Source organism: Lissotriton helveticus, chromosome 3_1, assembly GCF_964261635.1.
Source record: "Lissotriton helveticus chromosome 3_1, aLisHel1.1, whole genome shotgun sequence".
NCBI classification, from domain to species: domain Eukaryota; kingdom Metazoa; phylum Chordata; class Amphibia; order Caudata; family Salamandridae; genus Lissotriton; species Lissotriton helveticus.
This window is the reverse complement of record NC_136061.1, coordinates 1,194,567,115-1,194,639,203: the sequence shown is the minus strand read 5'-3', so window position 1 is coordinate 1,194,639,203 and position 72,089 is coordinate 1,194,567,115.

Genomic DNA, 72,089 nt, shown 5'->3' with positions numbered 1-72,089 from the left:
CCATTGGTGAAAACCTTTATGCATTTGCCCAAACCTGACCTGTTAATTGTGCACTGTGGAGGTAATGATTTGGGCACTTTGACTGGGGTAGGTCTGGAAATGCTTTTAAAGGACACCTTTGAGCAATTGATGGCACTTTTTCCTCAGACTGCCTTGGTATATTCAAATATATGCCAAAGACAGAAATGGAGGTGGTCAAACCAATTTTGTCCACAAATTGAGAAGTCGAGGAAGCATGTAAACAAATCTGTTTCAGCTTACATGAGAGACCATGGAATGGGCTCCCTGTACAACAATAACTTGCGTTACTACATGCAAGATATCTACAGAGGAGATGGAGTTCACTTCTCAGATGAGGGCAACAGAGTTTTCACTCTGAATTTAAGACTGTGCATTGGTACCTACTTATAAGTACCTAAATGTACCATAAACACAAAAGCTCTTCTCAGAGCTACCCTACATCTGATCACTCACAATTATTATTTTACTCTAACTTTTTTCACTAATTTTCAACAAAGTACGCTCCCCGGGGCGCTACCCGGTACGCGAACCGGGAGCTAACCTCGCGAAATTTTTTAAAAAAATGGTTTTTTTCCGCACATATAAGCCTCCTCAGCCACCCTCACAAAACCTAGGGTGTCAAGATAAGTCTACCGTGCCCCCTTCTACCCATTCTGAACATTATTTGCCCTCCATTTTGTATCTTAATTCGACCGAAACACAAAATGGTGGACTCCCGTAACGCTTAAGGTTCGCGAACCGGGGCGCTCAACGGTTCGCGTACCGGGTCGCTCCCTGGGAAGCGCACCATCAAAAAAGGTGGGAAAGTAGTTTACAGAAAAGCCACTGGAGACAATTTCACCAAATATAGATTAGCTCATACTACATACCAATCCCTACCATTTTCACAAATTTGATTGGAATTCCATTTAGCCATTTAGCCTGTAGACCTCTCTAAATACCCTGAGGTAAATTACTTCTCAAAACACATCTGAAGTGTTGGAATTGACAACCAATTAAAATGTTACTTTCATTTTCTACTTTTTTTACCTGACATTTGATTGGTTATGTACCTGAATATATATAAAAGAAGAGAGAGAAACACAGCCATTTTGACTACTACTTCCTGGTGTACATTTCAATTGGATTTTCACTAATCACTTCAACTTCTTTCTAAAGGTAAGTTGTTATTTTAAAAACTGAACTATATTGTGCACTATCAGTTAATATGGTAAACTTTTTCTGATAGTTATATACTATCCCTCTGTAGTAGTTATAGATTTAGATAGACTTCTCTGTTATAGTTATGGATGGAGTTAGGCTTCTCTTTTATAATTATAAATTTACTTACGTTAAATCACATACACTTTTTTATATTCCTACTTCCACTCTGATACTATACACTGCCCAAAGATAAATTCTCTGTTAAAAAATGCCTATCTAAAATTAATCCCAACAGTGCCCTATCTCTACTAATATATATTTTTTTTATCCAAATTTCAGGCAACATGGAAGGCGAACAGAAAGTTTCATTTCAAATTGTCCTGCAACAGAGCAGCCAAGAATTAATTGATCCAAATTATATAGAATTTATGGATGAAACTTGGGACCAAGAACTACTGCAATGTGTGCAAGCAGTGGATGACCTCCTTCAAAATGAGGACATTTTACACCCTCATAGATTACAAGCTATGTTCAATGAAAATGACGACATTTCAGACAGTGAAATGTTAGAAATGTTATTAAATTTTGAAACACAATCACAATAATAAATAATTGCTTGAAAAATAAAAAAAATAAAAAATAATCAACAAAACCAACAATCAATTAACATACAGTATTTGAAAAGTCTATCATTCATTTTTCATTGCAGTACGCTGCCCAGAACGCTTCCCGGTTCGCGGACCGGGCGCTACCCACGCAAAAAAACAAACAAAAATTTTTTTTTTTTTGCCCCGCGGGGCCCTTTTAAAACCTCCACATTAAACCTAGGGGGTCAGGGAGGATCTAGTATGCCCCCTTATGGTTATTTCCCCCTTTGTTTTGGCCTCCTCTTGTCTCTCAATCCTACCGAGAGACAAGATGGTGGCCGCTCCGGACTGTTTAGAATGTTGACTGACACCGGAGAACCAATCAGCTTCGCTACGCAAAGTTCCGGTACGCTTAAGGTCCGCGAACCGGGGCGCTGCCCGGAGCGCGCTTACAGATATATATCTTTTTTTAAACGTTAATTTCTCAAAATCCACTGGAGCACATATATTGAGACCTACAAAAGGCACATCGGGCTACCAGTCCCTACAATTTTGCCAAGTTTCGTGCAAATCCATTCAGCCGTTCAGGCTAAAAGTGAGGCCAACCGCCCTATGGAAAACTCAATGTTAAAAACACGTTTTGGGACCCCCTTTTTTCTCGACCCCCCCTGGACGAACCCCCCCAAATTTCCAGGGGCTGCTCAGAAACAGAATGTTCCATTTTCCAGAAAATTTCAGCCAATTCCGTCCACAAACGCCAAAGTTATTAGACATAGAATTTTCAAAAATCCCATAGGGAAAAAATCCTAACTATATATACCTACTGGCGACCGCCAGTAGGTAATATATATATATATATATATATATATATATATATATATATATATATATATATTCACTGAAAAAACCATAGGTTTCAGGTCATATATAGTTAGGTATTAGCATTTAAAAAACCGTGCAAATTCACTGAAAAAACCATAGGTTTCAGGTCATATATAGTTAGGAATTAGCATTTAAAAAACCATTGAAATTGCTCCTATATAGTTCGTTGTACTAACTATATTTCACGTACCCGCAATCCACTGCTGATGATGTCACATATTACATCATTCATGACATGGTCAGTGACATCACTGATGACATCTCAATTTACATCACTGATGACATCTCAATTGACATCACTGATCACATCACTGATGATATCATTCATGTGATAATACGATGCACTTCTTCACACTCTAATATACCCTTTGATACACCCAGTGTAACTATATATGACCTGAAACCTATGGTTTTTTCCGTGAATTTGCACGTTTTTTTAAATGTTAATACCTAACTATATATGACCTGAAACCTAAGGTTTTTTCAGTGAATTTGCAAGGTTTTTTAAATGCTAATTCCTAACTATATATGACCTTAAACCTATGTTTTTTTCAGTGAATTTGCAAGGTTTTTTAATTGCTAATACCTAACTATGTAAAGCTTGAAACCTATGGTTTTTTCAGTGAATATATATATTTAATATAATATATATATAATTTTTATTTTCAAGTTTTTGTTTTATATGATTACAGGGTCCGCGCTCCGTGAGCGCTCCGTAAGCACACCAAAAATGCTCCGAGCTCTTACCCCGACAAATTTTTTTAATTTCTAAAACATAATATCTACGTTTTTAACGTACATTTTCAAGGTAGACAATATCTGCTTTAATGTAGAAAATGTTTTTTTACACTTTTAACAACAGTATATTATTTTTTGAAGTAGTAATAAATCTCGCGTGGGTACGTCACACGTGCACGCAACGTAAGAGCTCCGTCCGCGCAACGTAAACGCTTCCAGCTCTTACCCCCGAAAGTTTTATAAACTTTAAATCGTTATATCTACGTATTCAATGCACAATGTAAAGGTACACATTATTTGGGATAATAAAGAACATATTAATTTAAACTTTTACAGACCATATATAACTTTATTAAAGCAATTATAAATCTCGTGAGGGTGCATACTACGTAAGCGCATCGTAAGAAGACGTAAGCGCTCCGTAAACGGAACGTAAGCTTACGTAAACGCAACATAAGCTTACGTAAGCGCTCCGTAAACGCTCCATAAACGCTTCGTAAGCTTACGTCCAACCATGTGACCTCAGAACAAAAGATTCTATTGGTTTATAATACTTCCTACTCCAATTCTGGAAAGACCACTCCCATCTTCATCATTCTTCTTTGTCTTTCGAGGAAGAAACACCTTTTTTCATCAGCACTTTGCTCCTGAAAAATCTATTGAAATGTCTGAACAGCAGCAACCTGAGCATTCAGAACATGAGAAACCTGAGCATTCTGAACACCAGGAACTTGAGAATTCTTCCAGTTCATCTTCAGATGAGTTTGTTCCTGAAACCCCTAGATCACCGAAAGAGTCCATAGTTTGGAAATGTTTTCAATTCCCAGATGGACAGAAAAAGGTAAATGCGCCTTTTGTCACATGTAAAATCTGTGACACGGTACTTTCCAGAGGGGATCCACAGAAGAAGTACAGCTTTGGAACTTATAGAATGGAACGCCATGTCAAGAATAAATACCCAAACAATTGGTGTAAAGCTGTAATGAAAAGATCATCAGAGGAGCAGGGCTCTGCTCCCAGCACTTCTTCTCAATCAACAGCACCACCAATGCAAGCATCAACGATTGCAATTATCCAACCAGAACTTAAGAATTTGATGATGCAATGCATTCGTTGCCAGACACTAATAGCCTTTGGACAAGAGTCCATTCAAGTTATCCTGCAAAAAAACAGGAGGCACAGATGCATCCCATAATTTTTTTCTTTATTTTTCATAGTTTGTTCTGGTTGAATGATTATTTACATCGTTTTTCAAGCAAAACAAAAACAAACAAAAAAAAAACAGTTCTTTTTAGAACTACCTCTACCGGTTAAAGAAAGAACTAAATTTCTATGTTTGTATGTAAAAGTTTGTCATAGTGAATGTCAAAGTGCAAAACTAGTGGAGAAGTGTGGCTAACTGGTTAGAGGAGGCAGACCTGGAAGCAGAGGTCAGCCCGGGACCAGGGTTCAATTCCCGGCTCGGCGGGGTCTTGAGTCCTAAAATGTCCATGGACTCGACAATTCTCGCTCCGGTGCCTACTCGATTCACGGGTTCACACTCTGCGACTCTGGGCAATAGCTTGCTTAATCTCCACAACGGCCCCTCGCAGCGGGATGCCTGGCTTTCACCTTGCGGATACCCTGCCGGGGTTATCTCACAGGGGAATACCAGGACGGGTTCCCTAAGCAAGCGCTTAGAAACCGCTTGGTGATTTGCGCTATATAAATTCCTGTACATTTACATTTACATTTATAAGGATGTGGTACAGCATAACCTATAAGGTGTTTACCTATAGTATGCTGTACTACTTACAAAGCACTGAAATGTAACATATGTATATAAATATGTCACAACTCAATGGGCCAGATGTACGTAATCTCAATTTACCTACTCATAAATACCGAGGGCCCGATGTAGGTAATCCCAGATTACCACTTCTTAAATACCGAATCATACCGATTCGGTATTTAAGAACTGGCAATGGGAATGTAGGTATTTTTACCGAATTAATTACCGTTTCAGTAAAATTCGTTAATTACCGATTCGATAATTACCGAATCTGTATTTGCCACTGATTCCTATGGGCCTTGAAGCCCACAGGAATCAATGGCAAATACCGATTCGGTAATTACCGAATCAGTAAATACCGAATCCTGCCAGGGGGAACAGGGTGTCACTTTGACACCAGGTAGCACCCCTGTTTTTGGCTTGGGTGCAATGTGACACACATACATGTCCTTAGGGAATGTATGTGTGCCACATGGCACAGGTGTACATGCACAGATATGCATGTACACAGGAATTCCTTATTTACCACCCAATTGTATTGAGTGGTAAATAACGAATTCTTAGATGCCTCTAGCACTATCAACAGTGCTACCTACATTAGAATTGATGGATTTGGTATTTTTACCGAGTCTGTATTTACCGATTCGGGAATTTTACCGATTCGGTAAATACAGAATCGGTAAAAATACCAAATGTGTAAATAAATGCCTCCTACATAGGAAAAGGCATTTACCGGTCGGTAACAGCCAAATTCAGCCGTTACCGACCGGTAAATGCCTACCTACATTGCGTCCCAAATCATACCACTTCAATATTTAACAGTAGGTAAATGGGATGTATGTAATTTGTCTTTTGAAATTACCGAATCTGTATAATTCAGTCATTTTACCGAATCAGTATTTACCGATTCGGTAATTGCCATTGATTCCTATGAGCCTTGAGGCCGTATAGTATTCGGTGGTAACTAATGAATATTTAAGGGCCTGTGGCACTGTTTTCAAAACAAAGAAGTGTAAACAAAAGTGAACACAAAAGGGAAGAGGTGTGAGAAACAGAGAGAAGGAAGTGCACTTGAGGAAGTGCAGTGCCAATAAATGAAGGTTTACTAACAGGTAAAAAATGTATAACAGAGTGAAGGAAGGAGAAAAGGGTCAAACCTAACAAAATAAAGAAAGAGGGGAAACTGACTGAGGTAAAGAGGAGGAGTGGTAGAAAGAGAGAACAAAGAAGATTAACTGTAAGGGAGACACATGTAGAGAGAGAGGGAGCAAGGGACTGAGAAAGAGTGAGGCAGTTATTCTGTCACAATAAGAGAGTGATAACAAACTTATTTTTGATTCTCATACTTACCTTATAAATAATGAAAACTTAGACGGTGATGCGAAAAAAGTTTTTTATTTCTTATACTTACCTTCTAAGATATAAAAAAACTTAAAGAAATTATTTAAAAAAAAATAATATCTGTAAAACACAAGAAGCAAATAAATTATAATGCATACAATGTATATTTCACAATACAAGAGAGAAGGAAGGAGATTAAGAGTTAAGAAAGATAGATGGCACATGCAGAGGGACACATGCCACAGGTAGAGAGTAAGATGGTGCAGGCAGAGAGTGAGATAGAACAAGTAGAGGGTGAGATGGTGCAAGCAAAGGGTAAGATGACACACGCACATGCATATATTGTGCAGACAGGGTAAGATGGCACACACTCACAGAAACATGGAACAAGCAAAGGAAGACATAGCACAGTCAAAAGAGAGATGGTGAATGAGCGTGAGACAAGGGGAGTGAGGACACAGAGGGAGTGAAGGAAAGAGTGAGAGAAGGGGACTGAGTGAGGGAGCAAAGAAAGACAAGTGATGGAGTGTGGGTGAGTTAAAGAGAGTGAGTGTAAGGGAAGGGCAGTGACACAGTGAAGGGAAGAGAAAGTAAGGCTAACAGAGAGACAGTGAAGAAAGAGAAGTGAGGATGTCAGAGTTCAAAGGGAGTGACAGAAGGAGTAAGTGAAGAGGAGTAAGGTGAGTGAGGGAAGGTTAATGAGTAAGGGAGCAAAAGAAGGAAAGAGAGGTGAAGGGGAGTAAATCAGATGAACTGAGAAAAGGTAAGTGAGGGAAACAAGAAAGGAGAAGGGGAGTGAAGGATAGGAATAAAGGGTACTGACGGAAGCAGCCTAACAAAACAAGGGTGAGGTGAGTGAGAGAAGGACAGTGAAGTTGAAGAAAGACAAATGATAGAGGGTGGATAAAGTCGAGTGAGCGTGAGACAATGGGAGTGAGTGATTGACTACACACAGGGAGTGAAGGAAGGAGTGATAGAAGGAGACTCAGTGAGGGATCAAAGAACGGAAAATGAGGTAGTGTAGGTGAGGGAAAAGGAGTGACAGAATGAGGTGATGAAGAGAGTCACGCTAAGAGACAGGGAGCGATGGAAGGATAGACAAAAAGAGAAATAAAAAAGTTTTTTGGGTCAGTCGTACTTACCTTATAAATGAAATATCTGTGGAAACAAAAAAACAAATCAGTTATAATACACTATTCACAATACAAGAGACAAAACAGGAGAAAAAGGAAAGAGGAGTTAGGGAAGGAAAATGAGGGAGAGGGAAGGGGGAATTAGTGCAGGTGCGTTAACAACAGTGAGTCTAAGAGAGAGGGAGTGATAGAAGAGTACAGAGAAAGTAAGAGGACACAGGGAGTTTTATGAAGGTGTGTTTGAAGTGCAGTTAGGTATGTGACAGAAGGGGAATTAGTGAGTGAGCAAAGGAAGGAAAGAGAGGTGAAGGGGAGTGAAACAGAGGGACTGACTTAACATGAGTGGGTGAGAAGACTAAGAAGAAGGGGAGTGAAGTATAGGGAATGCGGATAAGTAAGGGAAGCAAAATAAAGGGACAGGGGTGACGAAGGGTAAAAGAATGACAGTAAGTTTGATGAAACAGAGGTGATAGAGGATGAAAAAGGTGAGTGAGCATGAGACAAGAAGAGTAAAAGAGTGAGGAAATAGAGGGAGTGAAGGAAAGAGTGAGAGAAGGGGACTGAGTGAAGGAGCAAAAAAAGTCAGGGACAAAATGTGGATGACTTAAAGGGAGTGAACATAAGAGAAAGGGAGTGGGAAACTGAAGGGATGAAAGCAGTGAGGTTAAGAGAGAGGCAGCAAGGGAAGGATAGAGAGAAACAGAAATAAAAAAGTAATGAAAATATATTTTTTATTAGTCGTACTTACCTTATAAATGTAATATCTGTAGAAGAGAGTAAAGAAATCAGTTATAATATATATTTCACAATACAAAATGCAAATTAACTTGTACAACATATTAAATGGTTTATTTTTGCTGTTCTCAGAATATATTGATTTTCACTAAAAACAGTGAGTTCAATACTATTGATCATATCACAGCGGGCAAAAAAAAACACAATCAAAATGATTGTGTTTAAAAAACCCATAAAACTTAGAAAAAACATTTCTTAAATGTTTTCTTCCAACCAGCAATTTCTAAGATACAGTATCTCATTATTATACTATCAAACTAAAGTGATAAAGAAACATATATTAACCACATTTACCCGAAATACGTATTCTTCATTTACATACCTTTCCACATGGCCAAATTGTATACAGAAAGTCCTCTTTTTGGAAATTACTTAATAGTCGTTTTAAACTTCCATTTACCCGACTTTCGGAATGAAAAGTCCAACATCTATTTCATCATCTAACAATAATTATATTTACACCTCTAACTTACTCTTGATAAACATTTCCTATAATACTGATATCACTCACTATGTGATACACTTACACTACCTCTGTGACAACTACCAGTTTACTAATTATCTTGATCACTTTCAATCACAAACTAATTTTGAACAAAACACTTACTTTTATTAACTGCTCCAATCTTCATTGTCCAATTACTTTCACTAAAATTTGGGTTCTAAAAACACTAGGTAAGAATTTGTTAAGTCAAAAGGCAAACGTTGTTTGAAAATCAATTGAGTATCATTACAAACTTATGTAAAAACATATATTATCAACATTTACCCGAGAAACTCATTTTTCATTGATGTACTTTCCCACATGGTCAAATAGTACGTAAAAATTCCTTGTTTTGGAAAATACTTAATAATACTCTTGACCTTCCATTTCCCGAACTTCTGCATGAAAAGCTCCAGCGTCTTTCGTAACACCTAACAATATTTATATCTCCACCCAAGGATGTGTATCATGTCCATAAAACCTTAAACAACCAGTAAACTATCAGAATCTGAACACCATATAGTATCCTGATGACTAACTTTTATTAAGTGCTCCAATCTTTCTAGGCCAATTACTTTTCCTAAAATTTAGGTTGTAAAAACATTAGGTAAGAATTTTTTAAGTCAAAAGGCAAACGTTTTTTGAAATTCAAAACAGTATCATTACAATAAGTCCAACCGTTTTGACATTTTAAATAAGCTGTATAATGTCCAGATGTTGTTGAAGGACAATCATGGAAAATAATTGCTACTGTTACAAAGGTTGTTCCTGAAATTGATAATTGAGAAGCCACACATTTTTTTATTAAAGTTGTTAATTTAGTTCCATCAGGTCTACATCGTTGGAACATTATAATTACATACTGTCCATAACTTTGTATAAATAATGTTGAGCATTGCACAGTTACATTGGGTACAAACCATGTTTTGATCAGCTGCTCTAACTAGATTATTAAAAGACACTGATTTGCAGTCTGGTAAAGTCAAATATATAAATCTTTCGGTATCTACTGTTGTACTACTTGAAAAGGAACAATTATCGCAGACATGTTGCCATTTATAAGAAAGGCCAAAAAGATTTTCAACATCTATACCTTCCTCTTGCAATATAACAAGCATGTACATTAGAAATTCCTCATAATCTTGCTGAATATCCTGAGAAAATTGAGTTATACCAGAACATATGTCTAAATCATTTCGAATATCAGAAACACTTTCTATATTTGTTCTATCACTGCTACATTTCTCAAACACAGTATTCAACAAACAACAAAAACTTTGATCCCGATTTTCAACAATCGGTTCTTGCAAACTTTGGTGAAAAAAAACAACATTAACCACTACATTAGCATAGCAGTTGACACCAGAACTGTTCTCAAACTGAAATCCAACAATATCTTCAACAGAATCCTCTTTGTTTCTGCTTACAATTACTGGTTCATCTAGTTTTCTTTTTTTTGCTACAGCCTTGCTACAATTTTTCTCATTTCTTCTTTTTCGGCCAACTACACGCTTTTCAAATAGAGGATATTGAGAAAAATTTTGAGCATACTCTCTTCTTAACCTATTATATTCCTTTACACAATTTAGATCTGCACTAATCTTTCTCTCATCAAAATCAATCAAGTACAATCCAGATAAAGTTGTGACTCGGGATAAAGCAACATATGCCATACCCTCCTTGAAGACAGAACTTCCAATATTCATCAAAGCACTATCTACACTTAAACTTTGATATATATGAATAGTTACTGCATATGACAAACAAACAGGAAACTGTTTTCGGCAGACATATAAATCTTTCACAAGCAAAAATCGAACAGAACAACGACTAAACTGTTGTACTTCTTCAATTCCATCAAATTTAATTTTCAAAAATTCAATTCCATCTCTATTTCGGTAATTCACAAAATCAACAACATGACCCATTGCTCCATTAACTAAACCTCTTTCCACATTTAAATTCCGTCGTAAAATTATACGACAATTTAAACATACATATAGAGTCTTTTCAAAACCAGCAGTTTTAGAAATTGTCTTCTCTAAAGAATCCAACTTTGATTTCAACTTTTCTGACAAAACAACAGTAACTCCTTCATGCTCTATTTTATCACATTCTCTTGATGTTCTAAGTCTAACATTTTTTTGTTGAAGACTGAACATTCTCGAAGAGTTGGCATCAAGCATATTACAGTTTTGTTTTCAGCAACTTTCTGATAAATAATCTCTGGGAGAATATTTTCCTTTGGAAACAAATTTGAAATTAATCGTGACTGTAAAGCTTCTTTGCCATGTTCAGTTACTTTTCCAATTCTTACATCTTGTAGAATATTTTTATAATCTTAATCCTTTGCCTGTCGCATGTTTTGAAACAGTTCTGCATATTTAAAATATAACCAGATATTCCCATTTCCAATGCTTCCTAAGCACTTCCTGGTATCTTCATGCGTAAGCATCTTAAACACTGGTTGTCCTTTCACTGGAGTTAGCTGCAGTAGATCTCCAAAAACAATGATGTGTTTGCCTCCAAATAACACATCATACTCTGTTTTAAGAATTTGTTGCATTCTTAAATGCACAAAAGCAAGCATCACATTTGAAACCATGCTTACCTCATCAATGATAAGAAGTTTCATTTTCTTCAGGACTCTACCAACTTCACAACAAGCTTCTCCAGATAGCTTGTGGTATTGTAATTTATTATCATGCTCTACTGGCAGCATCAATAAACGATGTAAAGTAATCCCTTTAATGTTGTGTGCTGCCAACCCAGTTAGAGCAGTAACAGCACAAGACAGTGATGACTCTGTTCTTTTCTGCAAATTAGTTGCAATTGATTTAATCAGAAAACTTTTCCCAGTTCCGGCTTCTCCACTCACATACAGTCAGACAGGTTCAAATGACGTACATGAGCACTCTTTTTTATCATGACGTAAACCATGCTCAATCTGTTCTGTGACTTCATCATATATTTTTTTCTGCTCCACGTTTAGTTGATTTTCCAAATCTTCTAAATTAACTACATCCTCCTGAGCTTGTTCCATGGCTCTTTCCACCTCTTCCATGGCAGTGGCAGCTTCATTTTGGATAATTGGTCCTCCTAGTGGATCCTGACTCAACGAAGCAGAACTCTGACTGTCTTGAGAACTGTCTCTAGCAATCTCTGCTGCAATGATAGCTTCTTGCTGTATTTCATCGTTCAACATTTGTAGATAATTTGAAAAAACAGGACATTCTATGGTATCCTTAGTTGCATTGAAAGAATCTTCAAAACTGAGAAAATCTCCAAGTAGTTCCTCTTCTGAACGCCATGGCTTAAAGAGTTGCAAAAGAGCTAAATAGTAAAATTCCCTTTTATCAAGAGATTCGTAACTCAATTTACGATGATTAATCAAATGTCCTTTTCTTTGTTTCACCAGACATCCTTCACATCCAATTAAAGCATATACTCCTTTATTGATATTTTCTGTCATATTCCTCTTAAAAGTATAGCTTTGCAGTACTTCATAGAGACAAACGTTCTCAAGATGACTACTTCTATTTGGATAATATGTATCCAACATGTTTGTCTTCAAAATATCTGTACTGTTTGGTTGAAACTCCGCCAAATACTCAATTTCTTGTGCAGACTTCAAAACTCGGTTTTGTGTTGCAGCAAGACCTAGACTTACCCAAATGATGGATCTCGATTTGGCATACAGACTTGCTGATGATAACCGATCTGAACATTCATATGCTCCAATTTCTCGATGCGACAACATCTTCAGACTGTAACTGTACAATTTCTTACTTAGGCTCTTTTCATGCGAAATATCCTCCCACATTTCCTTCAGTTCGTCTTTTCTGATTTTGTGATGTAAGACGTTACATATCGAGCCACAGCACTAGAGTTGTCAGCAACATATTGAGTATCCATGTTAGTAATCCACATGGACAAAATTACTGGGTTGTAGTCATTTATGTATTTGGACTCTTCATTTCTTTTCAAGTTGTACGTATTTTTCGGTGATTTTCTTGTCACAGTATGTCGCAGTGAAGACATAAAATTGTTCACTCTTCCTTTACATATTACTGGTCGTGGAAATCCAAAACGACATTTTGTGTAGAACTTCTCCTTGGATTTGAACTTTTGACGACAGTACTTTCCACAGCGATGGGTTTGAAAGCGTAAGACTTGATGTCATAAATTGTCTTCTTCTGTACTTTTCGAAACAACACATGTGGAATATTGTTCAATGAAACTCATCACTGTGTCATCCGAATCTGTTCCAAATTTGGGAGCATCTTTGATCCATAGCAGCATATGTATGTGAGGAGCACCTCTTGCTTGATACTCCTTTCTCCAAAAGAAATCCAAAACCTCTCCAAGTGGAAGATTTTTTTTGTTTGTGATGAAAGACATCATAGCTTCAAATCGATGATTGAAATACCTACAAACATTAACTGGATCCAAAGAGCACAGTTCTCCAGGTGTCTTGAATTCTATATTTCCATTTGCGCAAGGGGCTTGTAAATATGCCAATGAAACCATTACACTATCTCTATACCAGCATTAATGTCAAACATTGCGCAAGGGGCTTGTAAATATGCCAATGAAACCATTACACGATCTCTATACCAGCATTAATGTCAAACATTGCGCAAGGGGCTTGTAAATATGCCAATGAAACCATTACACTATCTCTATACCAGCATTAATGTCAAACATTGCGCAAGGGGCTTGTAAATATGCCAATGAAACCATTACACTATCTCTATACCAGCATTAATGTCAAACATTGCGCAAGGGGCTTGTAAATATGCCAATGAAACCATTACACTATCTCTATACCAGCATTAATGTCAAACATTGTGCAAGGGGCTTGTAAATATGCCTATCTTTTTTTGTATATTCTATCTCAATTTATGCCATTATAAAAACCCTTTAAGCATCTCTCACGGCATTTCATATTCTTGTCTGTGTGCCAATTTTATTACTCTGCATGCATTTTCTGCTTGCACCCATGTCAAACATTGCACAAGGGGCTTGTAAATATGCCCCTCTTTATCTTATATTCCATCTCAATTCATGCCATTAGTGAAATCCTTTATGCATCTCCCACACCATTTCATATGGTTTTCTATCTGCTATTCTTATCCCTCTCCATGCATTCACTGCTTCCACCCATGTTAAAGGTTGCACAAGGCACTTCTAAAAAAGGAGCATATTTACAAGTCCAATGAAACCATTACACTATCTCTATACCAGCATTGAATCCAAGCATAAAAAACAATTTAAAGAGAAGTCTACCTTATAAACTAAAAAATACAAACTGTAAGCACACACAGCTAACATTATGGAAAAAAAGTAAAAATATAATTCCTTAATTCACACAGACACTCACTGTGATCCTTGTCAAAAATCTTTAAGCATCACATAAGTTATCAAAAAACATTTAGCATGGTAAATCATTTTACACACAGAGCACAACCCAATTAAATGAACACTATACTACAATGCAGAAACCTGACTCATTTTCAAAATACAACAGGAATGAAGCCCAATATGCTTGTTATGCTTCCCAATACTGCAAACAGCACTCTCTCTATATTACTCACCTTTAAAATCACTTTTGAAAATATAGAACAGTGTCAAACACACAGCAGATTTTCTTAAGCAGAATCTGTGAAATGCACCTCAGACACTGAAACCAGAAATGGCACACTTTCCCACTCATTCTTCACACATATTTCAGGTCTTAACCAATGAAATCTCTTCCCACACTATTTCAAAACTAAAACAACATTTCAATTGGTTCTACATTCCCACACTTTCAATCTCACATAATATTCACCCATCCCCCTAGTGCTCATTCAACCTGTCACCATGGTAACTCCCACCTAAGGTAGAACAGAGTTTAAACGTTCATGTTGTGTTGTTATTTTTGTTGTTGTTTTTTTATGTTGCAAATGAATCCACCAAGGTTATTAGAGCTTTCATAATAACAGCTAATCATGTGCAATGTTCCTTCCAATGACCTTTTCTGAACCAATAGAATTGCTTCTTTTAAAAAACAAAACTATGCACCCTAATATGCTCTTTTCCATTTTCAGAAAGCACCAATCATTTCTTAAGCTTCAAGTGCAGTGAATGTCCTCCTCTTTTTTTTTCTAAACTGCAAGCTTTCCAACTGCCATTTGGAATTGGTCCAATCAATTTTGTCCACAGATTGAGAAAGCAAGGAAACATGTAAATAAATCTGTTTCTGCATAAATGAGAGACTATGGGATGGGTTGTATATACCACAACAACCTTGTATGTTGTAATGCAAGTTATCGTGGTATATTGAATCCATACTGTAGTCTTTCAGGAAAGCAGAAACAGATTTGTTCACATGATTCCTTCCTTTCTCAATGTGTGGTCATCACTCAATGTTGCACTCAACCAACATCTAAACACTGAAACTTGTTATTTTAATGTATTTCTTTTTTGTCGTTTTGAGCCGCGGTCCGCGCACGGACCCCGCGATTTTAAAAAATTTATTTTTGATTTTTTTCAACCTTCGGGGTCCTTTACAGACACCATGACAAAACCTAGGGGGCTCAGGAATCTCTACCCTGCCTCCTTGTCAACTATTACACTTCTGTTTACAACCACTATCATCTGCCACAAAAACAAGATGGCGGACAACACTTCCTCATTTCGACTGAATGGAATGTTGACAGACGTCCAACAGCCAACCAGAATTCCGCGCACGTGCAAGGACAGTGCAAGTACGGTGCAAGCCCGTGAGCACACCGTGTCCCGCCTATAGATATATAATTTGAAAAAAGTCGATTTTCTCGACAATTACTGAAGGGATTTTCACCAAATATACAAAAGGCACTTCTGCATACCAGGCTCTACCATTTTGCCAAGTTTGCAGTAATTCCATTCAGCCGTTCGGGCTGAAGCTGTGTCTAAAGGTCCTATGGAAAATTGCATTGGACTCAATTTCACATTCAATTTCTCATAAACTACTGGAGGGATTTACACCAAACATACAAAAGGCACTGCTGCATACCAGTCCCTACCATTTTGCAAAATCTGGTGTAATTCCGTTCAGACGTTCGAGCTGTAGCCTTGTCAGAATGTTCATATGGAAATTAACATGGGGAAAACACGTTTTGGGAACCCCTTTTTTCTCGGCCCCCGCTTGACGAATCCCCCCGAAACTTTCAGGGAAGGAGCGGAGCGCAGCGAGGCAAATTTAAGGAAAACTACAGGCAGATCCCCCAATCGGCGCCAAAGTTATTCCCAATAGAATGTTCGCAATTTCCTATTGTAACTAGGTCCTAACTATATATACCTACTGGCGACTGCCAGTAGGTAATATGTATATATATATATATATCAGCCAATTCCGTCCACAAACGCCAAAGTTATTAGACATAGAATTTTCAAAAAACCCATAGAGAAAAAATCCTAACTATATATACCTACTGGCGACCGCCATATATGTATATATATATATATATTGCTCAAATCCAAGTATTGCACTTGACGTGCACAAAGGAAACCGCACTCCGGGCAGCTTGAAATGCAAGTTCGTTTTATTTTACAGCAACAGACGCGTTTCGGCGGAAGTGCCTTTTTCGATGTTACCGGCACTAGTGTGAGACACCATGTTATATTTGCATTTCCATAGTCAAAATTAAGGAAGGACTTGCGTTCCACTTCGAACGTGGGCGCCATTTTGTAACATGTTAATATATGTACATTATTTTACAATATATCATCTAAAAGGGTGTTTCATGATTCATTATTTCATTAAATAATGTTTATGAATCAGTGATAAGCAGCAATGGTTATCTACACCATTTTGTGCCATTTGTTGCTATATTTCACCATAGATGAAAACCTTGTTAATAGAGCCGTGGATCGGCTAGTATCCTTCCATATTCATCCAATCACACCATGGGTTAGGATAAATTACAACTAATCATGAACATTGGGAATGCGTATATATATATATATATATTCACAGAAAAAACCATAGGTTATAGACCATATATAGTTAGGAATTAGCATTTACAAAACCTTGAAAATTCACTGAAAAAACCATAGGTTATAGACCATATATAGTTAGGAATTAGCATTTAAAAAACCTTTTTTTTACTCACACAAAACCATTGAAATTCCATATATAGTTAGTTGTACTAACTATATATCGCGCACCAGCAATCCACTGCTGATCATGTCACATATTACATCATTCATGACATGGTCAGTGACATCACTGATGACATCACTGATGACATCTCAAATGACATCACTGATGACATCACTGATGACATCTCAAATGACATCACTGATGACAACATCCAGTGACTGTATGTTTCTGTAAAGTTAAAATATGTCTTACATATTGAAGAATGAGTGGATTTATAAGTGTCTGGATGAAGGATTTATTAGGTGCATGACTGACTGTATGAGTGACTGATTAAATGTGTCTCACTGAGTGCATGGGTTAGTGACTAAACTGTTTTAATTTGTGCATCATTATGTCTGTTGTTCTGTAAACTGCTGCATGTGTTGATCAGTAGCTATATGAGTAACTATATGGGTTATTGGTTGATTGCCTAAGTATTTGTATGGGAGACTGAGTGTGTGTGTGGGTGGCTGGGAGGTGTATAACTCTGTGCATAGATGTGTGAGCAGTTGATTCACTAGATGTATGGGTTCAAAAGTGCATGTGGAAACAGCTGTATGGGCGGTTGACTGTGTGCATGAGTGTATTGGTGAGTGAATGGATATCTAAGTGCTACATGTCAAAGTAAGTACATATGTAAAACACAGTACATGTGAGAGTTGACATATATAAATAACTATGCATAAGAGCCAGTGAATGTGTGAGTGGCTGTATGGATCATTGTGAACTTGTATCAGGGATTGTATAAGAGAGTAAATATGTGTTAGTATATGTTTGAATAAGTAAGGTGTGTATAACTGTATAGTTGAGGAAATGGATGTGAGATTGATTCTTTGCATGACGGACTAGGTGTGTGAGTAACTCCATGGATGAGTGACAGTCTGTGAGTGTCTGTTTACACTGAGTGTATCTAAGTTTTTATTAGAGTCTGAAGAGATTCATCGTATTATCACATGACTAATGTCATCAGTGATGTCATCAGTGATGTCTTTTGAGATGTGATCAGTGATGTCATCAGTGATGTCATCGGTGATGTCATTTGAGATGTCATCAATGATGTCATCAGTGATGTCATCAGTGATATCATCAATGATGTCATTTGAGATGTCATCAGTGATGTCATCAGTGATGTCATTTGAGATGTCATCAGTGATGTCATCAGTGATGTCATTTGAGATGTCATCAGTGATGTCATCAGTGATGTCACTGACCATGTCATGAATGATGTAATATGTGACATGATCAGCAGTGGATTGCGGGTGCGCGATATATAGTTAGTACAACTAACTATATATGGAATTTCAATGGTTTTGTGTGAGTAAAAAAAAGGTTTTTTAAATGCTAATTCCTAACTATATATGGTCTATAACCTATGGTTTTTTCAGTGAATTTTCAAGGTTTTGTAAATGCTAATTCCTAACTATATATGGTCTATAACCTATGGTTTTTTCTGTGAATTTCAATGGTTTTTTAATAGCAAATATCAAAAGCTTTAAAATGTATTCTTCTTTAAATCAAAAAATATATTTTATATGTTTATTAATAAAAAAAAAATTATTATTATGTTTTGGTTCGCTCCCGGTCCGCGTACCGGGTAGCTTCCCGTTAGCTCAATTTGGTGCCGCGACTCGGTACGCGAACCGGTAAACGTTCCGTTAGCGGAACTGCCGCATTAGAAATCAACATCGTGACGCGTCGCGGAAGCGTGACGTATCGCGTTGTCGCGTAATGCGTCTTATGACGCGCCGCGTTAGCGCACCCGGAAGTGCTCCGGTACGCGAACCGAGGCGCGAAGCGCAGCTCCCCGGAAGCGATCCGGGGCGCGGCCCGCAGCGCGTAACGTAAGCGTAACAGGTCATGTGACTTGTTAATAAAACTTTTCATTGGTTCATTTCACTTTTGGTTTCCTAATGATGTAAGGCTAGGTCATGTGACCTAAAAATAACACTTTTCATTGGTTTAGAACTATTTTTTTCCAAAATGATGAAAGCCCCCACCTTTTTTCTCACTCTGACTTTCAACTTTGTGAAAGGAAGACCTATTTTGCTTAGTAGAAAATGGCTTCAGTAGTAGCTGCAGCTGGTGCACCCCCACCACCACCACCACCACCAAGGAAGAGAGGACCACCTCCACAGTTCCTTCCCAACACAGAGGAGGAAGAGGATGAAGAAGAGGAAGAGGAAGTACAGCCAAGACAGTTTTTACGTGAGGAGCCCCGGATATCTCACCACAAAAATAGTTTTATTTGGCAGTTTTTTTCTTTTCCTCAAGGACAAAAAAAAGTGAATGCTCGCTATGTGACATGCCTCATATGCAAAGAAGATTTATCTAGAGGCACAAATAAAAAGTATAGTTTCGGCAACTATACTATGCACCGTCATATGCAGAGGTGGCATCCACTGAATTACAGCATGGCAGAGATGCATGACCTCCAAGACAACCCACCAACTCCTGTGGCCAGTACATCGGCACAGGTAACTCTGTCGGGGCCAGAGGCACGGGAAACAGTGCCAAACATTCAAGAAAATTTTGTGCACATGAAGATAGTGTGTCTTTATTGTGGTAACTTACTCTCATGTGCAAATATGAGCATCAATTTGATATCAGAGCATATGAAAACCACAAATGCTCAAAACGCCCCAAAAAAAAAAAGATTTTTTGCTCCTGTTGAGCCCTTTCTAATGCCTGTTTTTGTTGTTTCCCCCCAAAAAAACCAAAAAAACATAAAATTGTTCAAAAAATACAAAAAAAACAAAAAATGTTCAGAAAAATAAAAATAAATATAAAACAACAAAAACATTTAAAAAAAAGTTCTTTTCAGAACTACCTCCCCTTTATAAAAAAATTGCTAGAATGTTTAGCACTCTGGCAACCTCTATTTCTTTTGGTTCGCTTCCCGGTTCGCTCCCCGGTACGCGAACCGGGAGCGAACCAAATAAAAAAAATAAAAAAAAGAAGAGTAAGTATAAGGGAAGTAAACAGAGAGTAATGTTAAAAGAAAGACAGCTATAGGGACTAAACCAGAGATACTGTTTAATAGATCTATTTACCGAAGAAAAGATGGAAGAGGGTATAATTGTGAAAAACAAAATAGATAAGGAAGTGAAAGAAAAAAAGGAGAATAGAAGAATAACAAAGAAGAGTTTCTTAGAGAATGTGAGTGAATGTTCAAAATAAGATTAAAACATGTGGAATAACAGAGAGAAAAAAAAGAAAGCAGAAAAGAAGAAGTAACAGAAAAGGAATAATTGAAACAGCAAAGAAATGTAAATAACATAGGGGCATATTATCAACATCGCAGCTTTCATTGTCAGAAATGTGTCGCTAAAGCCGCTTTTGCGGCAGAAAACTGCCGCTAAAGCCGCTTTTGCAGCAGTTTTCGGCCGATAAAAGCAGCAATAATTTTATTGGCTGTGTTCATAATATGCCCCTTAGTGTGCTTCAACTACACAGAGAAAGCATAATGAACAAGTAGTGAAAGAGTGATCAGTCAGAGACAGTGAGAGTAATAGAGACGGAGTGAGTGAACAAGAGTGAGGAACTATGAGAAGAGAGGGACTGAGAAAAGGAGTGGAAGGAGTAGAGTAAGTAAGTAATAGAGAAAGGAATGAGGGAAGTAGCAAAGGCAGGAAAGTGAGGGTTAAAGAAATGAAGCAGTGGAACTAATAGTAGTTAAATGTGATAGAAATGTAACGAAAAGAGTACAAAACATTTACCTTATAATTGTCGTTAACTTAGTCACTTGTTATTTTTATACTTTCAATCTGTGAAAGAGAGAACAAACATTTGAAAAATATTAAAACATGTATTTAAAAATTAGAAAAGACAAGGGAAAAGATTGAAGGACAAACAGTTTTTCAACAACTTTGACACTTACAGAAGCCTCTGCTTCTCCAGGCCCCCTACACAGTCCTAAAGATATACATTTTAAACTAACAGTATCTTGATGCAGATGAAGTGAGGCCTATCTTGGAACATGGTGCATCTTTTGCACTGCTGTTGTCTCACAAAAGTGACGCAATGGCAGCGCAAAAGAGGTGCACAATCATCATAAAACTGTTCCTAACATTTTAAATGATTATTTCAGGATGGCAATAAGGTGTGTCCTATCCAGACGTTTGTTTCAGGTGAGGCCTACTCAGGGTTGCAGATGAAATTTAGGCTTGTTGAAGAGTACAGAGGAGATAATACATGTGCAGGCCTACCAATAAAGTTCAGACCTCCTCTGTTTCCCTGGACAAGCCTAAACTTCATCTGCACAATGTGATTCGTAATGTTAGGAAACACAGGTAATGTATTTGAAAAACGTGCAATTTCTTTTGCTCATTTCACAATCACATCACTTGTGTTTCCTTTGGTTAGGTATCTCATTGTGCAGATGTAGTCCAGCATATGAAAGAGTACGCACTGCATGCAACAACTTTGACACTTACTGAAGCCTCAGCTTCTGCATGCCCCCTACACAGTCCTAATTATATACATTTTAAAGTGACGGTATCTTGCTGGAAATGAACTGAGGCCTATCTTGCAACATGGTGCATCTTTTACACAAAAGTGACGGAACAGCGGCGCAAAAGAGGCACACAGCCTTCATAAAACTGCCCTTTACATTTTAAATTATTGTTTCTAGATGCTGATAAGGTGTAGCCTATCCACAGATTTCTTTCAGGTGAGTCCTACTCAGTTTTGCAGATGAAATTTAGCTTCTTGAAAAGTACACAGGAGATAATACATGTGCAGGCCTACCAACAAAGTGAGTCATGTCCACTGCACTCCTGAACAAAGGCCAGACCTCCTCTATCTCTCTGGACAGGCCTAAACCTCATCTGCACAATGTGATTCGTAATGTTAGGAAACACAGGTAATGTAATTGAAAAATGTGGAGTTTCTTTTCCTCATTTCACAATCACATCACCTGTGTTTCCTTTGCTTAGGTATCTCATTGTGGAAATGTAGTCTATCATATGAAAGACTACGTAGAATGTGAGCACTGTATGCAACAACTTTGATACTTACAGAAGCCTCAGCTTCTTCATGTCTACTACACATTTCTAAATGTATATCATAAATACAAAAAGTACAGAATTAATTATACATGTTAAATGGTTTATTTTTGCTGTTCTCAGAATTTATCAAATTTCACTAAAAACAGTGACTTGAAGGTATTCATCATATAACAGCGGGGAAAAAAAACACAATCAAAATGATTGTGTTTAAAAAACCCATACAACATGACAAATCAGAAATCAGAACTCCTTAAAATTAACTTACTTTCCATGACGTCGAATGATGTCCTATGAACAGCTTACACTCTGTTGTGCTGCTATTATTTTCAGCCCGCCACTTTCTGAAAGAAAACCTCCATCGTTTTGAAAAATATGTTACATACAATAAATGACTTCTCGCTCTCTACCACACGTTTCCACAAGGCCAAATCGTGTAAGAGCCATTTATAACTCTTGGAATTCTTCTAAGCAAATCCCGTCATTTTGTATTTCCGCAACTTTGAGAAAGAAAACGTTCAAGATCACTTTCACAATCCTGGACTAGTAATATCTTACCCTTCTTGCTCACTCATTTTCCACATTTCCTATGACACTGATACTGCTTACTATGAAGCAGACTTACACTACCTCTATGACTACTACAATTATTTAATTCTCTACATCACTTTTAATCACAAAGCAATTTAAAACAGTAGATAAAATTATATCAACCCCTAGAATCATTATAGACCAGTTACTTACCCTAAATTCTCTTTTCTGAAAACAGAAAGTAAGAATATTTTTAAGTAAAAAGGCAACATTGTATCGTAGTCAAATAGGAATCATTTACGAAACAGCAGCTTTTTTACATTTTCAATAAGCTGTGTAATAAGCGGATCTTGTCAAAGGACCATCATGTCATATAATAGCTGCAGTTAAAAATGTTCTTCCTAAAATAAACGACTGTGTAGCCACAACATTTGTAATTAAAGTTGAAGACTTACTTTCATCAGGTTTATATAGTTGGAATTTTAAAATGACATTATAACCAAAAGTTTGGTCAAATAATCTAGACAGCATTGCAGACTTACATTACCTCTACTCCATGTTTTTATTGGCTGCTTGAATTAGCTTATAAAAAGAAACAGTTTTTCTGAACTCATTCAAAGTGCAGCTATTTTTCCATGACGTCAAGTGTTATGGTAAGAACACCGTTTGCTTTGGGAAATACTCTGTTGTCCTTTAACTAATCCGTGCCCACCACTTTCTGTAAGAAAACCTTCTTTTTTTCCAGGAACTATTTAAAACTCAAAAATAACTTTTGACTCTGTACTACACTTATCCTCAAGGCCAAATTGTGTAGGAGCCATTAGAACCTCTTGAAATTCCTCAGAGCAAATCCTGAGATTCCTTCCCTAAAATGTTGGTTTTAAAAACACCAGGTAAGAATTTTTAAGGTCAAAAGGCAATTTTTAAAAAAAAGTTAAAACAGAATCATTGCAGAATTACCAGCCATTTCTAGACTTTAAATAAGCTGTGTAATGTCCTGATGTTATTGAAGGACCGTCATGATATATAATTGCTGCAGTTACAAAAGTCCTTCCTGATATTGACAACTGTGAAGCCACAAAATTTTTAATTAAAGTTGTCAATTTTGTTGCATCAGGCCTACATCGTTGGAACATTAAAATAACATACTGGCCATATGTTCGTATAAATAATGTTGACAACATTTCAGACTTACATTGGCTACACTCCATGTTGTGATCAGCTGCTTTTACTAGCTTATTAAAGGACACTGATTTACTGTCTGGCAAAGTTAAATATATAAATTTTTCTGAGTCTACACTAGTAGTACTTGATACCCTACAGTTCTCGCAGTCATGCTGCCATTGATAAGAAAGCCCAAACAGGTGATCTACATCTACACCTTCATCATGCAATACATCAAGCATATACATTAAAAACTCCTGACAATCTTGCTGAATGTTTTGAGAGAATTGTGTTTGACCTGAACATCTGTCTAACAGATTTCGAATTTCAGACACACTTTCTATTTTTGTTCTATCAGTGCTACATTTCTCTAACACAGAATTCAACAAACTGCAAAATCTCTGATCCGAATTGACCACAATCTCTTGTTTTAAAGTTTCTAGAGAAAACAAAACATCAACCACTACATTAGCATAGCAGTTGACACCAGAACTGTTTTCAAATTGAAAACCAACAACATCTTCAACAAAATCCTTTTCCTTTCTGCTTATAATTTCTGGTTCATCGACTTTTCGTCTTTTTGCTACAACCTCCCTACTATTGGTCACATTTCTTCGTTTCCGGCCTACCACACGTTTCTCAAACAAAGGATATTGAGGCAAATGTGGCGCATACTCTCTTCTTAACCTATTGTATTCCTTAACACAGTCTAGATCCGCACAAATGTTTGTGACATCACACTCAATCAAGTACAATCCCGATAAAGTTCTGACTCGTGACAATGCCACATATGCCATACCCTCCTTGAACACAGAACTGCCAATATTCACCAATGCACTGTCTACACTTAAACCGTGCGATTTATGGATTGTCACCGCATATGCCAAGCAAACAGGAAACTGCTTACGGCGAACATATAAGTCTTTCACAAGCAAAAACCTAGCAGAGCAACGACCAATTAGCTGTACTTCGTCAATGCCATCAAATTTAATTTTAAAAAATTCAATTTCATCCCTATTTCTGTATTTCACAAAATCAACAACATTACCCATTGATCCATTTACCAGACCTCTTTCAACATGTAAATTCCTTCTTAAAATTATACGGCAATTTAAGCACACATTCAGAGTCTTTTCAAAACCCGCAGTTTTAGATATACTCTTCTCTAATGAATCCAATTTTGATTTCAAATTCTCAGACAAAATAATTGTTGATCCCATATGCTCTACTCTGTCAATAGCTTCCAGTTTCACAATATCTTGGTTTTCTAAATACAACATTTTGTTGTTGAAGATGGCACATTCTGCAAGAGTTGGCATCAAACATATTCCAAATTTCTTCTCAGTAATTTTCTGAAAAATATTCTCAGGCACAACGTCTTGTTCTGGATACAAATTTGACAGTAATCGTGCATGTAAAGCTTCTTTCCCATGCTCGGTCACTTTTCCGATTCTAACATCTTATAGAATATTCTTGTAATCTTCATCCTTTGCCTGATGCATATTTTCATGCAGTTCAGCATAATTGAAGTTTAACCATATATTGACGTTGCCAATGCTCCCTAGGCACTTCCTGGTATCTTCATGCGTGAGCATTTTGAACACAGGTTGTCCTTTCACTGGTGTCAGCTGCAGAAGATCACCGAAAACAATGATGTGTTTGCCACCAAATAACACATCATACTCTGTTTTGAGAACTTCTTGCATTCTCAAATGCACAAAGGCAAGCATGACATTGGTAACCATGCTTACTTTGTCAATGATAAGAAGTTTCATTTTCTTCAAGACTCTTGAAACTTCACAACAAGCATCTCCAGATAACTTGTGGTATTGTAATTTGTTATCATGCTCCACTGGCAGCATCAGTAGACGATGCAAAGTAATACCTTTAATGTTATGTGCTGCCAGTCCAGTTGGAGTGGTGACAACACAAGACAGCGATGACTCAGTCCTTTTCTGCAAATAACATGAAATTGCTTTAATGAGGAAACTTTTTCCAGTTCCCGCTTCTCCACTCACGTACAGTCGGACAGGTTTCAACGACGTACATGAGCACTCTTTCTTCTCATGACTTAATCCATGATCAATTTGGTTGGTAACTTCGTCATATATTTTCCTCTGCTCAATGTTGAGTTTTCTTTCCAAGTCTTCTAAGTTAACCGCATCCTCCTGAGCATGTGCCATGGCTCTTGCCACTTCAATCATGGCAGTGGCAGCTTCATTTTCGATAACTGGTCCTCCTAGTGGATCCTGACTCAATGAAACAGAACTCTGACTGTCCTGAGAACTGTCTCTAGCAATCTCGGCTTCAATCAATGCTTCCTGCTCGATTTCCGCATTCAACATTTCTAGATATTTGAGAAAAACAGGACATTCTATGGTCTCCTTGGCGGCATTGAAAGAGTCTTCGTAACAGAGGAAATCTCCAAGCAGTTCCTCTTCTGCACGCCAAGGCTTGAAAAGTTGCAAAAGTGCTAAATAGAAAAACTCATTTTTTTCAGGAGATTCGCCACTCAATTTTCGATGGTTTACCAAGTGGCATTTTCTTTGCTTGACGAGACATCCCTCACTTCCAATTACAGCATACACTCCTTTATCAATATCTTCTTTGATGTTCCTCTTGAATATGTAATTTTGTAGAACCTCATACAGACAAACATTCTCGAGGTGTCTGCTTCTATTTGGATAATATGTATCCAACATGTTGGTCTTCAAAATATCAGTACTGTTTGGCTCCTTTTCCGCCAAATACTCAATTTCCCGCACAGGTTTCAGAACTCGATTACGCGTTGCAGCAAGACCAAGACTCGCCCAAACGATACTCCTGGATTTGGCATAGAGACTTGCTGAAGACAACCGGTCAGAACATTCGTAAGCTCCGATTTCTCGATATGACAACATCTTCAGACTGAAACTGTACAACTTCTTACTGAGGCTCTTTTCATGGGAAATGTCCTCCCACATATCCTTCAATTCTGTCTTTTCTTTTTTGGTGATGTAAGATGTCACATACCGAGCCACAGCCATACAGTTATCAGCCACGAACTGTATATCCATGTTAGCATTCCACATGGACAAAATCACTGGGTTGTAGTCGTTGATATACTTGGACTCTTCGTTCCTTTTCAAATTGTATGTGTTTTTAGGTGATTTCTTCATCACATTATGTCGCAGCGAAGACATCAAACTGTTCACTCTTCCTTTAGAAATCACCGGTCGTGGAAAGGCGAAACGACATTTGGTGTAGAACTTGTCCTTGTTTCTGAATTTACGACGACAGTACTTTCCGCAACGATGGCTTTGGAAGCGTAGAACTTGTTCTCTTAGGCTTTTGTCCTCCTTTGCGTTTGGAACAGCACATGTAGAATACTGTTCTATGAAACTCATCACTAAGTCTTCTGGATCTGTTCCAAATTTAGGTGCATCCTTGATCCACAGCAGCATATGTATATGAGGAGCACCTCTTGCTTGGTACTCCTTTCTCCAGAAGAAATCCAACACCTCTCCAAGAGGTGGATTTCTCTTGTTCATGATGAAAGACATCATAGCTTCAAATCTATGATTGAAGTACCTGCATACATTCACTGGATCCAAAGAGCACAGTTCTCCGGGTGTCTTGAATTCGATATTTTCAATGTTTCCATTTGCCTCTCGTAGAAATTCAAGTAAGTCTTCCCATCCATACTCGGCACTGCTGAGAGTGAGGAACCATGTGGGAGTTCCTAAGTTCCTCAGCATACATTTTAAATCACCATGACGACGGTACCAGTACTCATTAGTACCACGCTGACACGCCATGAGATTAATCAGGTGAGAATCCAAAATACTGTCTTGCACATTGACTTTATCCATAAAGTCACTTGCCGAGATATTTTGCAGCTGTACACCACTTTTCAAGATGTGGTTCACTGCATATGACAGTCCAGACAGATTGCTTTCAAATAGGAGATGAAACAAATAGGGAATGCATTGTCGAAACCTAGGATCTTCTGCATACAATCGTAAAGTCCGGTATTCAGAAGCAGGAATTTGATGAGTTCGCTCATCATATCTTCCTCCTTGACCTGTTGGAAATAGCTGTGGGAAACACCGACCTTCCAAACTTTCCTCCCAAACACTAATGGGACTCCCTTTGGCTTGTTTCATTTGAAACAATTCAATAGCATTCCCCATGACTTCCTTGGAATGCAAAGGTTGAACACTATAATGTTCATATATTTCTTCACTTTTAGAGGGTTCTACTTTCTCAATTTGACCAGCACACAAATCACTATCCTCTTCTTCACTTACTTCCTCTTCTGCAACATATACATTCTTATAGTACTTATTGGTTTTTTTTCAAATACAATGTTGCCTTTTTGACTTTCCTAACATCCACTAAATCTTGCCATATTTTCTTACTCTTTGTTGGAACCCCATTAACTAAGATAACCAGAGGTTCCTCTTCCACTTTTTCTACTCCAATTGTATTAATGTTTTTCTTCAAATCTAGAGGCAAATAAACAACTCTTCCCTTTAATCCTCTCTGTAAATCTGATGGAGGCAATTTCCCTGTCTTTGGCTCCATTCTTACAATAGCCTGAAAGGGATGGATACTTTGAATCATAATAGATTCATAAGTATTTAAATCCTTCAATTCAGAAGGAATCTCAACCAATTCCAGATTATTATGAACCGCTCTAGCAGGCATCTGGTTTTGATTTAATTTGTTACAACAATAAGTACACACACGTTGATCCTATCCCAAATCAAAACAATTTTCTACCATCAAGTATGTTGCAAAATCCTTCAATTCACTATTATTTTCCCTTTCACTTTTTGCATATAAATCCACTAACTTAGTCTGATTCTTATAATAAGTGCGTCGACAACACACACAAGTGAAATTAGGCCTCTCACTTGATTTCACCTGAAACGTGGCAATTTCCTTCTGAAAATTATCTGTACTGGAAACCTGTACACTATCTTCCACATTACCCTCTTCTTCTGGGCCAATTTCAACATTATCCTCTTTACTTCCAAAGTAACAAAACTCAATTTCTTCACAAATATTCTTCACATCTATTTCAGAACCACGCAAAAGAGCAGTGCATAATTGTTTAAGCATAACTGCTGGACTCTTAGCATAATACAACATTCTAACTAATTTCCTCACTTTATTATGATGCACTGCTAGCATCCTGAAATGATGAAAAACACTCTGGCATACTCTCCTGGAAAGACAAGCCAGTGAATGACCATGCAAACCTGTCACTTCTCTCACTCTGCAAGGATCTAATTCTTGCAACAACTTCATTTTCTGCTTCAAACTTTTCTTATTAAATGTCCGTACAAAATCACAAAGCAAATTGATGGAATCCTGTCGCACACTGCAAATACTACTACACTTCCAGGTGTACACAGGTCCCTTAGGACGTCTTCCTAAAACCTCATTACCTAACACCTCTTCTGCCTCTGTTGTCACAAGTTTTTCTTTTTCAACTGGACAACCATCTTTCACCTCATAAGCTCGACCACTGATGTCAACTGCATGCACCAAATCATTATCCTGGAAATAACTCTCCTCATTAAAAAATGCCTCACAACTTGAACTATGCATCCATTCTCCTGAAAAAACTTCACAAAAATTACTACGATTAACTGTTCTCTTCCATCTACTATTTGTTTTGAAATCATAAATTGCCTTGTTTAGCTTCCTAATTCTATTGATTATCAAAATAAATAACTTTCGCTTAATTTCAAGTGCCTGATCAATAACTTTCTCAATTTTTTTTTCTCTTATAAAAAACCACTTTCTGCTGCCCTTTCTTAATATTTTTTAACAAATTGCCAATTATCCTGTTGCGGAACATTCGTCTACGAATGTCCCTAAACTGATTTTTCCTTCTAATACCATGCACAGAGTTATCTCCTGCTCTAGCAGTAACATTTTTGATTGGCCTTCCCTTTCCGTTTAAATTGCTTCTCTTTTTCTGGACTAAAACATTTTCTGTAGTACTACTTTTTTTTCTACAAATGTTTCTTATGAATGATTTCTTTATCTTACCCGGACCTTTCTTGGTGACTTGACAAGTTTTTATTGTAGAGGTCTGCTGCAATAATTTTTTAAGCTGCTGTCTTTGATGTTTGGTAGCCTTTCGCCTTCTGTCCTTCGAAGGCATTCTTTAATTTTGAAATGATCTGCAGTTGAATCTGTGGTAAAATATAATAAAAAATGTTATTAACCACTATTAGCAAACAGTAAATCAATAACAGTCATCACAAATTTAACACACTACTTGTCATTTTTAGTGCATTGGCAAATTTAGAAATCACAAATAGTAGCAAAGAAATGGAATGCTTCTATATTTTACCTGTGCTGTTTTATATGTGAATCTGATCTAATTTTATGAGCATATTTTACTATTTCATTAAAGACACTACACATAACCTGTTTTTGAAGTTGTGTTTAATTTTAAATGAAACGGTTTACATTTTTACTTTTCATCTCAAGTACATTTTAAAAATAAATGTGTATAGTTCCATAGGCTCAAGCAGGTCAGCTTCCCACCCTATGTCATACAATTCTGACAAATCGGCATCCTCATCATGTTCTTCATCATCCTCAGGATTTAAATCATCCAAGGAATCTACTTCCACTGACGTTTCAATTACAAGTTCAATGATAAGGTCGAGATCAACTGATTGCTCATTATCACTCATGGTTGATGTTGTCGTTATCTTTAAAGAAAGAGAACAACAATGAGATGTTGCAGAGTAAGAGACAAATCTCAGAGATTATAATAGTAAAATTGTTTAACAAGAGTAACATTTTGCAGCTATTATTTAGCCATGTCCAGCGATGCTGAGGAGGTGAGGCCTATGTCCAAGTTTTCAGTGAACAGGACTCATCTCTTCTTAACCTTGGATAAGCCTCACCGACTCTGTGTCCCCTGCTCATACTTAAATGTAAAGGGGCAGATTTATGTTAACTGGCGCATCCCCACGGATGCACCAGTTAATGTGCACCGCTGCTCTGCCACCCATGGTGTGCCGCATTTACAATGTGGAGCACCATTGAGCAAAAACAGCACAGATGCGTCACGCATCTGTGCTGCAAAAGCAGCACATTGCAGGAATCACATCGTAAGCGCGACATGTCTACTGCAATGCACAGGAGGAAGCCTCACATTGCATGGTGCATCACTCCTTATGCCTGTTTCAAACAGGCGTAAGGATTTGATTCAGCAATGCTATAAAGCTGACTCAGTGAAATCTTCTAAATTTCACTGTGTTAGTTTTACAGGGCTTTCATGCAAATAAATGCATACCCTGCAACAAAACACCTATATGAAAACTGACGCAGGTTTCATGTGGCACAGGACTTTACAGCATGACACATCTGCCTAGATGCATCAAGTTGTAAATATGTCGCCACATAGCAAATCTTTTGCACCGCCGCTGAGTCACAAAAGTGACGCACAGTGACGCAAAAGAGGCACACACCTATCATAAATCTGTCCCTAACATTTTAAATGATTGATTCAGGATGACGATAAGGTGTGGCCTATCCAGAGGTTTGTTTAAGGTGAGGCCTACTCAGGGTTGCAGATGAAATTTACGCTTGTTGAAGAGTACAGAGGAGATAATACATGTGAAGGCCTACCAATGAAGTAAGTCATGTCCACTTCACTCTTGAACAAAGGCCAGACCTCTTCTGTGTCCGTGGACAGGCCTAAACCTCATCTGCACAATGTCATTCGTTAACTTAGGAAACACAGGTGATGTAATTAAAAAATGTGGAGTTTCTTTTCCTCATTTCACAATCACATCGCCTGTGTTTCCTTTGCTTAGGTATCTCATAGTGCAGATGGAGTCTAGCATATCAAAGAGTACACAGAAGTTCAGCAGTGTATACAACAATTTTGACATTTACAGAAGATTCAGCTTCTTATCTTGTTGGAGATGAAGTGAGGCCTGTCTTGCAACATGGTGCATCTTTTGCATCATTGCTGCATCGGTTTCATGTGGCACGGGACTTTACAGCATGACACATCTGCCTAGATGCATCAAGTTGTAAATATGTCGCCACATAGCAAATCTTTTGCACCGCCGCTGCGTCACAAAAGTGACGCACAGTGACGCAAAAGAGGCATACACCTATCATAAATCTGTCCCTAACATTTTAAATGATTGATTCAGGATGACGATAAGGTGTGGCCTATCCAGAGGTTTGTTTAAGGTGAGGCCTACTCAGGGTTGCAGATGAAATTTACGCTTGTTGAAGAGTACAGAGGAGATAATACATGTGAAGGCCTACCAATGAAGTAAGTCATGTCCACTTCACTCTTGAACAAAGGCCAGACCTCTTCTGTGTCGGTGGACAGGCCTAAACCTCATCTGCACAATGTCATTCGTTAACTTAGGAAACACAGGCGATGTAATTAAAAAATGTGGAGTTTCTTTTCCTCATTTCACAATCACATCACCTATGTTTCCTTTGCTTAGGTATCTCATAGTGCAGATGGAGTCTAGGATATCAAAGAGTACACAGAAGTTCAGCAGTGTATACAACAATTTTGACATTTACAGAAGATTCAGCTTCTTATCTTGTTGGAGATGAAGTGAGGCCTGTCTTGCAACATGGTGCATCTTTTGCATCACTGCTGCATCGGTTTCATGTGGCACTGGACTTTACAGCATGACACATCTGCCTAGATGCATCAAGTTGTAAATATGTCGCCACATAGCAAATCTTTTGCACCGCCGCTGCGTCACAAAAGTGACGCACAGTGACGCAAAAGAGGCATACACCTATCATAAATCTGTCCCTAACATTTTAAATGATTGATTCAGGATAACGATAAGGTGTGGCGTATCCAGAGGTTTGTTTAAGGTGAGGCCTACTCAGGGTTGCAGATGAAATTTACGCTTGTTGAAGAGTACAGAGGAGATAATACATGTGAAGGCCTACCAATGAAGTAAGTCATGTCCACTTCACTCTTGAACAAAGGCCAGACCTCTTCTGTGTCCGTGGACAGGCCTAAACCTCATCTGCACAATGTCATTCGTAAACTTAGGAAACACAGGTGATGTAATTGAAAAATGTGGAGTTTCTTTTCCTCATTTCACAATCACATCACCTGTGTTTCCTTTGCTTAGGTATCTCATAGTGCAGATGGAGTCTAGCATATCAAAGAGTACACAGAAGTTCAGCAGTGTATACAACAATTTTGACATTTACAGAAGATTCAGCTTCTTATCTTGTTGGAGATGAAGTGAGGCCTGTCTTGCAACATGGTGCATCTTTTGCATCACTGCTGCATCGGTTTCATGTGGCACGGGACTTTACAGCATGACACATCTGCCTAGATGCATCAAGTTGTAAATATGTCGCCAAATAGCAAATCTTTTGCACCGCCGCTGCGTCACAAAATTGACGCACAGTGACGCAAAAGAGGCATACACCTATCATAAATCTGTCCCTAACATTTTAAATGATTGATTCAGGATGACGATAAGGTGTGTCCTATCCAGAGGTTTGTTTAAGGTGAGGCCTACTCAGGGTTGCAGATGAAATTTACGCTTGTTGAAGAGTACAGAGGAGATAATACATGTGAAGGCCTACCAATGAAGTAAGTCATGTCCACTTCACTCTTGAACTAAGGCCAGACCTCTTCTGTGTCCGTGGACAGGCCTAAACCTCATCTGCACAATGTCATTCGTAAACTTAGGAAACACAGGTGATGTAATTGAAAAATGTGGAGTTTCTTTTCCTCATTTCACAATCACATCACCTGTGTTTCCTTTGCTTAGGTATCTCATAGTGCAGATGGAGTCTAGCATATCAAAGACTACGCAGAAGGTGAGAACTGTATGGAACATGGCTATGTAAGTCAAATAATCAAAATCTAAATTTGCCAAGCACACATGGGGGTGTATTTACAAGGACCTTCCACCACGGGGAAATGTCTTTAATTAAAATGGGAAGAATAACATCAAAGGGACTCAAATGCCTTTTAAATATACCCCAAGCAACCTATGAAACTCTAGCACTACATATCAAGAAACCTAATTGATTTCAAAAATCGTTTTTAAACACATCATCTAAATCAATTATATACCTACATTCAAGGGGAAATGACTTAAAATGGCCTAAGACACATGAAATCGTTTTTTTAAGGCCCTTGCACCATTTTTGGGTCGCTTTTAACATGGCTATGTTAGTCAAAGAATTAAAATCTAAATTTGCCAAGCACAGATGGGGGCATATTTACAAGGAACTTGCACCACGGGGAAAGGTCTTAAATTAAAATGGGAAAAATAACATCAGAGAGACTCAAATGCCTTATAAATATGCGCCAAGCAACCTATGAAACTCTAGCACTACATATCCAGAAACCTAATTGATGTCAAAAAACGTTTTAAAACACATCATCTAAATCAATTATATACCTACATTCATCGGGAAGTGACTTAAAATGCCCTAAGACACATGAAAGCGTTTTTTTTAAGCCCTTGCTCCATTTTTGGATCACTTTTAACATGGCTATGTAAGTCAAATAATCAAGATCTAAATTTGCCAAGCACAGATGGGGGCGTATTTACAAGGACCTTGCACCACAGGGAAAGGTCTTAAATTAAAATGGGAAAAATAACATCAGAGAGACTCAAAGGCCTTGTAAATATGCCCCCATCTGTGCTTGGCAAATTTAGATTTTAATTCTTTGACTAACATAGCCATGGTAAAAGTGACCCAAAAATGTTGCAAGGGCCTTAAAAAAAACGCTTTCATGTGTCTTAGGCCATTTTAAGTCATTTCCCCTTGAATGTAGGTATATAATTGATTTAGATGATGTGTTTAAAAACGATTTTTGAAAACAATTAGGTTTCTTGATATGTACTGCTAGAGCTTCATAGGTTGCTTGGGGCATATTTACAAGGACATTGCACCACGGGGAAAGGTCTTAAATTAAAATGGGAAAAATTACATCAAAGGAACTCAAAAGCCTTGAAAATATGCCCCAAGCAACCTATGAAACTCTAGCAGTACATATCAAGAAACCTAATTGATTTCAAAAAACGTTTTTAAACACATCTTGTAAAGCAATTATATTCATACATTCATGGGGAAGTGAGTTAAAATACCCTAAGACACATGAAAGCATTTTTGTAAGACCTTTGCACTATTTTTGCGTCACTTTTAACATGGCTATGTAACACAAAGAAACAAAATCTATTTGTAAAACACTTGACACAAAGCAACATTTTAAATACACAACTTTCTTCATAATTTTCTCCCTAAACCATACTATTCTCTATCTAATTTAAATGAATCTTTTCTCACCTTAGCAAATACTTTATGAGTTTCAAAACAGTCTCAGAAACACACCAATTTGTCTTTAGCAGAGCAAAAGGTATGCACTCCAGAGTCTGCAGCCATAAAAAGCACAGAAAAGCTGTAATTCATCACACATATCTCTCATGTCACCCAATCAAAACTCTTCCCTCACTTTTTTCAAATCAACACCCTTCCCCCCTCTGCCCTTTCTGCATTTTTTGCATAGCAACCACCTCCTGAAAGACCTCTCATGTTTGCAAGTTCACACAACAATGTTTCAATTGAACTCTGAACTCTCAGTACACCTGCGTATCCAGTGCAATCTTTCATAAAATGATTTTTTTTTCACCATTCAAATTACATCTTTCAAAGAACTCATCCATGCACCCTAACTTTCTGTTTTCAGCAATCAAAATCCACCAATCACTGCTACTGATTAATTACCACAGAAAATCCACAGTTTTTTTTTCATTATACACTCTTATTTTTTCAACTGCCATTTCATTGCCACACTTCATCTGACTGCAGCAGAACCTTCTCTCACCATGTTTTCTGTCTGGATTGTTGGACATAGTTATATCCACTGGGCTCAAAGGTTTGCTGATAACAGAAATTTACCTAACCTCAATTTACAAAATGTGGAAATTAAGTGGATTAGCCACAGAGGATTAAAATGTCACCAATTGATACCATTGGTGAAAACCTTTATGCATTTGCCAAAACCTGACCTGTTAATTGTGTACTGTGGAGGAAATGACTTGGGCACTTTGACTGGGGTAGGTCTGGAAATGCTTTTAAAGGACACCTTTGACCAATTGATGGCACTTTTTCCTCAAACTGCCTTGGTATATTCAAATATATGCCAAAGACAGAAATGGAGGTGGTCGAACCAATTTTGTCCACAAATTGAGAAATCGAGGAAGCATGTAAATAAGTCTGTTTCAGCTTACATGAGAGACCATGGAATGGGCTCCATGTACAACAATAACTTGCGTTACTACATGCAAGATATCTACAGAGCAGATGGAGTTCACTTCTCAGATGAGGGGAACAGAATTTTCATCCTGAATTTAAGACTGTGCATTGGTACCTACTTGTAGGTACCTAAATCAGCCACAGGACCCAAAAGCTCTTTTCAGAGCTACCCTACATCTGATCACTCACAATTATTATTTTACTCTAACTTTTTTCACAAATTTTCAAAAAAGTACGCTCCCCGGAGCGCTACCCGGTACGCGCACCGGACGCTAACCGTGCGAAATTTTTTAAAAAAATGTGGTTTTTTTTCGCACATATGGGCCTCCTCAGCCACCCTCAGAAAACCTAGGGGGTCAAGATACGTCTACCGTGCCCCCTTCTACCCATTCTGAACATTATTTGCCCTCCATCTTGTATCTTAATTCGACCGAAACACAAAATGGTGGACTCCCGTAACGCTGCCGGTTCGCGTACCGGGGCGCGCACCGGGAAGCGCTCCATTAAAAAAGGTGGGAAAGTAATTTACAGAAAAAACCCTGGAGACAATGTCACCAAATATAGATTAACTCATACTACATACCAATCCCTACCATTTTCACAAATTTGGTTGGAATACCATTTAGCCATTTAGCCTGTAGACCTCTCTAAATACCCTGAGGTAAATTACTTCACAAAACACATCTGAAGTGTTGGAATTGACAACCAATTAAAATGTTACTTTCATTTTCTACTTTTTTTACCTGACATTTGATTGGTTATATACCTGAATATATATAAAAAAAGAGAGAAAAACACAGCCATTTTGACTACTACTTCCTGAACTACATTGCAAGATCATTTTCACTCACAACTTAAACTTGTTTTTAAAAGGTAAGATATTATTTTATAAATTTGAAAACATTTTCAGATAGTTATATACTATCCCTCTGTAAGAGTTAGACATTGAGAAAGGCTTGTTTATTATAATTATGGATTGATTTAGGTTTCTGTGGTATAATTATGAATTTACATAGGCTTTTTCACAGGCACTTTTTAATAGTACTACTTCATGCCTCAAAAGTACCTGTCTGAACTTAAACCCAACAGTGCCCTATCTCTACTGATATATTTATTTTTTATTCAAATTTCAGCACAAAAATGCAAGGAGAACAGAACGTTTCCTTTGAAATTGTCCTAGACATGAACAATGAGGAAATAATTGAACCCATTGACTTGGAATTCATGGATGAATCACGAGACCATGAACTTCTACAATGTGTAGAATCTGTGGATTGTTTACTTCATTATGATGACGGTCAAATGTGGGAAGTTATGTTCACTCAACAAGAGGACATATCGGACAGTCAAATGTTAGACGTTCTATTAAATTTTGAAAAACAATCCGAAAAATAAAATTATATTTAATATTAAAAAATTGTTTGAGTCTTTAATCATTTTTATATGTAATTCATAAACTAGTACCAAATTGATTATAATGTAAATTCATACTTATAGTATACTGTGCACAATTCCAAAAATACATTTATATTTAATAATCATTAATACTGCTACTTAAATAAAAAAAAATTTAAAAAAACAACAAAAAGAACAATCAATAAACATACAATATTTCAAAATATCATAGTCTATCATTCTTTTTTCCTTATAGTACGCTCCCCGGACCGCTTCCCGGTGCGCGTACCGGGCGCTCCCCACGCAAAAAAAACAACATTTTTTTTGCCCCGCGGGGCCCTTTTAAAGCCTCCACATCAAACCTAGGGGGTCAGGGAGGATCTACTATGCCCCCTTATGGTCATTTCCCCCTTTGTTTTGGCCTCCTCTTGTCTCTCGATCATACCGAGAAACAAGATGGCGGCCGCTCCGGACTGTTTAGAATGTTGACAGACACCGGAGAGCCAATCAGCTTCGCTTCGCGAAGTTCCGTTACGCGTCAGGTACGCGAACCGGGGCGCTGCCCGGAGCGCGCTTACAGATATATATATTTTTTTTAACGTTAATTTCTCAAAATCCACTGGAGCACATATATTGAGACCTAGCAAAGGCACATCGGGCTACCAGTCCCTACAATTTTGCCAAGTTTCGTGCAAATCCATTCAGCCGTTCGAGCTAAAAGTGAGGCCAACCGCCCTATGGAAATTAACATGGGAAAAACGCGTTTTGGGACCCCCCTTTTTTCTCGGCCCCCCCTTGACGACCCCCCCCCCAAAATTTCAGTGGCTGCTCAGAAACAAAATGTTCCATTTTCCTGAAAATTTCAGCCAATTCCGTCCACAAACGCCAAAGTTATTAGACATAGAATTTTCAAAAATCCCATAGAGAAAAAATCCTAACTAGACCGCCAGTAGGTCATATATATATATATATTCACTGAAAAAACCATAGGTTATAGACCATATATAGTTAGGAATTAGCATTTAAAAAACCTTATTTTACTCACACAAAACCATTGAAATTCCATATATAGTTAGTTGCACTAACTATATATGGCGCACCCGCAATCCACTGCTGATCATGTCACATATTACATCATTCATGACATGGTCAGTGACATCACTGATGACATCACTGATGACATCTCAAATGACATCACTGATGACATCACTGATGACAACATCCAGTGACTGTATTTTTCTGTAAAGTTAAAATATGTCTTGAGTGGATGTATAAGTGTCTGGATGAAGGATTTAGTAGGTGCATGACTGACTGTATGAGTGAGTGATTAAATGTGTCTCACTGAATGCATGGGTTAGTGACTAAACTGTCTTAATTTGTGCATCATTATGTCTGTTGTTCTGTAAACTGCTGCATGTGTTGATCATTAGCTATACGAGAGGCTATATGTGTTATTAATTGGTTGCCCAAGTATTTCTATGGGAGATTGAGTTTGTGTGGGGGTGGCTGGAAGGTGTGAGACTCTATGCATAGATGTGTGAGCAGTTTATTCACTAGGTGTATGAGTTCAAGAGTGCATGTGGAAACAGCTACATGGGCAGTTGACTGTGTGCATGAGTGTATTGATGAGTGAATGGATATCTCAATGCTACATGTCATAGTAAGTACATATGTAAAACACAGTACATGTGAGAGTTGGCATATATAAATAACTGTGCATGAGAGCCACTGAATGAGTGAGTGGTTGTATCGATCATTGTGAACTTGTATCAGGGATTGTATAAGAGAGTAAATATGTGTTAGTATATGTTTCAATAAGTAAGGTGTGTTTAACTGTATAGTTGAAGAAATGGAGGTGAGATTGTTTCTTTGCATGACTGACTGGGTGTGTGAGTAACTCCATGGATGAGTGGCAGTGTGTGAGTGTCTGTATACACTGAGTGTATCTAAGGTTATATTAGAGTCTGAAGAGGTTTATCGTATTAGCACAAGAATGATGTCAAATGAGATGTCATCAGTGATGTCATCAGTGATGTCATTTGAGATGTCATCAGTGATGTCATCAGTGATGTCACTGACCATGTCATGAATGATGTAATATGTGACATGATCAGCAGTGGATTGCGGGTGCGCCATATATAGTTAGTGCAACTAACTATATATGGAATTTCAATGGTTTTGTGTGAGTAAAATAAGGTTTTTTAAATGCTAATTCCTAACTATATATGGTCTATAACCTATGGTTTTTTCAGTGAATTTCAATGGTTTTTTAATAGCAAATATCATAAGCTGTCGAATGTCAAGTACGTGGTAAGTAAAAACATTTTCGTGTTTATGCACACTGATCTGCTTTGAATGCTGCCCCCCACCCCTCATTTCTATTAGGAGTACTCTCTCTTTGCAGATAGTGAAGGGTAGTTAACGCAGCCCTTTGCCCCCTTTGTAATCCGTCGTGCCTGCTTCTCTCTCCATTTGATTGATTGTTCTCTTTGGTTCATTCTCTATTTACAAACAAGCACAGAGTCGCAATACTCTGTTTAGTCTTTGCAGATAGCGAAAAATCGTGTAAAAAAACAAAAGGAATCGAGCAAAATCAGTAGGCCACTAATGGGATCTCTTTTTGACCTCGCTAAAATAGAAACATTAGGAACAACCTGTTGAAAATAGCAATGCGTATGTACATAAGCGGCGTTCATTTGTGTTCACAGTACCCCTTGTTGATTGTTTCAATCGAGCATTGAATTGTTCGATGTTAATTCTCTTAAGGATCTTCTCTACCTGCAAACGAGGAAGAATAGGAATATTCTCTCTCCCTTTGCAGATAGTGAAGGGTAGGTAACGCAAGCCTTTAACACGTCGTACCTATTTCATTCCTCATTGATTGATTGATTGTCCGAACATTGACTGTTTGGGAATTAGTTCTTTTTGGAGGTATTCCCTGTTTGCAAATAAACGTAGGAAAATCTTTGCAAGTAGTGAAAGGGTACGTAATGCGGACCTTTCTCCCCCGTTGTAATCTGTCATGCCTATCTACTCCCCACTGATTGATGCACCTGTTTCACCCGGACCATTTACTAGACATACGTCATCTGGCCCGACCAGAGAGCACCCCTAGTGAAAAGGACATATGCAATAATAACGAAGTGATCACTGTATCCTGTTAACAGAAACTTTAGCATGAAACAACCTGGAAAGAAAAGAATAGGAAAACGAAAATCAGTAGGCCACTGATGAACATGAACTTTTATTAAACAACGAACAAAGAAACGATAACATAACGTAATGATAAAACCTATTAATGTCCTAGAAACAAGAAAACGTTAAAATATGCCAGTGGTGAGAGACCAGAAAAACAGTAAGAGAAACCAAATCACCCCTCGCTGTCCCACCGCCTGCCACGCCAAAAAAATCGATAGACTAGGGAAAATGCAAGTCAGTAGAACATCCGCCCCCACTCTGGAAACTTCCAAGGTGGGGCAGGGTTCCGGCTACGCCCAGCCGGGAGCAGCCCATATAAGGCAGGTCCTGCTGCCACGCCTCGGCCAGGAGATCCTAACGTAGGGTGTAGCCGGAGGAGAGGCCGAGACCAACGGGACCCGGCCAGGGGATTGCCTTTACAACGCTGAACAGTTGCAGGGGGGGGGAATGTCTCCTCGACCCTCCCCTCTCTCTCCCAGTCCGGCCGCGGTGGCCCTTGAGAGTTGCAGGTAGTCCCGCCACATGCTCTTCCGGTCCGGCCACCAACGGTCGGGGGGCCGAGGCCGACGGAATCCGGCTGCAGCCGATAAACCAAGAAACCCGTTCATGGGGCCAGAGCCAGGGGCGTCCGGCCGACATCTACCGGAAGCCCGGCCCGAAGACGGACGGGACACTTCTTCTTTCTTGTATAATTGCTGCAACAACCCTGGGGGGGGATGTCTTGCACATGCCTCCGACCCCCCCCCCTCGTCCTCATCGCCTGGTCCGGCCATAACAAATCTCAAGCGAGACGCCGTGGGGTGCACTGGGAGGGAGAGACGGTGCGAACAGGCCTCTCCCGCCTCCCCAGGTGGAGGCTTCCCAGCTGCACCCTCAGCGGTCCAGGCGCCCGGAAAAGAGTTCTTCCACTGTGGCCATGCTGCAACGTCTCGCCCGGCAGGGTGGAGCCCGTCCGCTCATTTGACCCCGCGATCGCCAGTAGCTACCGAACTCTCAAAATGGCGGTCGACCTGGCAAGAGCGGGCCCAGCATAAAGAAATGGCCCGGTCACTGGTTGACTCCACCACCGTAGTCCTCCACGACCTTGAAGATTCTAGAGGAGCCGCGGGAGTCTCCGACCCCCGATGGGGAATGACTGCCATGATCACCCGTGGAGTGACGAAACTGTATCCGCGGGACGTCGGCGCCAGCCTCACTTTGAATTACTAGAATCCTGCAGACCTCACTTCCGGTGAAAGCACAGTGTGACCCGGTAGGAAAAATTGTTGCACCCCCTCCCCTTTTTGACTGATAGTTCAAACCACCGATCCTTTCCTTTGCCCTTTTAACGGAACTTTGGACTGCCTCCCCCTCTTTTACATTTTCTAGAGAAAACAAAACATTAACCACTACATTAGCATAGCAGTTGACACCAGAACTGTTTTCAAATTGAAAACCAACAACATCTTCAACAGAATCCTTTTTGTTTCTGCTGTGACCCTGCTCCAGCACAGGCATTGTCCCCAGCAGTAATTCTGCAATGCCGGTAAGAATAGCTGTGGTGCCTACTGGACTCACTCACCCCCGCGGCGCCCCACGCCGTTATTTGCTGGGCGGCAACTTGCTAGACATCACCTTCGTGACATCCAGATTTCAGCGCGTTCTGCTGCCTTGGAACTATTCGCACAACAGACCGCTACTGACAAGAATATTTCATTATTGGTGCTGTCAATTTCAATAAATCTATTCGATAATTCAAAAGAAATTGCCACGGTCTCTTCGTTGTTTAAATGTTTTTACTGTTTTTGTTTTGTTGTATATATTTATATGTTATTAAAGTTTTATATTCCTACTACTTTGTTGGAGTGCTATATATTTTTTATGTGACACATAATTGTAAAAACTTTGATGTACAAAGAGTCATTCCTGGAATCTTCCGCTTCAGGCTCGGTCCCCTCCCCAATCACAATACAGGATAGTTTTCAGATAGTAGGAACACGTGTGGTGTGACGGATCTCATCGGGTGTGGGCCTTGATCTACTATAACTCCTTTGAAGAGGGGTGATTCTTTACAGCTGGGGCCATAAACTACATCTGCAGGGCTAGCTGATAGCCTGGACAATCGGACACAGAGGAAGAGGAGTGTCACAGGGTGCGGTAGTGAATAGGGCGAAAGGGAGGTGTCGGGCGGGCACAGTGTGATTCTCAGGGAAGAGCAGCGCAGATGGGGGGAGGTTTATTGCCCATGCATAAGACAGAGAGCGGGGGTGACCAGTGCCTGGGGAAGATGCTTGCGAGGGTGAGGAGCCATGCTACGAATCGACAGCGTGCAGAGAGTGGGTCTGGTCAAGACATCTAAAATGGCTGCCGTGCACGACAAAAGTGTGGCATTTCAAAAAAGGCAAGATGGCGCAGACAATGTTTTTCAACACTTCCTCATTTCCTTCGAATCGAACGTTAACAGACGTTGGGGCATATTACCAAAGTTAAGCGATATTTATCGCTAACGATGCTTACCAACCAATTTTTTACCACTAAGCATCGTCAGAAATTATCGAAGATAAACCTTACTATTATCAAGGTTTATCGCAAATGCGATAATAAACGGCCGCAATGCATGAATATCGCTAAAAACTCAGCGATATTCATGCATTACCGAGCTAATACTCTTAGCCATGTTATCCACCTCCCATTGGATAACATGGCTAAGAACTGCTCAGGGCAGGTGTTACTTTTTGGAGATATTCGCGCTTAGCGCGAATATCTCCAAAAGTTGGTAATAGGAGATAGATATCTTGCATGTTGTAATGCAAGTTATTGTGGTATATGGAACTCATACCATAATCTCTCAGGAAAGCAGAAACTGATCCTTTTGGGACCGCCTAAAAAGGCCTAGGGGGTGAGGAGTACTCTACTTTGCCCCCTTTTCACGTTCCGAACTATTTTATTTTACTCTCTTCTGTAATTACACAAAATACCAGCGATAAGATGCATCGGAGACACACAGTGAGAGAAAGGAGGCCGGAGATGAAGAAGACATGTCAAATACACATTGGAGATAATATAGTGGCAGAAGGGAAGTAAATATGAGTAAACTTACCATGTAACATAAAAATGTTGCACTCTATACTATAAGTCTCATTTTATACTACAATCACTTCGCTACAACCTCATAAATTAAAAATAAAAATAAATAATGTCTCAAACAATTTTTGATTTCTAAATATAAATTTATTCTTCAGAATTTTCTAAATTTGAAACAACTAGTAACATGTCCTCATCAGTAATTTCCTGTTCAATCATCTCATCTGGAATCTCCTCATTAAAAGTCTGCAATGATGATTCTTGTAACTCTATGGTCTCCAAACACTCGATAAATTCGCCATCAAGAGATTGATCAAAAAAATCATTCAAGTCATCTCCTCCTTCTGACAATATTTCATTATTGGTGCTGTCCATTTCAATCAATGTAGTGGAATCATTCAAGTCATCTCCTCGTGACAATATTTCATTATTGGTGCTCTCAATTTCAATCAATGTAGTGGAATCATTCAAGCCATCTCCTCCTTGTGACAATATTTCATTATTGGTGCTGTCCATTTCAATCAATCTAATGGAATCATACAAGCCATCTCCTCCTTGTGACAATATTTCATTATTGGTGCTCTCAATTTCAATCAATGTAGTGGAATCATTCAAGTCATCTCCTTGTGACAATATTTCATTCTTGGTGCTGTCCATTTCAATCAATCTAATGGAATCATACAAGTCATGTCCTCCTTGTGACAATATTTCATTATTGGTGCTCTCAATTTCAATCAATGTAGTGGACAATTCAAAAGAAATTGCCACGGTCTCTTCATTGTGAGCCATTTTATTTTGAAATTGCTTGCTGTAAATTGCAGAAAAAAATAATCACTTTCATTTATCGTTTTTAGTAATACATAATATAAAACTAACTTCATCAAGTATTTAGTATAACAGAAGGACTGCAAATAAATAACAGAAAACATTTTTCAAATTATCTTCAAGTGTACAACATAGTTCCCCTTACAAATTAACAACTCACCTTTTTAAAAGTAGCAGAAGTGTTAGTACTGTGTAAATCAAACACCAGAAATTCACCACCAAAAATTCCTCACAAATGTACCTCAGACAGTAGTATCACAAAATGGCTGTGGTTTCCTCTCATTTGACATATATACATAACCAATTAACTTTCATCACACACAAATACAAAACCAAAGTAACATTTTAATTGGTTCTAAATTTCAACACTTTCAAATGTGTTTTCCCCATGCAATTTTCCATAGGACATTTACATACGTCTACAGCCTGAATGGCTGAACGGAATTACACCAAACTTGGCAAAATGGTACATCAAACCTAAGAGGTCAGGAAGGATCTACTATGCCCCCTTATGGTCATTTCCCCCTTCGCTTTGGCCTCCTCTTGTCTCTCAATCCTACCGAGAGACAAGATGGCGGCCGCTACGGACTGTTTGGAATGTTGACAGACGCCGGAGAACCAATCAGCTTCGCAAAGCTCCGTAACGCGAAAAGTACGCGAAGCGGAGCGCTGTTACAGATATATATCTTTTTTTGAACGTTAATTTCTCAAAATCCACTGGAGCACATATATTGAGACCTAGCAAAGGCACATCGGGCTACCAGTCCCTAATATTTTACCAAGTTTCGTGCAAATCCATTCAGCCGTTCGATTATTATTATTATTATTTTTTTTTGCCCCGCGGGGCCCTTTTAAAACCTCCACATCAAACCTAGGGGGTCAGCGAGGATCTACTATTCCCCCTTATGGTCATTTGCCCCTTCGCTTTCGCCTCCTCTTGTCTCTCGATCCTACCGAGAGACAAGATGGCGGCCGCTACGGACTGTTTGGAATGTTGACAGACGCCGGAGAACCAATCAGCTTCGCTTCGCAAAGCTCCGTTGCGCGAAAAGTCCGCGAACCAGAGCGCTAACCGGTCCGCTGTTACAGATATATATCTTTTTTTAAACGTTAATTTCTCAAAATCCACTGGAGCACATATATTGAGACCTACAAAAGGCACATCGGGCTACCAGTCCCTACAATTTTGCCAAGTTTCGTGCAAATCCATTCAGCCGTTCGGGCTAAAAGTGAGGCCAACCGCCCTATGGAAAACTCAATGTTAAAAACACGTTTTGGGACCCCCCTTTTTTCTCGGCCCCCACTGGACGAACCCCCCCCAAATTTTCAAGGGCTGCTCAGAAACAAAATGTGCCATTTTCCTGAAAATTTCAGCCGATTCCGTCCACAAACGCCAAAGTTATTAGACATAGAATTTTCAAAAAACCCATAGAGAAAAAATCCTAACTATATATACCTACTGGCGACCGCCAGTAGGTAATATATATATATATATATATATATATATATATATATATATATATATATTCACTGAAAAAACCATAGGTTATAGACCATATATAGTTAGGAATTAGCATTTACAAAACCTTATTTTACTCACACAACACCATTGAAATTCGCATATATAGTTAGTTGTACTAACTATATATCGCGCACCCGCAATCCACTGCTGATCATGTCACATATTACATCATTCATGACATGGTCAGTGACATCACTGATGACATCACTGATGATTTCATTTGAGATGTCATCAGTGATGTCATCAGTGATGTCATTTGAGATGTCATCAGTGATGTCATCAGTGATGTCACTGACCATGTCATGAATTATGTAATATGTGACATGATCAGCAGTGGATTGCGGGTGTGCGATATATAGTTAGTACAACTAACTATATATGCGAATTTCAATGGTTTTGTGTGACTAAAATAAGGTTTTGTACATGCTAATTGCTAACTATATATGGTCTATAACCTATGGTTTTTTCAGTGAATTTTCAAGGTTTTGTAAATGCTAATTCCTAACTATATATGGTCTATAACCTATGGTTTTTTCAGTGAATTTCAATGGTTTTTTAATAGCAAATATCAAAAGCTTTAAAATGTATTCTTCTTTAAATGGAAAAATATATTTTATGTATATATATATTTTTTTTATTTTTTATTTTTGTTTCGCTACCGGTCCGCGCACCGGGTAGCTTCCCGTTAGCTCAATTTGGTGCCGCGACCCAGTCCGCGAACCGGTAAACGTTCCGTTAGCGCAACTGCCGCGTTAGAAAACAACATCGTGACGCGTCGCGTAAGCGCGACGTATCGCGTTGCCGCGTAAAGCGTCTTATGACGCGCCGCGTTAGCGCACCCGGAAGTGCTCCGGAGCGCGAACCGAGGCACGAAGCGCAGCTCCCCGGAAGCGATCCGGGGCGTGTCGCATAAGCGCGACGTATCGCGTTGCCGCGTAATGCGTCTTATGACGCGCCGCGTTAGCGCACCCGGAAGTGCTCCGGAGCGTGAACCGAGGCGCGAAGCGCAGCTCCCCGGAAGCGATCCGGGGCGCGGCGCGGAGCGCATAACGTAAGCGTAACAGGTCATGTGACTTGTTAATAAAACTTTCTATTGGTTCATTTCACTTTTGGTTTCCTAATGATGTAAGGCTAGGTCATGTGACCTAATAATAACACTTTTCATTGGTTTAGAACATTTTTTTTCCCAAATGATGAAAGCCCCCACCTTCTTTCCTCACTCTGACTTTCATCTTTGTGAGAGGAAGACCTGTTTTTGCTTATTAAAATAATGGCATCTGTAGTAGCTGCAGCTGGTGGACCCCCACCACAACCACCTAGGAAGGAAGGACCACCTCCACAGTTCCTTCCCAACCCAGAGGAGGAAGAGGATGAAGAAGAGGAAGAGGAAGTAGAGAGGAGGCAGTTCTTACGTGAAGAGCCCCGGAAATCCCACCACAAAGACAGTTTTATTTGGCAGTTTTATTCTTTTCCTCGAGGCCAAAAAAAAGTGAATGCCCGACATGTGACATGCCTCATTTGTAAAGATGTTTTATCTAGAGGTACAGACAAAAAGTATAGTTATGGTAACTATACTATGCACCGTCATATGCAGAGGTGGCATCCACTGAATTACAACGTTGCAGAGATGCGTCACCTCCAAGACAACCCACCAACTCCTGTGGCCAGTACATCGGCACAGGTAACTCTGTCGGGACCAGAGGCGAGGGAACCGGTCCCAAACATCCAACAGAATTTTGTGCACATGAAGATAGTGTGCCTTTATTGTGGTGACCTACTCTCATGTGCAAATATGAGTATCAATTTGATAAACAGAGCATGTGAAAACCACAAGTGCTCAAAACGCCCCAAAAAAATTTTGCTCCTTTTGAGCCCTTTCTAATGCCTGTTTTTCGTTGTTCCCCCTCAAAAAAAAACAAAAAAAATTAAAATCATTCAAAAAATACAAAAAAAGTAAAAAAATGTTCAGAAAAATAATAAAAAAAATATAAAACAACAAAAATAATAAAAAAAGTTCTTTTCAGAACTACCTCCCCTTTATAAAAAATTGCTAGAATGTTTAGCACTCTGGCAACCTCTATTTCTTTTGATTCACTTCCCGGTTCGCGCGCCGGTACGCGAACCGGAAGCGAACCAGAAAAAAAAAAAAAAAGAAGAGTAAGTATAAGGGAAGGAAACAGAGAGTAATGTTAAAAGAAAGACAGCTAGAGGGAGTAACACAGAGATACTGTTTAATAGATCTATTTACCAAAGAAAAGATGGAAGAGGGTATCATTGTGAAAAACAAAATAGATAAGAAAGTGAAAGAAAAAAAAGAGAGTAGAAGAATAATAAACAAGAGTTTCTTAGAGAATGTGAGTGAATGTTCAAAATAAGAAGAAAAATAGTAAAGGATGTGGAATAAGAGGTAGGGATAGAACCGGACTAAAAGAACAATCCTGAGGGAAAGTGTTAAGAAAACAGTGAGCAAAAGTAAATAGGAATAAAACAAGATGTATGATAGTGACTAAGGTTAAAACATGTGGAATAACAGAGAGAAAAAACAGAAAGCAGAAAAGAAGAAGTGACAGAAAAGGAATGATTGAAACAGCAAAGAAATGTAAATAACATAGGTGCATATTATCAACACAGGCGATAAAATTATCGCTGCTTTTATCGGCAGAAAACTGCCACTAAAGCCGCTTTTGCGGCAGAAAACTGCCGGTAAAGCCGCTTTTGCGGCAGTTTTCTGCCGATAAAGGCAGCGATAATTTTATCGCCTGTGTTGATAATATGCCCTTTAGTGTGCTTGAACTACAGGGAGAAAGCATAATGAACAAGTAGTGAAAGAGTGATCAGTCAGAGACAGTGAGAGTAATAGAGACGGAGTGAGTGAACAGGAGTGAGGAACTATGAGAACAGAGGGACTGAGAAAAGAAGTGGAAGGAGTAGAGTAAGTAAGTAATAGAGAAAGGAATGAGGGAAGTAGCAAAGGCAGGAAAATGAGGGTTAAAGAAATGAAGCAGTGGAACTAATAGAAGTTAAACATTTACCTTATAATTGTCGTTAACTTAGTCACTTGTTATTTTTATACTTTCAATCTGTGAAAGAAAGAACAAAAATTTGAAAAATATTAAAACATGTATTTAAAAATTAGAAAAGACAAGGGAAAAGATTGACAATCATCCAATTTTACAAAGAAATAAAGTTAGAGATAAACATGCAGAAAAAAAAGAGAAAGAAACAGTGATAGACAGTCAGAGACAAAAAGAAATTGAAATAGAGTAAATTACTAAGAGAAAAAAAAAGAAGATACTTTCAGTGACAGAAAAGAAGGATAGAAGAGAAAACTAAATTGAAGTTGTGAAAGCTACTAAAAGAAACTGAGTAAGGTAAACTATATAAGGAAACGTGAATAAGGAAAAGAGAGTGAGGGAGAGAGGAGACAGAGGAAGTGAAGGAAAGAGTGTCAGATACAGACTGAGTGAGGCATCTACACAATGTGATTCATAATGTTAGGAAACACAGGTAATGTAATTGAAAAACTTTCAATTTTTTTTGTTTATTCCACAATCACATCACTTGTGTTTCCTTTGCTTAGGTATCTCATTGTGCAGATGTAGTCTAGTATATGAAAGACTACGCAGAAGGTGACCACTGTATGCAACAACTTTGACACTTACAGAAGCCTCTGCTTCTCCATACCCCCTACACAGTCCTAAATATATGCATTTTAAACTAATGGTATCTTGTTGCAGATGAAATGAGGCCTATCTTGCAACATGGTGCATCTTTTGCACTGCTGCTGTGTCACAAAAGTGACACAACGGCAGCGCAAAAGAGGTGCACGGCCATCATAAAACTGCCCCTAACATTTTAAATGATTGTTTCAGGATGACGATAAGGTGTGGCCTATCCAGAGGTTTGTTTGAGGTGAGGCCTACTCAGGTTTACAGATGAAATTTAGGCTTGTTAAACAGTACAGAGGAGATAGTACATGTGCAGGCCTACCAATGAAGTGAGTCATGTCCACTACACTCTTGAACAAAGGCCAGACCTCCTCTGTGTCCCTGACCAGGCCTAAAACTCATCTGCACAATGTGATTTGTAATGTTAGGAAACACAGGTTATGTAATTGAAAAATATGCAATTTCTTTTCCTCATTTCACAATCACATCAATTGTCTTTCCTTTGCTTAGGTATCTCATTGTGCAGATGTAGTCTACCATATCAAAGAGTACGCAGAAGGTGACCACAGTATGCATCAATTTTGACACTAACATAAGATTCAGCTTCTCCATGCCCCCTACACAGTCCTAAATGTTTACAGTTTAAACTGACAGTATGTTGTTGCAGATGAAGTGAGGCCTATCTTGCAACATGATGCATCTTTTGCATCACTGCTGCGTCACAAAACTGACGCAAGAGCGGCACAAAAGAGGCGCACAGCCATCATAAATCTGCCCCTAACAATTTAAATGATTGATTCAGGATGACGATAAGGTGTGGCCTATCCAGAGGTTTGTTTGAGGTGAGGCCTACTCAGGGATGCAGATGAAATTTAGGCTTGTTAAAGAGTACAAAGGAGATAATACATGTGCAGCCCTACCAATGAAGTGAGTCATGTTCACTGCACTCTTAAACAAAGGCCAGACCTCCTCTGTCTCCCTGGACACGCCAAAACCTCATCTGCACAATGTGATTTGTAATGTTAGCAAACACAGGTGATGTAATTGAAAAACGTCCAATTTTTTTTGCTCATTTCACAATCACATCACTTGTGTTTCCTTTGCTTAGGTATCTCATTGTGCAGATGTAGTCTAGCATATCCAAGAGTACGCAGAAGATGAGGAATGTATGCAACAGAGCAATGTACATTACTCACCTCCCTTGACACTTACAGAAGCCTTAGATTCTCCATGCCTCCTACACAGTTCTAAATATATATCATTACCATCATAGTGACTATGAAACTTTTGCACAACATATTGTGAAACCTTAATGAGTTCAAGAAACGTGTTTTTAAACCGGCAAACAAGGAATATTATTCTCACAGATTCATGGTGGAAACTGAAATATTTATTTAAAGAAACAGACACCAATATGACCTTCTCATAAATGTGAAAAGCTTTTTTTTAAAAAAAAAACGATTTTCTGGTCATAATTTGAAAACACAACACAGGTCCTATGTAGAAGCACACCCTGTCAGTACTTAAATTAGCCAAGCACACATGGGGGCGTATTTACAAGGACCATGCACCACGGGGAGATGACTTAAATTAAAATGAGGAAAATAACATCAAAGGGACTCAAAGGCCTTGTAAATATGCCCCAAGCAGCCTATGAAACTCTAGCAGTACATATCAAGAAACCTAACTGATTTCAAGAAACGTTTTTAAACACATCAAATAAATTAATTATTCAACCACATTCATGAGGCAGTGACTTAAAATGCCCTAACACACATTAAAGCATATTTTTAAGGCCCTAGCACCATTTTTGCATCACTTTTAACATAGCTATGTAACTCAAAGAAACAACATCTAAATTTGTCAAGCACACATGGGGGCGTATTTACAAGGACCTTGCACCAGGGGTAAATGTCTTAAATTAAAATGGGGAAAATAACATCAAAGGGACTTAAAGGCCTTGTAAATATGCCCCAAGCAACCTATTAACTCTAGCACTACATATGAAGAAACCTACTTGATTTCAAAAAATGTTTTTAAACACATCAAATAAAACAATTAATTACCCACATTCATGAGGAAGTTACTTAAAATGCCCTAACACACATGAAAGCATATTTTTAAGGCCCTTGCACCATTTTTGCATCACTTTTAACGTGGCTATGTAACTCAAAGAAACAAAATCTATTTGTAAAACACTTGACACAAAGCAACATTTTAAATACACAACTTTCTTCATAATTTTCTCCCTAAAGCATACTATTCTCTATCTAAATTACATGAATCTTTTCTCACCTTAGCAAATACTTTTTGAGTTTCAAAACAGTCTCAGACACACACCAATTTGTCTTCAGCAGAGCAAAAGGTATGCATTCCAGAGGCTGCAACCAACAATGGCACAGAAACGCTGTAATTCATCACACATATCTCTCATGTCACCCAATCAAAACTCTTCCCTCACTTTTTTCAAATCAACACCCTTCCCCCTTCTGCCCTTTCTGCCTTTTTTCCATAGCAATCACCTCCTGAAAGACCTCTCATGTTTACAAGTTCACACAACAATGTTTCAATTGAACTCTGAACTCTCAGTACACCTGCGTATCCAGTGCAATCTTTCATAAAATGATTTTTTCTTGATCATTCAAATTACATCTTTCAAAGAACTCATCCATGCACCCTAACTTTCTGTTTTCAGCAATCAAAATCCACCAATCACTGCTACTGATTAATTACCACAGAAACTCCACAGTTATTTTCATTACATACTCCTACTGTTCCAACTGCCATTTCATTCCCACACTTCATCTGACTGCAGCAGAACCTCCTCTCACCATGTTTTCTGTCTGGATTATTGGACATAGTTACATCCACTGGGCTCAAAGGTATGCTGATAACAGAAATTTACACAACCTCAATTTACAAAATGTGGAAATCAACTGGATTGGCCACAGAGGATTAAGATGTCACCAATTGATACCATTAGTGAAAACCTTTTTGCATTTGCCAAAACCTGACCTGTTAATTGTGCACTGTGGAGGAAATGACTTGGGCACTTTGACTGGGGTAGGTCTGGAAATGCTTTTAAAGGACACCTTTGAGCAATTGATGGCACTTTTTCCTCAAACTGCCTTGGTATATTCAAATATATGCCAAAGACAGAAATGGAAGTGGTCCAACCAATTTTGTCCACAAATTGAGAAATCGAGGAAGCATGTAAATAAGTCTGTTTCAGCTTACATGAGAGACCATGGAATGGGCTCCATCTACAACAATAACTTGCGTTACTACATGCAAGATATCTACAGAGCAGATGGAGTTCACTTCTCAGATGAAGGGAACAGAATTTTCATCCTGAATTTAAGACTGTGCATTGGTACCTACTTGTAGGTACCTAAATCAGCCACAGGACCCAAAAGCTCTTTTCAAAGCTACCCTACATCTGATCACTCACAATTATTATTTTACTCCAACTTTTTTCACTAATTTTCACCAAAGTACGCTCCCCGGAGCGGGACACTAACCGTGCGAAAATTTGAATTTTTTTTTTTTTTCGCACATATGGGCCTCCTCAGCCACCCTCAGAAAACCTAGGGGGTCAGGATACATCCACCGTGCCCCCTTCTACCCATTCTCAACATTATTTGCCCTCCATCTTGTATCTCAATTCTACCGAAACACAAAATGGAGGACTCCCGTAACGCTGCCGGTTCGCGTACCGGGGCGCGCACCGGGAAGCGCTCTCTCAAAAAAGGTGGGAAAGTAATATACAGAAAAACCACTGGAGACACTTTCACCAAATATAGATTAGCTCATACTACATACCAATCCCTACCATTTTCACAAATTTGGTTGGAATTCCATTTAGCCATTTAGCCTGTAGACCTCTCTAAATACCCTGAGGTAAATTACTTCACAAAACACATCTGAAGTGTTGGAATTGACAACCAATTAAAATGTTACTTTCATTTTCTACTTTTTTTACCTGACATTTGATTGGTTATGTACCTGAATATATATAAAGAAAGAGAGAGAAACACAGCCATTTTGACTACTACTTCCTGAAGTACATCGCAAGAGCATTTTCACTGACAACTTAAACTTGTTTTTAAAAGGTAAGATGTTATTTTGTAAATTTGAAAGGAGAACTATGTCATGCACTTTAAATTAATTTGGGAAAACATTTTTAGATAGTTATATATTGTCCCTCTGTAAGAGTTAGACATTGAGAAAGGCTTGTTTATTATAATTATGGTTTGATTTAGGTTTCTGTGGTATAATTATGAATTTACTTAGGCTTCTTCACAGGCACTTTTTAATAGTACTACTTCACGCCTGAAACCATACAGTGCCCATAGATTACTTCTCTGTTATAAACTCACAAGTACCTGTCTGAACTTAAACCCAACAGTGCCCTATCTCTACTGATATATTTATTTTTTATGCAAATTTCAGCACAAAAATGGAAGGAGAACAGAACGTTTCCTTTGAAATTGTCCTAGAGATGAACAATGAGGAAATCATTGAACCCATTGACTTGGAATTCATGGATGAATCACGGGACCATGAACTTCTACAATGTGTAGAATCTGTGGATTTGTTAATTCAATATGAGGACGTTTCTGACAGTCAAATGTTGGAAGTTATGTTCAGTCAAAAAGAAGACATTTCGGACAGTCAAATGTTAGACGTTCTATTAAATTTTGAAAAAGAATCAGAAAACTAAATGTATATTTAATAATCAAAAATTGTTCGAGACTTTAATCATTTTTATATGTAATTCATAAACTAGTACCAAATTGATTATAATGTAAAGTCAGACTTATAGTATACTGTGCAACTTTTTTATGTTACATAGTAATTTTGCTCATAGTTACTTCCTTTCTCCAACTATATTATCTCCAATGTGTATTTAACATCTCTTTATCATCTCCTGCCTCCATATTGTTTCTGCTTTCCTGACACACTATGGTATGAATTCCATATTCCACAATAACTTCTGAAACAACATGCAAGATATCTACAAAGGAGACGGTGTATATTAATTTTTTGACTCTGCATTGGTACCTACATATTGCTACTGAAATAAAAAATAAAAAAAAAAGAAACAACAAAACGAACAATCAATAAACATACAATATTTGAAAGGTCTATCATTCTTTTTTCCTCATAGTACGCTCCCCGGACCGCTTCCCGGTGCGCGTACCGGGCGCTCCCCACGCAAAAATAATGATTTTTTTTTATTTTTGTTTTCCCCGCGGGGCCCTTTTAAAGCCTCCACATCAAACCTAGGGGGTCAGGGAGGATCTACTATGCCCCCTTATGGTCATTTCCCCCTTTGTTTTGGCCTCCTCTTGTCTCTCGATCATACCGAGAAACAAGATGGCGGCCGCTCCGGACTGTTTAGAATGTTGACAGACACCGGAGAGCCAATCAGCTTCGCTTCGCGAAGTTCCGTTACGCGTCAGGTACGCGAACCGGGGCGCTGCCCGGAGCGCGCTTACAGATATATATATTTTTTTTAACGTTAATTTCTCAAAATCCACTGGAGCACATATATTGAGACCTAGCAAAGGCACATCGGGCTACCAGTCCCTACAATTTTGCCAAGTTTCGTGCAAATCCATTCAGCCGTTCGAGCTAAAAGTGAGGCCAACCGCCCTATGGAAATTAACATGGGAAAAACGCGTTTTGGGACCCCCCTTTTTTCTCGGCCCCCCCTTGACGACCCCCCCCCAAAATTTCAGTGGCTGCTCAGAAACAAAATGTTCCATTTTCCTGAAAATTTCAGCCAATTCCGTCCACAAACGCCAAAGTTATTAGACATAGAATTTTCAAAAATCCCATAGAGAAAAAATCCTAACTAGACCGCCAGTAGGTCATATATATATATATATATATATATTCACTGAAAAAACCATAGGTTATAGACCATATATAGTTAGGAATTAGCATTTACAAAACCTTATTTTACTCACACAACACCATTGAAATTCGCATATATAGTTAGTTGTACTAACTATATATCGCGCACCCGCAATCCACTGCTGATCATGTCACATATTACATCATTCATGACATGGTCAGTGACATCACTGATGACATCACTGATGATTTCATTTGAGATGTCATCAGTGATGTCATCAGTGATGTCATTTGAGATGTCATCAGTGATGTCATCAGTGATGTCACTGACCATGTCATGAATTATGTAATATGTGACATGATCAGCAGTGGATTGCGGGTGTGCGATATATAGTTAGTACAACTAACTATATATGCGAATTTCAATGGTTTTGTGTGACTAAAATAAGGTTTTGTACATGCTAATTGCTAACTATATATGGTCTATAACCTATGGTTTTTTCAGTGAATTTTCAAGGTTTTGTAAATGCTAATTCCTAACTATATATGGTCTATAACCTATGGTTTTTTCAGTGAATTTCAATGGTTTTTTAATAGCAAATATCAAAAGCTTTAAAATGTATTCTTCTTTAAATGGAAAAATATATTTTATGTATATATATATTTTTTTTATTTTTTATTTTTGTTTCGCTACCGGTCCGCGCACCGGGTAGCTTCCCGTTAGCTCAATTTGGTGCCGCGACCCAGTCCGCGAACCGGTAAACGTTCCGTTAGCGCAACTGCCGCGTTAGAAAACAACATCGTGACGCGTCGCGTAAGCGCGACGTATCGCGTTGCCGCGTAAAGCGTCTTATGACGCGCCGCGTTAGCGCACCCGGAAGTGCTCCGGAGCGCGAACCGAGGCACGAAGAGCAGCTCCCCGGAAGCGATCCGGGGCGTGTCGCATAAGCGCGACGTATCGCGTTGCCGCGTAATGCGTCTTATGACGCGCCGCGTTAGCGCACCCGGAAGTGCTCCGGAGCGTGAACCGAGGCGCGAAGCGCAGCTCCCCGGAAGCGATCCGGGGCGCGGCGCGGAGCGCATAACGTAAGCGTAACAGGTCATGTGACTTGTTAATAAAACTTTCTATTGGTTCATTTCACTTTTGGTTTCCTAATGATGTAAGGCTAGGTCATGTGACCTAATAATAACACTTTTCATTGGTTTAGAACATTTTTTTTCCCAAATGATGAAAGCCCCCACCTTCTTTCCTCACTCTGACTTTCATCTTTGTGAGAGGAAGACCTGTTTTTGCTTATTAAAATAATGGCATCTGTAGTAGCTGCAGCTGGTGGACCCCCACCACAACCACCTAGGAAGGAAGGACCACCTCCACAGTTCCTTCCCAACCCAGAGGAGGAAGAGGATGAAGAAGAGGAAGAGGAAGTAGAGAGGAGGCAGTTCTTACGTGAAGAGCCCCGGAAATCCCACCACAAAGACAGTTTTATTTGGCAGTTTTATTCTTTTCCTCGAGGCCAAAAAAAAGTGAATGCCCGACATGTGACATGCCTCATTTGTAAAGATGTTTTATCTAGAGGTACAGACAAAAAGTATAGTTATGGTAACTATACTATGCACCGTCATATGCAGAGGTGGCATCCACTGAATTACAACGTTGCAGAGATGCGTCACCTCCAAGACAACCCACCAACTCCTGTGGCCAGTACATCGGCACAGGTAACTCTGTCGGGACCAGAGGCGAGGGAACCGGTCCCAAACATCCAACAGAATTTTGTGCACATGAAGATAGTGTGCCTTTATTGTGGTGACCTACTCTCATGTGCAAATATGAGTATCAATTTGATAAACAGAGCATGTGAAAACCACAAGTGCTCAAAACGCCCCAAAAAAAAAAAAAATTTTGCTCCTTTTGAGCCCTTTCTAATGCCTGTTTTTCGTTGTTCCCCCTCAAAAAAAAACAAAAAAAATTAAAATCATTCAAAAAATACAAAAAAAGTAAAAAAATGTTCAGAAAAATAATAAAAAAAATATAAAACAACAAAAATAATAAAAAAAGTTCTTTTCAGAACTACCTCCCCTTTATAAAAAATTGCTAGAATGTTTAGCACTCTGGCAACCTCTATTTCTTTTGATTCACTTCCCGGTTCGCGCGCCGGTACGCGAACCGGAAGCGAACCAGAAAAAAAAAAAAAAAGAAGAGTAAGTATAAGGGAAGGAAACAGAGAGTAATGTTAAAAGAAAGACAGCTAGAGGGAGTAACACAGAGATACTGTTTAATAGATCTATTTACCAAAGAAAAGATGGAAGAGGGTATCATTGTGAAAAACAAAATAGATAAGAAAGTGAAAGAAAAAAAAGAGAGTAGAAGAATAATAAACAAGAGTTTCTTAGAGAATGTGAGTGAATGTTCAAAATAAGAAGAAAAATAGTAAAGGATGTGGAATAAGAGGTAGGGATAGAACCGGACTAAAAGAACAATCCTGAGGGAAAGTGTTAAGAAAACAGTGAGCAAAAGTAAATAGGAATAAAACAAGATGTATGATAGTGACTAAGGTTAAAACATGTGGAATAACAGAGAGAAAAAACAGAAAGCAGAAAAGAAGAAGTGACAGAAAAGGAATGATTGAAACAGCAAAGAAATGTAAATAACATAGGTGCATATTATCAACACAGGCGATAAAATTATCGCTGCTTTTATCGGCAGAAAACTGCCACTAAAGCCGCTTTTGCGGCAGAAAACTGCCGGTAAAGCCGCTTTTGCGGCAGTTTTCTGCCGATAAAGGCAGCGATAATTTTATCGCCTGTGTTGATAATATGCCCTTTAGTGTGCTTGAACTACAGGGAGAAAGCATAATGAACAAGTAGTGAAAGAGTGATCAGTCAGAGACAGTGAGAGTAATAGAGACGGAGTGAGTGAACAGGAGTGAGGAACTATGAGAACAGAGGGACTGAGAAAAGAAGTGGAAGGAGTAGAGTAAGTAAGTAATAGAGAAAGGAATGAGGGAAGTAGCAAAGGCAGGAAAATGAGGGTTAAAGAAATGAAGCAGTGGAACTAATAGAAGTTAAACATTTACCTTATAATTGTCGTTAACTTAGTCACTTGTTATTTTTATACTTTCAATCTGTGAAAGAAAGAACAAAAATTTGAAAAATATTAAAACATGTATTTAAAAATTAGAAAAGACAAGGGAAAAGATTGACAATCATCCAATTTTACAAAGAAATAAAGTTAGAGATAAACATGCAGAAAAAAAAAGAGAAAGAAACAGTGATAGACAGTCAGAGACAAAAAGAAATTGAAATAGAGTAAATTACTAAGAGAAAAAAAAAGAAGATACTTTCAGTGACAGAAAAGAAGGATAGAAGAGAAAACTAAATTGAAGTTGTGAAAGCTACTAAAAGAAACTGAGTAAGGTAAACTATATAAGGAAACGTGAATAAGGAAAAGAGAGTGAGGGAGAGAGGAGACAGAGGAAGTGAAGGAAAGAGTGTCAGATACAGACTGAGTGAGGCATCTACACAATGTGATTCATAATGTTAGGAAACACAGGTAATGTAATTGAAAAACTTTCAATTTTTTTTGTTTATTCCACAATCACATCACTTGTGTTTCCTTTGCTTAGGTATCTCATTGTGCAGATGTAGTCTAGTATATGAAAGACTACGCAGAAGGTGACCACTGTATGCAACAACTTTGACACTTACAGAAGCCTCTGCTTCTCCATACCCCCTACACAGTCCTAAATATATGCATTTTAAACTAATGGTATCTTGTTGCAGATGAAATGAGGCCTATCTTGCAACATGGTGCATCTTTTGCACTGCTGCTGTGTCACAAAAGTGACACAACGGCAGCGCAAAAGAGGTGCACGGCCATCATAAAACTGCCCCTAACATTTTAAATGATTGTTTCAGGATGACGATAAGGTGTGGCCTATCCAGAGGTTTGTTTGAGGTGAGGCCTACTCAGGTTTACAGATGAAATTTAGGCTTGTTAAACAGTACAGAGGAGATAGTACATGTGCAGGCCTACCAATGAAGTGAGTCATGTCCACTACACTCTTGAACAAAGGCCAGACCTCCTCTGTGTCCCTGACCAGGCCTAAAACTCATCTGCACAATGTGATTTGTAATGTTAGGAAACACAGGTTATGTAATTGAAAAATATGCAATTTCTTTTCCTCATTTCACAATCACATCAATTGTCTTTCCTTTGCTTAGGTATCTCATTGTGCAGATGTAGTCTACCATATCAAAGAGTACGCAGAAGGTGACCACAGTATGCATCAATTTTGACACTAACATAAGATTCAGCTTCTCCATGCCCCCTACACAGTCCTAAATGTTTACAGTTTAAACTGACAGTATGTTGTTGCAGATGAAGTGAGGCCTATCTTGCAACATGATGCATCTTTTGCATCACTGCTGCGTCACAAAACTGACGCAAGAGCGGCACAAAAGAGGCGCACAGCCATCATAAATCTGCCCCTAACAATTTAAATGATTGATTCAGGATGACGATAAGGTGTGGCCTATCCAGAGGTTTGTTTGAGGTGAGGCCTACTCAGGGATGCAGATGAAATTTAGGCTTGTTAAAGAGTACAAAGGAGATAATACATGTGCAGCCCTACCAATGAAGTGAGTCATGTTCACTGCACTCTTAAACAAAGGCCAGACCTCCTCTGTCTCCCTGGACACGCCAAAACCTCATCTGCACAATGTGATTTGTAATGTTAGCAAACACAGGTGATGTAATTGAAAAACGTCCAATTTTTTTTGCTCATTTCACAATCACATCACTTGTGTTTCCTTTGCTTAGGTATCTCATTGTGCAGATGTAGTCTAGCATATCCAAGAGTACGCAGAAGATGAGGAATGTATGCAACAGAGCAATGTACATTACTCACCTCCCTTGACACTTACAGAAGCCTTAGATTCTCCATGCCTCCTACACAGTTCTAAATATATATCATTACCATCATAGTGACTATGAAACTTTTGCACAACATATTGTGAAACCTTAATGAGTTCAAGAAACGTGTTTTTAAACCGGCAAACAAGGAATATTATTCTCACAGATTCATGGTGGAAACTGAAATATTTATTTAAAGAAACAGACACCAATATGACCTTCTCATAAATGTGAAAAGCTTTTTTAAAAAAAAAAAACGATTTTCTGGTCATAATTTGAAAACACAACACAGGTCCTATGTAGAAGCACACCCTGTCAGTACTTAAATTAGCCAAGCACACATGGGGGCGTATTTACAAGGACCATGCACCACGGGGAGATGACTTAAATTAAAATGAGGAAAATAACATCAAAGGGACTCAAAGGCCTTGTAAATATGCCCCAAGCAGCCTATGAAACTCTAGCAGTACATATCAAGAAACCTAACTGATTTCAAGAAACGTTTTTAAACACATCAAATAAATTAATTATTCAACCACATTCATGAGGCAGTGACTTAAAATGCCCTAACACACATTAAAGCATATTTTTAAGGCCCTAGCACCATTTTTGCATCACTTTTAACATAGCTATGTAACTCAAAGAAACAACATCTAAATTTGTCAAGCACACATGGGGGCGTATTTACAAGGACCTTGCACCAGGGGTAAATGTCTTAAATTAAAATGGGGAAAATAACATCAAAGGGACTTAAAGGCCTTGTAAATATGCCCCAAGCAACCTATTAACTCTAGCACTACATATGAAGAAACCTACTTGATTTCAAAAAATGTTTTTAAACACATCAAATAAAACAATTAATTACCCACATTCATGAGGAAGTTACTTAAAATGCCCTAACACACATGAAAGCATATTTTTAAGGCCCTTGCACCATTTTTGCATCACTTTTAACGTGGCTATGTAACTCAAAGAAACAAAATCTATTTGTAAAACACTTGACACAAAGCAACATTTTAAATACACAACTTTCTTCATAATTTTCTCCCTAAAGCATACTATTCTCTATCTAAATTACATGAATCTTTTCTCACCTTAGCAAATACTTTTTGAGTTTCAAAACAGTCTCAGACACACACCAATTTGTCTTCAGCAGAGCAAAAGGTATGCATTCCAGAGGCTGCAACCAACAATGGCACAGAAACGCTGTAATTCATCACACATATCTCTCATGTCACCCAATCAAAACTCTTCCCTCACTTTTTTCAAATCAACACCCTTCCCCCTTCTGCCCTTTCTGCCTTTTTTCCATAGCAATCACCTCCTGAAAGACCTCTCATGTTTACAAGTTCACACAACAATGTTTCAATTGAACTCTGAACTCTCAGTACACCTGCGTATCCAGTGCAATCTTTCATAAAATGATTTTTTCTTGATCATTCAAATTACATCTTTCAAAGAACTCATCCATGCACCCTAACTTTCTGTTTTCAGCAATCAAAATCCACCAATCACTGCTACTGATTAATTACCACAGAAACTCCACAGTTATTTTCATTACATACTCCTACTGTTCCAACTGCCATTTCATTCCCACACTTCATCTGACTGCAGCAGAACCTCCTCTCACCATGTTTTCTGTCTGGATTATTGGACATAGTTACATCCACTGGGCTCAAAGGTATGCTGATAACAGAAATTTACACAACCTCAATTTACAAAATGTGGAAATCAACTGGATTGGCCACAGAGGATTAAGATGTCACCAATTGATACCATTAGTGAAAACCTTTTTGCATTTGCCAAAACCTGACCTGTTAATTGTGCACTGTGGAGGAAATGACTTGGGCACTTTGACTGGGGTAGGTCTGGAAATGCTTTTAAAGGACACCTTTGAGCAATTGATGGCACTTTTTCCTCAAACTGCCTTGGTATATTCAAATATATGCCAAAGACAGAAATGGAAGTGGTCCAACCAATTTTGTCCACAAATTGAGAAATCGAGGAAGCATGTAAATAAGTCTGTTTCAGCTTACATGAGAGACCATGGAATGGGCTCCATCTACAACAATAACTTGCGTTACTACATGCAAGATATCTACAGAGCAGATGGAGTTCACTTCTCAGATGAAGGGAACAGAATTTTCATCCTGAATTTAAGACTGTGCATTGGTACCTACTTGTAGGTACCTAAATCAGCCACAGGACCCAAAAGCTCTTTTCAAAGCTACCCTACATCTGATCACTCACAATTATTATTTTACTCCAACTTTTTTCACTAATTTTCACCAAAGTACGCTCCCCGGAGCGGGACACTAACCGTGCGAAAATTTGAATTTTTTTTTTTTTTTTCGCACATATGGGCCTCCTCAGCCACCCTCAGAAAACCTAGGGGGTCAGGATACATCCACCGTGCCCCCTTCTACCCATTCTCAACATTATTTGCCCTCCATCTTGTATCTCAATTCTACCGAAACACAAAATGGAGGACTCCCGTAACGCTGCCGGTTCGCGTACCGGGGCGCGCACCGGGAAGCGCTCTCTCAAAAAAGGTGGGAAAGTAATATACAGAAAAACCACTGGAGACACTTTCACCAAATATAGATTAGCTCATACTACATACCAATCCCTACCATTTTCACAAATTTGGTTGGAATTCCATTTAGCCATTTAGCCTGTAGACCTCTCTAAATACCCTGAGGTAAATTACTTCACAAAACACATCTGAAGTGTTGGAATTGACAACCAATTAAAATGTTACTTTCATTTTCTACTTTTTTTACCTGACATTTGATTGGTTATGTACCTGAATATATATAAAGAAAGAGAGAGAAACACAGCCATTTTGACTACTACTTCCTGAAGTACATCGCAAGAGCATTTTCACTGACAACTTAAACTTGTTTTTAAAAGGTAAGATGTTATTTTGTAAATTTGAAAGGAGAACTATGTCATGCACTTTAAATTAATTTGGGAAAACATTTTTAGATAGTTATATATTGTCCCTCTGTAAGAGTTAGACATTGAGAAAGGCTTGTTTATTATAATTATGGTTTGATTTAGGTTTCTGTGGTATAATTATGAATTTACTTAGGCTTCTTCACAGGCACTTTTTAATAGTACTACTTCACGCCTGAAACCATACAGTGCCCATAGATTACTTCTCTGTTATAAACTCACAAGTACCTGTCTGAACTTAAACCCAACAGTGCCCTATCTCTACTGATATATTTATTTTTTATGCAAATTTCAGCACAAAAATGGAAGGAGAACAGAACGTTTCCTTTGAAATTGTCCTAGAGATGAACAATGAGGAAATCATTGAACCCATTGACTTGGAATTCATGGATGAATCACGGGACCATGAACTTCTACAATGTGTAGAATCTGTGGATTTGTTAATTCAATATGAGGACGTTTCTGACAGTCAAATGTTGGAAGTTATGTTCAGTCAAAAAGAAGACATTTCGGACAGTCAAATGTTAGACGTTCTATTAAATTTTGAAAAAGAATCAGAAAACTAAATGTATATTTAATAATCAAAAATTGTTCGAGACTTTAATCATTTTTATATGTAATTCATAAACTAGTACCAAATTGATTATAATGTAAAGTCAGACTTATAGTATACTGTGCAACTTTTTTATGTTACATAGTAATTTTGCTCATAGTTACTTCCTTTCTCCAACTATATTATCTCCAATGTGTATTTAACATCTCTTTATCATCTCCTGCCTCCATATTGTTTCTGCTTTCCTGACACACTATGGTATGAATTCCATATTCCACAATAACTTCTGAAACAACATGCAAGATATCTACAAAGGAGACGGTGTATATTAATTTTTTGACTCTGCATTGGTACCTACATATTGCTACTGAAATAAAAAATAAAAAAAAAAGAAACAACAAAACGAACAATCAATAAACATACAATATTTGAAAGGTCTATCATTCTTTTTTCCTCATAGTACGCTCCCCGGACCGCTTCCCGGTGCGCGTACCGGGCGCTCCCCACGCAAAAATAATGATTTTTTTTTATTTTTGTTTTCCCCGCGGGGCCCTTTTAAAGCCTCCACATCAAACCTAGGGGGTCAGGGAGGATCTACTATGCCCCCTTATGGTCATTTCCCCCTTTGTTTTGGCCTCCTCTTGTCACTCGATCCTACTGAGAGACAAGATGGCGGCCGCTCCGGACTGTTTAGAATGTTGACAGACACCGGAGAGCCAATCAGCTTCGCTTCGCGAAGTTCCGTTACGCGTCAGGTACGCGCACCGGGGCGCTAACCGGGGCGCGCTTACAGATATATATATTTTTTTTAACGTTAATTTCTCAAAATCCACTGGAGCACATATCTTGAGACCTAGCAAAGGCACATCGGGCAAACAATATCTACAATTTTGCCAAGTTTCGTGGAAATCCATTCAGCCGTTCGAGCTAAAAGTGAGTCCAACCGCCCTATGGAAAAATGAATGGGAAAAATGCGTTTTGGGACCCCCCTTTTTTCTCGGCCCCCCATTGACGAAACCCCCCCAAATTTTCAGGGGCTGCTCAGAAACAAAATGTGCCATTTCCCTGAATAATTCAGCCAATTCCGTCCACAAACGCCAAAGTTATTAGACATAGAATTTTCAAAAATCCCATAGAGAAAAAATCCTAACTATATATACCTACTGGCGACCGCCAGTAGGTAATATATATATATATATGTGTATATATATATATATATATATATATATATATATATATATATATATATATATATGTGTATATATATATATATATATATCTGCAATACCTCGCAGCAGCAGCGCTTCCATCATTCAAATGGACACACGAGGCATGGAGCAACTTGTTGAAGCATTCAAAAAAAATTATTTCCCAAAAACAGCTTTGCCACTTATAGCTTTGCCTATATATATATACACATGAGATGAATGGTTCCTGTTTGGACACTTACCTGACTGTTGCACTCTGGGAAATGTAGTCCCGGACGAGACTGCAGCTGTGGCCAATTAAACAGGAACAGCTGATCACTGCAGTATATTCAGGGAGGGAGACGGCTTAATTCAGTTGCAAGCGGCGTCTGAGGAAGGCTGTAGGAGCCGAAATGCATTATGCCGCACAACCCATGGTGAATAAAGGGCTTCCATCATTTTCCCTGCTGTGTCCTTGGGCCACTTCCTCGAGTGGTCATCTCTTCATATATATATATATAAATATATATATATATATATATATTACCTACTGGCGGTCGCCAGTAGGTATATATAGTTAGGATTTTTTCCCTATGGGATTTTTGAAAATTCTATGTCTAATAACTTTGGCGTTTGTAGACGGAATTGGCTGAAATTTTCAGGAAAATGGAACATTTTGTTTCTGAGCAGCCCCTGCAAATTTGGGGGGGTTTCGTCAAGGGGGGGCCGAGAAAAAAGGGGGGTCCCAAAACGTGTTTTTAACATTGAGTTTTCCATAGGGCGGTTGGCCTCACTTTTAGCCCGAACGGCTGAATGGATTTGCACGAAACTTGGCAAAATTGTAGGGACTGGTAGCCCGATGTGCCTTTTGTAGGTCTCAATATATGTGCTACAGTGGATTTTGAGAAATTAACGTTCAAAAAAAGATATATATCTAGAGCCGCGCCTGGAGCGCTCCCCGGTACGCGTACCGGGGAGCGCTCCAGGCGCGCCATGCGACTTGCGCACGGCAAGCTGATTGGTTCTCGGGTGTCTGTAAACATTCGAAACAGTCCGCAGCGGCCGCCATCTTGTGTCTCGGTAGGATTGAGACACAAGAGGTGGCAAAAATCAAAGGGGGAAATGAGCAAGAGGGGGCAGGGTACACACCCCCTGACCCCCTAGGTTTCATGTGGGGGCCATAAAAGGCTCCCGCGGGTGAAAAATTTTTTTTTAAAAAAATTCGATTTTCGCGGGGGTAAGCGCCCGGTACGCGCACCGGGGAGCGTACGGGGGAGCGTACCATGGAGATTAAAAATGACAGACTTTTAAAAAAATAAAGCTTCTTTTTAAAAATTGGAGGTAGTTCTGAAAAGAACTTTTTTTTTCATTTTGTTGTTTTATATATTTTTTTTTGTTTTTGTTGTTTTATATTTTTTTAGACTTTTTAAAACAATTTTATATTTTTTTGGGATTTTTTTCAAGGGAAAAACAAAAACAAGGATTCCAAAACTGCTCAACAGGAGCAAAAAAAATTGAACATTTAGGGACTGGAAGAGCAGCGGTGTTGCTGTTTCTTTAGGGCAATCAGTTCAACACTCTGCTCCCCATAGCAGAGCAGTTCGTCACACTCTGTGCACAAAAATTTGATGCCCGCAAACACCGGCTGAATGTTAGGGATCATTCTTCCACGGGGTGGTCCCGAAGGTGTTGCTCCACCAGTGGAGGTGCTGCCGCCATCTGTGGGTACATTCCGTGCCAGCTCTCTGACACTCTCCCTGGCAAAGTTGTTAGGGTGTCTTCTTTTCACATGCCGGATCAAATTAGCATTCCCAAAACTATATTTTTTCAGAGGATTGCCTCTGGATAAACTACTCCCACATATTTTGCATGTTACTTTGGGAGCGTTGACTTTTTTCTGTCCTTCTGGGATTTCGTAAAATTTCCAGATGAAATGGGTTTTTTTCTTTTGCTGAGGAGGGTCCTCATCTAAAAATCCCTCTGAATCACTGCTGGATGACTCTCTTGCAGCCATTGCTGGAGATCAGAAAAGTAGGAGATAGAGTAGACACAACAGCTCTTGCTCTCTCCAAGTACAAAGCAATAGTGAGAGAAATGGGTGGGTTTCACACAATTTGGAAAATAAAAAGTTCTGAACCAATGAAAAGTGTTATTTTAAAGTCACATGGTTTGACGCGCTTACGCTACGCGCCCCGGGGCGCGCCCCGGGCGTGTATCGTAAGCGCATCGGGGCGCTTACGTTGCGCGATCGTATGCGCTTCCGGGTGCGCTTACGCGGTGCGTCATAAGACGCATCTCGCGGCTACGCGATACGTGTCTTATGACGCAAGGCGTGGCGGCTACGCGATACGTCACGATGTTGTTTTCGTTCTCGGCAATAGCGCTTCCGGGACGCGCATTAGTACGCGCCCCGGGGCGCGCCGCAAGATTGCGCTTACCCGTGCGTTCTCCTGTCCGCGCCCCGGGAGCGCACTAAAAATAATATTAAAAAAAAATAAAAAAATTATAAAATATAAAATTAGATTTAAAATGTATTATTTTTATAAAGATTTGCTATTAAAAAACCTATGAAATTCACTGAAAAAACCATAGGTTATAGACCATTTATAGTTAGGAATTAGCATTTACAAAACCTTGAAAATTCACTGAAAAAACCATAGGTTATAGACCATATATAGTTAGGAATTAGCATTTAAAAAACCTTATTTTACTCACACAAAACCATTGAAATTCCATATATAGTTAGTTGCACTAACTATATATCGCGCACCCGCAATCCACTGCTGATGATGTCACATATTACATCATTCATGACATGGTCAGTGACATCACTGATGACATCACTGATGACATCTCAAATGAGATCACTGATGACATCACTGATGACAACATCCAGTGACTGTATGTTTCTGTAAAGTTAAAATATGTCTTACATATTGAAGAATGAGTGGATGTAGAAGTGTCTGGATGAAGGATTTAGTAGGTGCATGACTGACTGTATGAGTGAGTGATTAAATGTGTCTCACTGAGTGCATGGGTTAGTGACTAAACTGTCTTAATTTGTGCATCATTATGTCTATTGTTCTGTAAACTGTTGCATGTGTTGATCAATAGCTATATGAGTAACTATATGGGTTATTGATTGATTGTCCAAGTATTTGTATGGGAGACTGAGTGTGTGTGTGGCTGGCTGGGAGGTGTGTGACTCTGTGCAGATCAATGTGTACTTATATCAATGATTGTATAACAAGGTAAGTATGTGTTAGTATATGTTTGAAAATATAAGGTGCTCTATGTTTAACTGTATAGACAAGAAAATGGAAGTGTGATTGATTCTTTACAGGACTGACTAGGTGTGTGAGTAACTCCATGGATGAGTGGCAGAGTGTGAGTGTCTGTATAGGTGTATGAGTGCATATGATAGTGTTGTAAAGATGAGTGATTGTATGTATGAATGATTGTATGGGTGAATGAGTGAATGTGTGTGTAGACGTAGGAATCAGTGAGTACATATGTAGTAACTAGTATTGGTGTGTCAATGGTTTCAAAAATTATACTCTGTATTTAACACTGGGTGAAACAGAGGTTATATTAAAATATGAGGAGATGCATTGTATTGTCACATGAATGATATCATCAGTGATGTGGTCATTGATGTCAAATGAGATGTCATCAGTGATGTCATCAGTGATGTCATTTGAGATGTCATCAGTGATGTCATCAGTGATGTCACTGACCATGTCATGAATGATGTAATATGTGACATCATCAGCAGTGGATTGCGGGTGCGCGATATATAGTTAGTGCAACTAACTATATATGGAATTTCAATGGTTTTGTGTGAGTAAAATAAGGTTTTTTAAATGCTAATTCCTAACTATATATGGTCTATAACCTATGGTTTTTTCAGTGAATATATATATATATATATATATATACAGCCAAAAACCTTCTCCAGTTTAAGAAAGGAAATCCGGGCCACTTGGAAATGCAAAGCGTATTTATTTAATGGCTTTCTCGACGCGTTTCGCAGGTGAAACCTGCTTTTTCACGCTTGTGAAAAAGCAGGTTTCATCTGCGAAACGCGTCGAGAAAGCCATTAAATAAATACGCTTTGCATTTCCAAGTGGCCCGGATTTCCTTTCTTAAACTGGAGAAGGTTTTTGGCTGTATATACTGGGACTCGCTATCCCATCCGGGGCCCGCCTTTGAAAAGCGGCAGGGTTCTAAGCGACTCGTTTGGTTGGATATATATATATATATATATATATATATATATATATATATATATATATATATACATATATATATACATATATATACATATATATTCACTGAAAAAACCATAGGTTTTACACCAGTTATAGTTAGCTGGAAGTTTTACTCGCATAAAACCATTGAAATTCCCACGTTATAGTTAGTTGGACTCACTATAACTTGCGCGTGCAATGCACTACTGATGACGTCACATATTACATCACTCATGACATGGTCAGTGACATCACTCATGACATCACTGATGACACCATCCAGTGAATGTGTATCTTTCTGAAAAATAAATATGTGTTATATATGTATATGTTATTGAATATCTTAGTGAATACATATATTAGTGAGTAATGTTTAAATATTTAAATATATGTATTAGTGTTTCACTTTGTGTATAAGTGGCTGCATGGGTTGGTGAGTAGCTACATGTGTATGTATATGGGTTATTAGATGTTTTTTTGTATCAGTATGAGTGTCTGTATGGTTTGGTGGTAGATGCATGAATCACTGACTCTGTATCTGTTTCGAAGACAGCATATGTGCAGGACTATATGGGTGAATGAGTGTGTATATGTGTGTGTTAGTGAGTGAATGACTGTCTCACTAGTGTCTTTATCAGTAACTACATATGTTTCAATCTAGTATATGTGAATATTGATGTATATAAGTGAGTATATGTGAGAGTGAGGGATTGTAAGAGTTCCTGTTTAAATTAGTATGTGTTTCTATAAGTGATTGTTTAAGAGAGTAAGTATGTGTAAGGTTCCTTAGAAGTAAGGTGATAGTGTGTGTATAGCTGTATATGTAAATAAATGGATGTTCAATAGTTTATTTGCATGTGTGAGTATGTATGTGAGTAACTTTTGGATGCCTGTCGTTGTGTAACAGGATGTATAGGTGTATCACTACATATGATGAGTGAGTATATGTATGAGTGACTATATAGAACTGTTGGTGAATGAGTGGATGTGTATATAGATGGTGGAATGATTGAATTGGTTGTTGTAAGTATGGGTATCTCCATTTTTTTGAAAATTTTAGTTTCTATTTTTGAATATGTGTTTGAAGGGTTACATTACAGTGAAAGGAGGTCTCTCACTCTGTCACAAGGATGGTGTCATGAGTGATGTCATGAGTGATGTCACTGACCATGTCATGAGTGATGTAATATGTGACGTCATCAGCAGTGCATTGCACGCGCAAGTTATAGTGAGTCCAACTAACTATAACGTGGGAATTTCAATGGTTTTATGCAAGTAAAACTTCCAGCTAACTATAACTGGTGTAAAACCTATGGTTTTTTCAGTGAATTTAATAGGTTTTTTTAATGCTAATTCTTAACTATAACTGGTGTGAAACCTATGGTTTTTTCAGTGAATTTCAATGTTTTTTTAATAGCAAATCTTTATAGGTATAAAAAATAATAAATTTTAAAACGAATTTTATATTGTATAATTATGTCAAATTTTTAATTTTTTTTATTTTTAACCCTGGGGCACTCCCGGGGCGCGTACTGGTGAACGCACGGGTAAGCGCATTGTTACAGTGTGCCCCGGGCCGCGTACTGGGGAGCGTCCCGTTAGCGCTATTCTCGCGAACGAAAACAACATCGTGACGTTTCGCGTAACCGCGTGATGGGTCATATGACGCACTGCGTAAGCGCATCCGGTAGCACGCGAGCGCATACGATCGCACAACGTCCTGACGCGCTTACGCCGCGCGCCCCGGGGCACGCCCTGGAGCGCGACTACGGGCACGCCCCGGGGCGCGTAGCGTAAGCGCGTCGGGTCATGTGACCTGAAAATAACACTTTTCATTGGTTGCTAACATTTTTTTTATAAAGAATGAAATCCCCACCCATTTCCTTCACTTCTTCTTTCACTTTTGTGACTGAAAGACCTGCCTGTTTTGCTGTCGGTTCTTTGTTGGATATCTTGGATTATCATGGCTGCCAGACCATCCAGCAGTGAAGATGACTCCAATGAATTCATCGATGAAGAGCCTCCTCAGCCAAAATACAAAGAACATTTCATCTGGAATTTTTTTTCCATACCTGATCACCAGAAGAAGGTAAATGCACCAAAAGTGGAGTGCAGGATCTGTCACACAGTCCTGTCACGGGGTAACCCCAATAAAAAATATTCTTTTGGGAACTCCACAATGATTCGCCATGTGGAGAGAAGGCACCCCCAGAATTTTGCCCGGGAAAGTGTCAGGGCTCTGGCACAAAAGGTTCCCAGTGATGGGGCCTCTACATCAACCGGAGGACGAACACCATCGGTGAGGGGGAGATCACAAGAGCAGGTTCCGAACATTCAGCCTCCATTTAACAAAGGCGCCCTTAAATGCAGATACTGTGATCAGCTACTTTCCTGTGGGGAGCAAAGTGTTCTGCTCATGGTTCGAGCATTGGAGAACCATCACTGCCGTTACCAGCCCTAATTTTTTTTTTTGCTCCTGTTGAGCAGTTTCCATTCCCTGTTTTTGTTGTAGTTCTAAAAAAAGAAAAAAGAAGAAAAAAAAAAGATTTTTTCAGAACTACCTCCAATTCTCATCAAAGAGCTATATTCTTAAAAAAATGAAAATGAGTAAGTGAAGTGGAGTGCATTGATAAATGAAA